This window comes from Solanum verrucosum, unplaced genomic scaffold, assembly GCF_900185275.1.
Source record: "Solanum verrucosum unplaced genomic scaffold, falcon-dt-bn FXZP01000170.1, whole genome shotgun sequence".
In the NCBI taxonomy this organism is placed as follows: Eukaryota; Viridiplantae; Streptophyta; class Magnoliopsida; order Solanales; family Solanaceae; genus Solanum; species Solanum verrucosum.
This window is the reverse complement of record NW_026020395.1, coordinates 783,036-852,973: the sequence shown is the minus strand read 5'-3', so window position 1 is coordinate 852,973 and position 69,938 is coordinate 783,036. Positions and strand designations below refer to the sequence as shown.

General features: G+C 35.2%; 8 protein-coding genes across 10 annotated transcripts; 5 read left to right on the top strand and 3 right to left on the bottom strand.

Moving 5' to 3' along the window:
- Positions 1-577: 577 nt before the first annotated feature.
- Positions 578-5,625, top strand: LOC125839310 (endoplasmic reticulum oxidoreductin-1). Its single transcript, XM_049518299.1, has 10 exons — positions 578-918; positions 1,780-1,911; positions 2,494-2,749; positions 3,055-3,165; positions 3,415-3,533; positions 3,724-3,828; positions 3,930-4,132; positions 4,455-4,578; positions 4,690-4,874; positions 5,317-5,625. The coding sequence occupies exons 1-10, from the start codon at positions 751-753 to the stop codon at positions 5,336-5,338; spliced, it is 1,425 nt and encodes a 474-aa protein (XP_049374256.1). The 5' UTR covers positions 578-750; the 3' UTR covers positions 5,339-5,625.
- A 1,241-nt stretch (positions 5,626-6,866) lies between these two features.
- On the top strand, positions 6,867-8,094 carry LOC125839353 (xyloglucan endotransglucosylase protein 7-like). The gene is made up of 3 exons (XM_049518345.1): positions 6,867-7,184; positions 7,275-7,468; positions 7,559-8,094. Exons 1-3 carry the CDS (start codon positions 6,930-6,932, stop codon positions 7,971-7,973), a joined length of 864 nt encoding a protein of 287 aa, XP_049374302.1. The 5' UTR covers positions 6,867-6,929; the 3' UTR covers positions 7,974-8,094.
- An 8,765-nt stretch (positions 8,095-16,859) lies between these two features.
- On the bottom strand, positions 16,860-21,435 carry LOC125839192 (conserved oligomeric Golgi complex subunit 4). Its single transcript, XM_049518166.1, has 2 exons — positions 19,741-21,435; positions 16,860-17,620 (listed from the first exon to the last, which is right to left on the bottom strand). Exons 1-2 carry the CDS (start codon positions 21,319-21,321, stop codon positions 16,991-16,993), a joined length of 2,211 nt encoding a protein of 736 aa, XP_049374123.1. The 5' UTR covers positions 21,322-21,435; the 3' UTR covers positions 16,860-16,990.
- Positions 21,436-24,201: 2,766 nt separating this feature from the next.
- Positions 24,202-33,145, bottom strand: LOC125839370 (translation initiation factor IF-2, chloroplastic). The gene is made up of 14 exons (XM_049518361.1): positions 32,944-33,145; positions 31,168-32,795; positions 31,029-31,061; positions 30,790-30,903; positions 30,469-30,618; positions 30,277-30,375; positions 30,138-30,200; positions 29,207-29,362; positions 28,915-28,980; positions 27,882-28,112; positions 26,635-26,910; positions 25,944-26,132; positions 24,649-24,821; positions 24,202-24,559 (listed from the first exon to the last, which is right to left on the bottom strand). Exons 2-13 carry the CDS (start codon positions 32,659-32,661, stop codon positions 24,660-24,662), a joined length of 3,033 nt encoding a protein of 1,010 aa, XP_049374318.1. The 5' UTR covers positions 32,662-32,795; positions 32,944-33,145; the 3' UTR covers positions 24,202-24,559; positions 24,649-24,659.
- Positions 33,146-38,452: 5,307 nt separating this feature from the next.
- Positions 38,453-47,847, top strand: LOC125839175 (uncharacterized). 3 transcript variants are annotated; one of them, XR_007443664.1, is made up of 9 exons: positions 38,473-38,648; positions 39,675-39,924; positions 41,670-41,793; positions 43,676-44,022; positions 44,107-45,871; positions 46,350-46,606; positions 47,122-47,224; positions 47,456-47,502; positions 47,581-47,847. XR_007443664.1 is itself a non-coding variant. In XM_049518144.1 (8 exons), exons 1-7 carry the CDS (start codon positions 38,560-38,562, stop codon positions 47,191-47,193), a joined length of 2,904 nt encoding a protein of 967 aa, XP_049374101.1. In that variant the 5' UTR covers positions 38,453-38,559; the 3' UTR covers positions 47,194-47,224; positions 47,456-47,847. The 3 variants fall into 3 exon arrangements, 2 of the variants coding, with proteins under 2 accessions (XP_049374101.1, XP_049374102.1); XM_049518144.1 differs by having other exon boundaries at positions 38,453-38,648; positions 47,456-47,847; XM_049518145.1 differs by lacking the exon at positions 38,473-38,648 and adding an exon at positions 39,219-39,340 and having other exon boundaries at positions 47,456-47,847.
- Positions 47,848-48,580: 733 nt separating this feature from the next.
- On the bottom strand, positions 48,581-50,463 carry LOC125839273 (CASP-like protein 2A1). Its single transcript, XM_049518249.1, has 3 exons — positions 50,133-50,463; positions 49,359-49,476; positions 48,581-49,224 (listed from the first exon to the last, which is right to left on the bottom strand). Exons 1-3 carry the CDS (start codon positions 50,345-50,347, stop codon positions 48,949-48,951), a joined length of 609 nt encoding a protein of 202 aa, XP_049374206.1. The 5' UTR covers positions 50,348-50,463; the 3' UTR covers positions 48,581-48,948.
- Positions 50,464-53,769: 3,306 nt separating this feature from the next.
- On the top strand, positions 53,770-57,760 carry LOC125839174 (transmembrane 9 superfamily member 12). The gene is made up of 2 exons (XM_049518142.1): positions 53,770-53,961; positions 55,505-57,760. Exon 2 carries the CDS (start codon positions 55,588-55,590, stop codon positions 57,565-57,567), a length of 1,980 nt encoding a protein of 659 aa, XP_049374099.1. The 5' UTR covers positions 53,770-53,961; positions 55,505-55,587; the 3' UTR covers positions 57,568-57,760.
- Positions 57,761-59,456: 1,696 nt separating this feature from the next.
- LOC125839351 (uncharacterized) lies at positions 59,457-68,944 on the top strand. The gene is made up of 22 exons (XM_049518343.1): positions 59,457-59,582; positions 59,731-60,237; positions 60,788-61,071; positions 61,176-61,265; positions 61,813-61,944; positions 62,056-62,174; positions 62,585-62,749; positions 63,643-63,748; positions 64,077-64,182; positions 64,286-64,396; positions 64,959-65,122; positions 65,232-65,349; positions 65,633-65,857; positions 66,349-66,539; positions 66,666-66,833; positions 66,932-67,037; positions 67,167-67,304; positions 67,407-67,565; positions 67,714-67,920; positions 68,058-68,252; positions 68,378-68,449; positions 68,538-68,944. The coding sequence occupies exons 1-22, from the start codon at positions 59,535-59,537 to the stop codon at positions 68,694-68,696; spliced, it is 3,570 nt and encodes a 1,189-aa protein (XP_049374300.1). The 5' UTR covers positions 59,457-59,534; the 3' UTR covers positions 68,697-68,944.
- The last annotated feature ends 994 nt before the right edge of the window (positions 68,945-69,938 follow it).

Sequence of the window (69,938 nt, the reverse complement as noted above, 5' to 3'; positions counted from 1 at the left end):
TACAAGTACCTCAATAAGATAAAATATATTTTAAGACATAAATTAGCATAAAAAAATCAATCAAAGGATGTAATGTAGTGAATCATGTTTCTCCTATTTTAAACAGAGGTTTCAGAATCAAGCTGTTGAGGCGCATCAAAAATAATTGAACACTGAATGAAAACAAAAAAACATAAAAAGTCAAATCCCCCATTTCTTTTTCCTTTTTCAAATTTGTTCCTCCATTTAACTTCGTGGGAGAATCAATTCAAATGGTATTATTAAGTAAAAAATTAATTTAATTTCCAATTCAATATGCCACGTAAGCAAATCCCAAAGCTTTCTATTGGTTAAAAAACGTCACTTCCATGTAAATGGTTCCAATTTAATACCTTCCAACAACTCCAACTCGCCTCCCCGCGAGTGCAAACCAGTGCTTCCCCCTAAACAGACACGTGGCAATCTTGTATCGCGCGTTACAATCAAACGCACATAAAGCGATTGCTGTTTCCCATTTCTCCACGACCACAGTTCTAAAATCTGTGTGCTGACGTGTTTGACCTTTCCAAAAATATTTTAGAAATTAGACCCAAAAAAAGGAAATTAAATCCCAAAAATTCATCGGTTCTTCAAATATAACGGCTTCGATTCTGCTAATTAATAGTAGTTGACACTGAAATTCGTTTCATAATCCAACAAATAAAAGTTTAATTAGTATTTTTGATTTTTTTAGGTCAAAGATTTTAGGGGTTTTGTGGAAGAATTGTTGTGATGGTGGAAGAAACTGAAGTTAACGAGCTGAAGAAGACGGAGAATGAGAAGAGGAGAAGTGGAAGAAAATTGGGTCGATCAGCAATTGGGGCGATTTTGGTGTTGATGATAGCATTTGGTGCGACTTTTTGGTATACACAGAAGGGAAAATCGTGTCCTTGTTTTCAGGTTTTTTTTTTTTTTTTTTTTTGCTCAATTCCTAATTTTATTTTTTTAAATTAGGGTTTATTTATCTTATTCTTGTTTAGTTTTGTGTGATTAGAGAAATGCGAAGATTTTTATTGAAGCTTGTTGATCAGTACTTGTTTAAATTCCTAGTAGAATGGTGAATCTTATGAATTGTGAAACTATAAATCATATGGTTAATTGTGGGATTTTCTGATGTTGAAATAAGTTTTGAGTTTGTACGAGTTGTTAAAACTGGAAATATCAATTGCCCATGTTGTAAACTATGGCATTTGTAATCCTTGTTGAAAATGAGCATTTTAATGATAGAATTGAGCTTTTCAACACAAAGTGAGCTGATCACTATATTGTTTTGTTTTGGTGGGTGGATAAAGCTCCTCTTGATCATGGTTTGAGTACGCTTCTTTTGAGGCGAGGGTCTATAGGAAATAATTTCTCTACCCCACAAAAAGGTGGGGTAAGGTCTGCATACAGTGTACCTCTCCGAGGCCCCACTTGTGGGATTACACTGGGTATGTTGTTGTTGTTGTTGATGGTGGGTAGTTAAAGCTTGATTCCTTTTGTACCAAACTGGTATGGGTCTACCATGGAGATGTTAGCTTGTATCTAAACGTGTTTAATTCATAATTTTGGTTTAGTTATTGGTAATTGAGAAGACACTCGGCTGCTCATGAGTATCTTCCCTGAATTTATATCGACAAGAATTTGGATATTAGCTAAGCTGCCTGCGAAATTTTCTTTTAGGAATCACATGCTTACTGGAATTTTAAAAGATTGTGTATGCTTCTAGCTATTTGAATTATGCAATTCTCACTGACTGTTTGCTTCTTGACCTTAATGCAGGACTCTAGAAAATATACTGGGATAGTTGAAGACTGTTGTTGTGATTATGAAACAGTTGACACTATTAATGGGGATGTGCTGCATCCTTTACTCCAAGGGCTTGTTACAACTCCCTTTTTTAGATACTTTAAGGTATGGTGCAAAATCTAACCTATATGAGGATAGTGGCTTCTATATTATCACTTCTTCAATAAATATTAGCACCATATTTTTCTCGCTTGTTTAAAAGTTTTAAGTAGAATTGATTAATGAATACTTACTTCAAAGAAATCTTTGGTAGGAAATTGATGATTATATTTTCATCTGAATAGACGGTTTTAAGAATTTTCCTCTAGTTTCCTGTCTAAGGTTGATTTGGTTGCCAAGAGAGGAAAAAGATAGTGTTACAAAGTTAGTTCTGTTGAATTTTGCGGCATTTGGTTATCAAGGGAAGTTGTGGGCAAAGCAATTTAAAATTTATCCTACTGTGCAAACAAATGCAGGAAGATTGAAGGAAAATGGTTTCTTCTCCTTTTAAGTCTTGCCTTTTCTTTCCAAACCTTTATATACAAGAAAGTGACTTCTGAACTTGCTGGACATCTTAAAGAAGCCTAAGGAAAAGGCTGCTCACATATTATTTTTATAATAAGCCCAAAACTAAGGTAAATCATGCCTACCACCTTCAAAATTTTGAAAAGGTGATTTGACAGCTTGATGTATATCTAATGGCTGCAGGTTAAACTGTGGTGTGACTGCCCTTTTTGGCCTGATGATGGTATGTGTAAATTACGAGATTGCAGTGTATGCGAATGTCCAGAAAATGAGTTCCCCGAATCTTTTAGGAGACCACCACTTGGCCTTGCTGCTGATGATCTGAAATGCCAAGAGGGAAAACCAGAGGCAGCTGTGGATCGCACTCTCGACTCTAAGGTTTTCAGGGGATGGATAGAGGTAGATAACCCTTGGACAGTTGATGATGAGACAGATAATGGTAACTGATCTATCTTTGTCAATACACAGTGGAAGGTTTTCCTTTCTACATTTTTGGAGTCTTGGTGTATCTTTCGATTCTTTCCAGACTTTTTGTTTGTGACTTCACCTATGAACAATTGCGTGATCAGCATAAGATGAAGCAAATTGAAGTTTGGATTTATCAATTTGCATTATATTGAAGTTTTTGAACTCAACGTTTGTATTGCATTGGGAGTTTAAAACTTATATAATGCCGTGTGTGATTTCATTACTTCTTGAAGGTTTCTATTTAGATTACTAAATTGTTGAACTTCTTCATGCCAGGGGAGATGACATATGTCAATCTCTTGCTGAACCCGGAGCGTTACACTGGTTACACTGGTCCCTCGGCCAGGCGAATATGGGATGCTATATACTCAGAGAATTGTCCAAAATGTGAGTCAATGATCCTTTCAATTGGTTGAAACCATTTGTTTTCCCAATTTTCTTATGAGTCGTATTCTTAAAATTACATTCAGAGGGGAGAGCTTTGAAATGTGCAAACACCTTCTTAAGCTAACCTTTCAAATTGTTAGTCTGCTACTCATGCAAATTACTTCCCCTTGTGGTGCAGTATTGTCTTTGTCAACTATTATACACATTATCATTGTGAATTGAACACAGAAGTTACAATTTTATGGGCAGATGCATCTGGAGAGATTTGCCAGGAGAAAAAGGTTTTATACAAACTAATATCTGGTCTCCACTCCTCAATCTCAATACACATAGCTGCTGATTACCTGCTTGATGAAACTAAAAACCAGGTTAGTTTGCATTTAATATGTAGCATGTTTCTATTATGGTTTGCCAGAAAATGGATAAATGACACTTGCATAAGTTTACAATAGCAGGGCGAACCTGTTACATCCACAAAATAATTCATTATGAAGTGTGAACTATTCTTTTATCGGAGCACTTTAACGGCTAACTTGACTATTTTTCTGCAATTTTCAGTGGGGTACAAATCCAGATCTGATGTATGATCGTGTTCTACAATATCCTGAACGTGTCCGAAACTTGTATTTTACTTTCCTCTTTGTTCTCCGAGCTGTAACAAAAGTGAGAACTTACTACATATGTCTATATTTTGGTAACTCCTAGAATGGTAACATTGTATAGGTTTATTCATTGGGCTACTCCCTTCTTGATGTGTTATACAGGCAAAAGATTACTTGGAGCAAGCTGAGTATGATACTGGTAATCCTGAGGAAGACCTTAAAGCACAGTCCCTTATTCGACAGCTACTATACAACCCCAAACTGCAGGCTGCATGTCCAGTTCCATTTGACGAAGCTAAACTGTGGAAAGGCCAAAGTGGACCTGAGCTAAAGCAGCAGATTCAAAAGCAATTCAGGAATATTAGGTTTCGATTGAACTGTTCTCAATTTAATTTCGTAAATTCAGAAAAGAAAGGCCTAAAGGATATTATGTTGCTTATACATGCTGCACTAATCCCCTTTGGACTCTATTTTGAGTCGACTGCATCAGTACATTTAGTCTATGTATTCAAATGTACGCATATATTAACTCTGGAAAGAATTGGGAAGATGTTCTTTTAGTGGGCTTGTATTGTTGTTAAGACCACAGAAAGAGCCAAAAAAATTGTGTATGCTGTTCAAAAGTAGTTGTTGCTATGTACTTTACCATATGACTGAACAATTTGTTATTCACTTTTCATGTTGCAGTGCTCTCATGGATTGTGTAGGATGTGAGAAATGTCGATTGTGGGGAAAGCTCCAGGTTCTTGGTCTTGGAACTGCATTGAAGATTCTCTTCTCAGTTGATGGTGAATATCGTCAAGATCAACATGTGAGTTTTCTTTATTCTTTTTTCATTTGCTGACCTCTCTCTCTGGAACAAATACATGTTATTCACAGCCAACTATGTTTCTTAGTCTCTCTCTTCTTTTATGTTTTACAGCTGCAGTTACAAAGAAATGAAGTGATTGCTCTGGTAAACCTACTTAATCGCCTTTCAGAATCTATCAAGCTAGTACAGGAAATGAGCCCTACATTTGAGAAGACAATGAAGGGGCTAAGTCTACAGCCAGCTGCTAAGTTTATAAGTTCGTGGAATAGACTATTGAAAACAGTATTAGGAGATAGGTAAACACCACTCTCTTTTGTTTGTGATTAATGGTTCAAATCCAAGGGTGAAGTGCATTACTAAATTTTGCTATTCTTTCTTCTTAAAGCTTGAAACAAGGTAAATTTTAGCTTCGAGCTCTTAGACAAACATGTGGTTATTGTGTCAATATTTCTGTTGGCTGAAATGAATGGTTTTTTAAAGTCTAGACCAAATTTCAATTTGTCAAACTATAAAAAGAGGAAGGAGGAAGCAAAAACCTCCTCTCTGGTGCATCCATGATGATCGAGTGGTAATGTGGGAATGGTTTGGAAAATGACATTTTATCGATGATGATCGAGTGGTAATGTGGGAAGAAGGGAATTAGCAACAGCATGCCATACAACTTGTTAACTTCAAATTTGATAATGAAGGTGAAGTGTCAGCTAAAATTAATTCTCATATTTGGTGTTCTGTTTTCAGGTTGAGGAAGCTTACATTGTAGCGGGTCATTTTGATACAATTTTGGTGTATAATGATGTAAAGAATGAATACAACTAAACTATTGAAAGGTGAGAAGATTTCTACAGCCGGATAGCATACATGGATACACAGATTAATCGCGGGATCAATGCTTAAATTTGGAAAGACGGGAATCCATTACTAGGTAAACTGGAAATTAGTATTGTGTCACTTGATCATATGTAACTTTATGGATCCCTTTGAAATGTTGTAACATTATTGTTGAAACTATATCTCTGTGTTCCTGAATGAAAAGTGACAATTTTGCTTCTAATATGAAGATAATATTAGCATCCTGCTTTGGACAAAGTAAATTAGCAAATTTAGACAAGTAAAACAGGATGATTATGCATGCCTAATTACAATTATCCCTTATTTATGAAATAATTAGCCCAAAGCTTTTTGCATATAAGAAGATAAAATTGACGCACACTCATCGATGCGGGGACAATTCAACACCACCCCAGCTTTAGCTCTCGGAACTCACTTGCAAACACATAAAGGCACCTAGATTCTTGCCTTTGCTCTTTACAACACTTTTTTAGTTATAAATATTTCTTTTAATAACTAATTGAATATTCAAACTTTTAGCAAATAAACCTATAAAAGAGTTAGCTTAAGACGTGTAATTTTTAACCTCATAACAAATTCAACTGTACCACTTTTAGGATAAACACAAATTTATTTAACATTATAAATTGAGGAATCATTACTCGAATCTAACTTTAAATGTGATATATTTGATATTTCTATGCCAAATCAACTCGAATATCATGGCAGGCAATGATATATTGTTATTATTACCAAAAAAAAGAAAAAACCCAAATTGCATGAACCAACAAGTAATTTAACACTACATCTTTATTAATTTTTTTTGTATACACCAAAAGCGGGGAAAAGATAATAAAGGAAGACCCATATCACCGACAATATGTGGTCAATTCTGAAAACGATAAAATTGATTTTATCATAGATAATATAACGAATTCTTTTTAGGTACTCAAACAAATTAATTTTAAAAAACAATATAAAACTTAACAAAAATTGGATGATTTAGATTATGACCTGGTTATAGACTATTTCAACAACCCAAATAACTTTTAAGTAGATTGTTGATCCGTCTATTTTACGCCTCTATCTGAAATGTCTGAATAGTTCAAATTATATGCGGCGCACCTAAAATTAGAACACGAACATCACGATCTAAACAAAGAACAAAAGGCAAAAACAATTAGGCATTAGCGCGTTATATATAGAAATAGAATAGCTGTGTTTATGTCAATTGTCAATCTTTCCCTTTTTGAATTTTGGATAATAATTGGTGTGTCACTCTCAACCAACCCCACCCACTATACTTCCAAACAAACGCGTTACATTTCAATCTTTTCAAATTCACAGCTATTTTCTTCATTTTATTTCCCTTCTTCGATCCTTCCTCATCCCTTTATCAAATTCTACTATATATATATATATATATATATAATATCCTCCTTTGTGTCTCAATCTCAAAACACACACATTTACAATAACAATCTCTAATTTATCCCTTTAAATCACTACTATAATTTTCTATAATGTTGCTGCAGCTATCTGTGCTTGCGCTTGTCTTACTATCCCCTGTTTGGGCTGATAATTTCTACCAAGACGCGACGGTCACCTTTGGTGACCAGCGCGCTCAGATACAAGATGGAGGGCGCCTTCTCGCCTTGTCCCTTGACAAAATTTCAGGTTCTGGATTTCAGTCTAAGAATGAATATTTATTCGGAAGGTTTGATATGCAGCTCAAACTCGTACCTGGAAATTCTGCTGGCACTGTCACCACATTCTACGTAAGTAATAACACACTTTTCGTATTCTTACTCTAACTAATTAACAGAAAAAACATGTCCACTCAAGTGTTTTTTTGGTGTAATTTGCAGTTGTCTTCTGAAGGAGCAGGGCACGATGAAATTGATTTCGAGTTTCTAGGAAATTCATCAGGACAACCTTACACGGTTCATACCAATGTTTACTCACAAGGAAAAGGCAATAAAGAACAACAATTCCGCCTCTGGTTTGATCCAACTTCGTCGTTCCACACTTACTCTATTGTTTGGAACTCTCAACGCATCATGTACGTTACAAAATAAACAAATAATTACAAATAGTTACTTAGTGTTTATAATGTCTGACATTTTGGGGATTTTTTTTTCTAATTGTTCAGATTTTTGGTGGATAATATCCCAATAAGAGTGTTCAACAACCACGAAGCACTTGGTGTTGCATTCCCAAAGAATCAAGCTATGAGAGTTTACGCGAGTCTATGGAATGCTGATGACTGGGCTACACAAGGAGGACGGGTGAAGACGGACTGGTCTATGGCTCCGTTTACAGCTTCTTACAGGAATTTCAATACAAATGCTTGTGTTTGGTCAGCTGCTACGTCTACTTCGTCTTGTGGAGGTTCTAAGACTGAGTCAGTAAACAATGATCAGACATGGCAAACTCAACAACTGAACGCTAATGGCAGAAATAGGCTACGATGGGTTCAGCAGAAGTACATGATCTACAATTACTGTGCGGATGCTAATAGGTTCTCCCAAGGCTTTTCTCCTGAATGCAAGCGTTCAAGGTTCTAAGGATATAGTATATGAATGTAAAATTATGTTTGTTTCACTTTTCTATTCTTTAATTTTGCTCTGAGATATCAGAGGAAAGTGTAATTATTTGTGTATGCAATATATTCTTTATTCTTTTTGATATCATGAAATAGAAACCACAATGCTTTTCATTTTCAAATCTAGAAAAAAGACGAGCTATTTAGACAGTAAAATACCAAATGTACAGACGACAAAATTAGTAATTTTGAGTCAAGCAAAGGAAACAAAGGGTACATTTACATGTAATTATGATAATCAAATCTTTTAACAATTATTATTTCTCTAACAAATAATAATTCATTTATTTTTTATAGGTGTACACCATGAAATAGATAATGATTTACTATCCATAATAAGGAAGACATATGCTGATTGAATTTATGTACAACTTTTACAAAATATTACTCTCCTTTGACGGCAACTTCTTAATATATATGCAACTGTAAGAAGGTGGAGGTTGCTGTTTCTTAAAAAGAAGGCAAAAACTTTAAGACATGAAATATTTACAACCATGACGTCAACATTTAAATTATGTATTATGACATATTAAATAAAACTTTTAATAAATTGAGCATTCTATGTATATTATAAGAATTGCATATTTAAAGTCGTTAGAGTAATTTACTTTTGAAATTCAGTTGATAGCAACATATATATATATATATATATATATATATATATGATGTACCTTGCAATTAATAATTTAGGTTGAATAGACTCATCATTCATTAATTTGAGCTTGTATTTATTCTTCAAATTCAATGTAATTTATCACATTTCATATATTACTAAAAGTGGGAAGCACCTATCTTCAAAGGTAGATTATAATTTTACCCTTATACTTAATCAAAATGTAATAAATACAACATCTAATCTAATTAAATACTCCCTTTGTCCCTAATTACTTGTCCATTTTTTAATTGGCACACCTATTAAGAAACAATTATTGATATAGTGAGTTTATCATTTTATCCCTATTAATAGTGGCAGAGTCTGAATTTTCAATAAGAGGGTTCAAAATCTGAAAAAATAGACACACGAAGTAGCCGAAGGGGGTTCGACATCTACTATATATACCTAAAAAATTATTTTAACCATATAAATATGATATAATTTTCCGCAAAAGGGAGTTCAGATGAACCCCCTAATGATAAGGTGGCTCCACCACTGCCTATTAATGATGAAATGAATGAATTAAAAAGTTAAGATTTTCAAAAAGTTCTACCTTTTTCAAAGTAATTAATTGAGTGTATAATAGGTAAAAAAAATTGTCCTTTCTTGATTTGTCAAAATGGACAAGTAATTAGGGACAACTAAAAAAAGAAAAATGGACAAGTAATTAGGGACGGATGGAGTAATAGTAAAAATGTATTATCTCTTCAAAATTAATATACATAAATAAAAAATCACTAAATTATCCACACAAAAAAAGAGAGGGCACTCTTTAGCATTCATATTTCAACTAAAAGATAATGATACTTATTATGTTTCCAATCAAATTAATGAAAATGTTACGAAAATTCATGAGGTGAGAACTGAGGTGAATGTATCCATAATAAAAAACAATGACATTTATTATGGCTTGGAATATGTATCTTTGTAGAGCAACTTTCACATATAGCAAACACAAAATTCATATTTGTATGTTATAGCAAAGTTTGCATAATTGCGCTTCATAGCAAACATATATATGTATAATTCGCTATACATATACAAAAAAACAGTTGTATAATCTGCTTTGGTATACATATACAAAAAGATCAATTGTATAAAGTGAGAGAGGCGAGTAAGCGAGCGAGATCTGGGAGAGGGGAGAGAGGGGAACGAAAATATATGTATATATACAATTTTCACGCATTTTATACATTTGCGTTTTGTATAAAGTGAGAGAGGCGAGTGAGAGAGCGAGATCTGGGAGAGTGGCGAGCGAGATCTGGGAGAGGGGAGAGAGGGGAACGAAAATATATGTATATATACAATTATCTCTCGCTTTATACAAACACAAACACATTTTATACAATTTGCGTTTTTGTATAAAGTGAGAGAGGCGAGTGAGAGAGCGAGATATGGGAGAGTGGCGAGCGAGATCTGGGAGAGGGGAGAGAGGGGAACGAAAATATATGTATATATACAATTTTCTCTCGCTTTATACAAACACAAACGCACTTTATACACTTTCGTTTGTATAAAAAACGAGAGAGGCGAGGGAGAGAACGAGAGTGGCGAGCGAGATTCACCAGGAGAGAGGTGAAATAGCAACAATTTGCTATGAGGTACAATTAAATCAAACTATATTTATAGCATTTAATTTGAATTAATAGTTTGCTATTATATACAATTTTCTCATCTTTGTTTATATTGTTTTGTGTTTTTTCTATTTAAGGTAGAATCTTAGTCTGAGGTGAATGTATCCACATGAATAAAAATAGAGAGAAATAAAATGAGTGTTTATAGTTAGATTACATTTTTTTCTCTTATATTTAATTAAAATAAAATACCTAATCTAATTGAAATAGGAGTAATTGAATTTAAATTTACATGAGACGTGTGAATCCACAGATATTCAAAAGTCCAACTTAAATGTAGCCCTTAATAATTTACCCATTAATCAAATTTAAGTGTTCGCTATTCAATGCTAAATAGTTTGGAGAATAGGAAGAGTTGTATTGTATAATTAAATGTAGACTAATTAATTAGAAGAAATAAATACATGAAAGAAAAGGTTCAAGGAATGCAAATTGAAAAATAGCTATAAAAAGGCAAGAAAAGATTCTTGAATTCTTACTCATCATTTTTATAGGCTCTTGCATAATTTTAATTTATTAATTAATTTCATCTTCTTTTTTGTTCTTGAAGAGAAAGCAACAATTTGAGAGGATGGGAAGTACCTAGAGTTATTGGCGTCTAGAGTTCGATTAGCCAGTAACATCAACATCACTAAACAAAGTTCAACACAAATTTATTGTAATACATAATGTTTATGTAGCATTGTATATGAAAGTTTAGACATATATTATCATTCCGACATGTAATATTTTAATTTTAGCATTCAATTAATATTCTTGTTATACTTTTAGCATTTTTTTCTACTTTATATGTAAAGAGAGAATTGATATGTGTTTTAATTTCTTTATTTTAGTAAGAATAATCTTGCATCTTTAAAACCAATATATTTAACTATTATATACTCCCTCCATCTCAATGAAAAAGTTTGAATAAATACATGGAATTCACGTGCAAAGCACGTGTTCATATATTAGTATTATAAAAAATAGGAAGCTTTAAAATGCAAAATTGGATTACCATTTTACCCCTACACTAACTTATAATATTATAAATCATTTAATTAATCATTAAATAAAAAATCATGTATCATATTACAAGTGAAAAGACCCTAAATGAAAAGTTACATTACAATCAATCATAATATCATATTTTTGCATTTTTGTCACCATTTTTATAAATATTTACTGCCTTAATGACTTAATAAAATCCTCACACCATAAATACTGAAGTAAACTCCACATAGCAATATCTCTAAGACAAAAGGCCAAATAACCACTTAATACCACATACAATACTAATTAAATTGATTTGTATTTAAACACAATTAGGAGTTTTTTTTTTTAATTTTGCATTGTCCTTTTCAGGTGGACAAGGAAGCATTTACATGCAAATTATTATATGTAGACAAATATATCTCAAATCTAATATTAAAATTGTGTGGAATGTTCTAAAAAAACATATTTTTAAAGAAATATTGTATTCTTTTACATCATAAAGTAACATGTATGCATATTTAAAATATAAAGTAACTATTATAAATAGTATCAAAACTACCTTAATTTATATTTGAACTTTGCAAATATAATATTAAATCCATTTTGAATGCAAGTGGGGGGTTAAAATATAAGATCAATATTCATTATCCTTAGAAACTTGTATTTTTCGATATACTTTAATATCTATTTTTATCATCTAACTTATCAGTTGAAATTATATAGAAAATTTTGATACCAACTAATAGGAATATACGTACTAACACAATGCACGTAACCAAAACTAGTCAACTAAAAATCAATTATTTTCATATTTTGTAAATCATGAACCCAAACTAGTCAACTAAAAAATCAATTATTTTCATATTTTTTAAATCATGAACCCTAAACCTTTTAGGGTTATGATTAATAATTATTTCAAAAATTGGTTGCTAGTACCCTTAAACCAAGTATTGTAGTTAAATCTTCCAAAAATTATTTAGACGATTTCACTTTTATTTGTTTATTCCAAAACCATTTAGGATTTGGATTAATACTCTATATAATACTTGAAGTACTTGCAGTTTTATTCCATATTTTCATTCAAAATATTTTCAAACTAACTCAAATGAGGCCTTGATGTTGCTAATTAATTCATGTGAGAGAAGTAGCTGCAAATCACCCTGATTATAAAGTGATAGAAAAGTGCAGGATTCTGTTGTCCGAGTATGAAGTGATAGAAAAGTGCAGGATTATATTGTCTGAGGTCGAAACTTGTCTAATACATACGTAAAGTGATAGAAGAGTGCAGGATTCTATTGTATGAGGTCAAGACTTGTCTAATTCGAGACTAGGTAACAACTGCACAGATTAAAGTTCGAAAGAAAACTTCTTACGGACATGGGTAAAGCTTTACCCACCTAACGTGGATTGTGGATTGGGAACAAAAAATATTGATGCTAGTTAAATTGTAAAATTGTAGAAAATGTAAAGATTTACAAGAATATTGCAATATCTTTTTGTTGATGTGATTTCTTGATATGATTAAAGGTTTTAGCAAAAACTTCATTTATCGCAGAATATTAGCCTACATCTCTAGAATGAATTGAAAAGAAGAAGTAATTCATAGTTAAAATGTAAAATACCAAACTATGCTTTTGCACTGATCACACACCGGAAAGCTAATTGAGCATTGATTCTCGACTGAATTTGAATAGATAGGACAAAATTCAGAAAAAGATAAACTGGAATCTTCAATATACAAAAGATTATTATGCTATGTTACGAGTTGAGGGTTCACATGTTCCAGGAAAGCAGAAGGACCAGTAAATTCAACCTGGTTTTACTGTTGAACACCTCAAAACTTTTGAATCAAACTTTAATCTTACTTCACTACTTGGCCTGCAGAAGTAGAAAGCAAATAAGTAATGGCATCAGGTCCAAACACAATAGAGATATCGACATTTGAGGAAGGAACACTTCATTTACAAAGCATCCTTAAAGTACTGGTCTCCACAACCCATTGCAGGATAAGTTATCAGTGGTATAACTAGTCCATAGCCTCATTTCACTAGGTTTTCCAGGTTCATCCTACTGAAAAGCCAACAATAACTCAAATGAAAATATGAAATGCAGCAAATTTCCTTTGGTTTTAAATGAAAATATGAAATGCAACAAATTTCCTTTGGTTTTAGGTTGTATGTAAGACCCCTAGGATCTAACACCGTCTCCAATTAGATCATTTTCCTCTTCAAGACGGATAGAGAAGGAAGAAAAGGAAAAGAGATATCCAACAGACGAGATAGGCTTTGAATATAACGTCCCAACCATCTATTTTAAATGATGCATCTACTCCCTCCATAGTTCTCCACTTCTCCTCACCAAAATGGATCGTGAAGAAAACGACAAAACAGGATTCTCCATTATATTACTACTTGTACTTTTATCAGAAGGATATCCCAACCATATCAATTATATTATGCATCTATTTCCTCCATCCTAATATATGTGTCACTATACCTGCAATGAGGATCTGAAAGAATCGCTTTAAGATCTCAAGGAATTGATCAGTTTCTAAATCTGAAATAAGAAGGTATACTTCCAAGGGACCCTACTTCCAAATTCATCCCACTGTATAATTGGATAAATATGGCCAATATGATATTGAGGTAACATCGCGCACCAAAACTAAGACAAATGAAAAGATATCATCCAACATTCTTTTGTCGCTGGTGAGATTTGAACCCTGATCTCTGTTGTTATTCATCCAAAGTGATCAGTATACCACATCTTAATAGTAGAGGAGGTTATAGTATCACCACAAGAATGGGATAAGATAACTTCCCAACAGAGCCACAGAGGCCTAAGCTGTAGCTAGGGTAGTTTTCAAAGGCAACAGAGCTAACAACTGGTAAGGTTGAAAATGTGAGACCATACATTTAAGTGCCAAAAGTGATGGAGTCAACAACTAACAATGAGAAATGATGGATAAACTTGCATAAACCAGGTACATATAGTGAATTTTCAAGCAACATAATGAAGCGGGTTGAGAACCATCACGTCTCATGACCCACCCACATAACAAGTCATGTTTAGCTCTTTTCAGACTCATACAACAACAACATGCCCAGTGAGATCCCACTAGGTGGGGTCTGGGGAGGGTAAATTGTACGCAGACCTTGTCACTACCTCGTGGAGGTAGAGAGGCTGTTTCCGGGAGACCCTCAGCTCAAGAACAACAAATCTAAGTGACAAGAGAGATATATATAAAACATAACAGCCAATACAAACGATAGCGTATTGAAAAAATAGCCATATACTGTTCAATACTGAGGGATGATTCAATAAAATAGCCAGCCCCAATCCACATTGAAAAAAGAACAAAATCAGAGAGTTGCAGGTGCCAATGTTAACAAGCTGATGGTAATAACCCACGATGGCTGGTTGCGAAAGCACCTCTTTCAACCCACGACAACCTATAGAGAAGAGGTATTATGTGGACGAGACGCAAAACGCAACAAGCACAGTTTTCTTTACTGTCCAATTACAGATCGAATTTGGCAATTATTTTGGAACTTTCTGGGAGTCAAATGGTCCATCCCAAACAACACTACTGATTTTTTGAGAAGCTGGAACAAGGCAGGTTCAGACAGAAGAAAGATAACTGGTGGAACACTATACCAGTTTGTAGATGGATAGTTTGGAAAGATAGGAACTTGAGATGCTTTAAAGATGAGAACAATCACATCTAGAAGATAAAGGCCAGCAACATTTTTTGTTTTACTTTTGGTGTAGAATGAAACTTGCAAATGAAGCTAATATATCATAGAGCTCCTAGAATTCCTACAGATTTAGCTAAGGCTATACTTGAGTCTTCACACTTTAGACACAATGTACATAGTTCCAGCACAATCTTAGTGCTGTTTCTGAATATAAACCTACCATTCCATAAGCAAAACATCATCTAAAGAAACTAGAGTAGCAAGTTCATGGCAATTGAGAATGTACTACCAAATAAGGGATAATCTTTCTAGTTTTTTTCCCACTGCAACACAACTAATTGTAGGAAGGGGCATCAGTTATTAATCAAACCAAAAAGAAAACTACAAAAATGTTGTCATGTGATTGCAATAGCAACAACCCTGCTTCACACTGATATAGCTCCAACACTTAATAAAGCTGAAACAATCAATGACGTGTTTAAACAATTCAATCATTTGACGAGAACACATTATTACATACAGATTCAGCAACTCTTTAACCTTTTCCAGCATATTGAAAGAGAAAAATAAAGAAGTCTAATGCATAAGCAAATGGAAGAATACATAGTTTTACCTAAATTAAGTATTCAGAGCATGAGCATATACTCAACTGTATGTAGCTCCATGATGTAAATTTGGGATCCCTGCCTTTAGTGCTGAAGATTTATACACAAATTGTTACCTTTGTCAAAAAAATAGTCAGAGCATATACAGTTACAAAGTTTCAATACGAAGCACTCAATGACCTTGCAAAACATTTATCCAGCATTCCATAATGTACAAAGAATAGCATCACAACTTAGTCAGAGACGGGAAAAGTAGAATCATGAACTAAGAATGAGAAAGAAATTCATGAAGTTAATGACTGGTTTCGTAGTAGAAGAGAGTGTGGTGTTTGATTGAGGAAAGTACATTACAATAGTTAACCCTTTGCCTGGGGAGGAGCTATATGAGCCTCAACCTACAGTCTTAACAGAAGTTTCAGAAATGAGTTTTTACAGTTTGGAATTTTGATATAAGTTGCGAACTCTCTTTCTTTCAAGATGATCCCTATAACCATACCAACAGTGCTGCCATTGTTTGACACCATAGGACAATTATCAGTTAATCATGTAGAGAAAGCCCTCTCTGTCAATAAAACAAGAAATGCTCAAAATAACAGGAAGGGAACTGGAATAGATAAGTATGACATATTTATAGCTACCAATTATGAAGCACTCTCTGTCATTCTTTTTTTTTTTTTTTGAGAAAGTTAACATTAGGGGTAGGCTCATTCTTTAACCCTTGCTAGCACAACTGAATGTTTTCAGTTCAGTACATTACTCAAGAAGCTAAAAACAACACTGAAGAATATCCCTACATTTGAATGACGGGAAGAAACCAAGTCAACCATGAGATGATTCATTGCCTTTTTATATAACAGAAAAATTATAATTTGTGACACGAATACAATTTGAAACCAATTGATAAACAATGTAAAATTGCTGGAACAAGAGGAGTAAATGGCCCTACAGTAGTGACTGGATTACCCAAAAAGGAACTCAATCCAAATAACAAGCAAATAATGCCAAGCTCAGCCTAAAATTGCATGGACAATTAGATTAAATTCTGAGAACATTATGCAACCTGTGATCTTCAAACAGAGCTAAACGCACAATATCTTCTCTGAGAAGTAATACCTGAACACACATATCTTTAGTACATACATGATCACTGCGACAATAATCAAAGAACTGCTTTGAAGATGGTAGAAGATGAATCATGCTAAAGAGCCATGTTAAGACAAGGAATGAGAAGAAATTTCATAATGAAAAAGAAGTGTTCGACTAAGAGTAAAAATAGAAAGAATTGAACAATATTTCATAGATTTCATGCCCAATACATTCTCTTATATAGGTTAAACAAACCTGAAAATATAAAATGTAGCAACATCAAGCGTATAAAGAGATATTGAACAAAATTAAACAATAAAAAAGGTTTACAACTTAAGAGCCGATATTGCTTCAGATTTAAAGTCAACCCTTAAACTCAACACTCTTCTAACCTCAGCTGGAGTAAGTCGCCAGGTCATGGGTCCTGAGTTTTCACCCCAGAAATCCAGAATCTCAGAGACCTTCTCCAAGTTTAATATTGTAGCCATTTGGGTTAGACGAGCAAACTTGTCCCTAACAGTCCTCTGGGTCATGTTGGAGAAGTAGCTCACAAGAGCTCGAATATCTCTGTCAAGTTGAAGACCTCCAAGTTGACTGAATCTCTTTTGCATCATGATAACCTCAAGCCTCTTAACAACAAAGTCAATGACCAGATGTACAAGAGAGTCATAATTGTTAGCAGTCATCAATGGTTGAAGCCAAGCCACATTGGTCTCTACAGCATGGAGAAGCCTTTGAACCCACGGGTCATTTACCTCATTGTCAGCATATTCAGATTCAGACAGCTCATAGCTGATTGTTGCAACAGTATCCAACACTGGCCGAATTCGAGGTGTCACAGTAGCCACTAGTTGTTCCAAGCCAATATTCAAGGCCTTCTTGAAACCATTGCTTGTCTCATTTAATTCAGATAAACATGATTTGACCCTCTCTCTATCCGCTGGTGCAGAAAACACCTGACAATGCACTCCAATTAAGACCAGCAAAAGAGCCAAAGGTAGAAAATAAGAAAGAAAATGTAACCTAAAATGGTATCTTCTGAATGCGATTTGAGGTTATAATTCATCCTGAAAGTAATCTTTATTGATAAGTGATTAGCTTCAGAATGAATCATAACCCCAATAATATCTTTAATGTTCAAAGATTAAAGGCAAGAGATAAATGTAACAGATATCATTCTGGATTTCAAAGGAAAGGGTGAGAAAGCAAAGAAAAAAAAGAGTAACCTAAACATGGTATATCCCAATGGAATCTGAGGCTATCTATGGATACTTAAAATTCAAGGGATTCTCAGAAGCACAATAGTTTTTATGTCACAAGACTATGGCATGAAATGGATGTAACAGACTATCATTCTAGAATTCAATGTTCAACTTACTTACCGAATAAATTATTCAGAAAAAAAAGATATAGGGTGACAGTTTCGTTTCTCTCTCGGCGCATGGTACACTAATGTGCGCTATCCATGGGGAAGAGAGCACAGATCCCGACTCTGAAGGCCGCAATGGCAATGGAATCTACAACACAAGTGACTGGGAAACAGAAGAAGAAGGGACATCAAGCAAGCCTTGTTCAGGAAGCAAACAGTGAGCCCAATGAAGCAGCAGAACGTAGAATTAAGGAAATAACATCTCCTAGGGTTATGATTCAGGAATCAATTAGACAACCAGATCCATCGAAACAGAAGGAATGGGATGAAATTGTGCAGGCATCGAGCAGTAGCAGCAAACAGTCCTGGGCAGATGAAGTAGAAGCAATGCAGGAAGTTCAAAGGAAACCATCAATTTGGAAAAACTTCGACATAAACAAGGTATCAGATGCTGGTTTTCAACTTGAATTTGTAGCTCCAGAAATACATAGGGAGTCTGCTGTCTGTGAAATTGGGATAGAAGATATAAGCTCAGAAATTGCATATTGAAGAAATTCAGTTGTGTGTTATGTGTTGGAAGTCCACCCTCCCTTCTCTATTTTGAATGGCTACGTCCAGCATCTGTGGGGGGAACATGGAATCAACAAGGTGCATATGTTGAAGAATGGTATAGTTCTGGTTCGTTTTGACTCTATTTCTGGGGAGGATGAAGCTATCCAGAGAGGAATTTACCATTTTGACAATGAACCATTTATTGTTAAAGCATGGAATGAGGATATGGAGTTCAAAGGGAGGAGCTCTATACTGTCCCTATATGGGTGAAATTACCTGGGTTGGACTTCAAATACTAGAGCCTTAAAGGGCTTAGTAAGAATGGTAGTTTGATAGACTAAATACAAGTTTTGTTATAGCTCAAATCCAAAGGGAGATTAGGGAGAGGACAAATACGTTACACTGCTACAAAAGAGCTCATAGATGCACTAATTTAGTGTCAAGAATTTGTAACTAGATTTTTGGTGTGGTTTGTTTGTTTTTTGTTTTGCTTGAGGTCTAGATACTTGCTGCAACCCTCCTAGAAGGGGGTGGTGATACTGGATGCTCCTTAATTCTGTAAATGGTTCTTGTTGCAATGGTAATGTTTCACAGTTATTACCAAAAAAAAAACTTATTTATCACCCAAAAACCAAAAAAGCTAACCAATTAGAACTAAAATGGATATGGTACAGTACATCATATTGTGATTAGTTATTTAATTATGTTAAGTTAGCACTCATTTGATGGTTAGTTAGTCAAGCATTCTGTTAGGACAGCTGTCACCAGGCTGTTAGGATTAGTTAGTGCTCTTGGTCGGTTAGCAGCTTAGATATTTTCTCTTGTATTGTATAAGTAGTTCTCCTAGAAGCACTTTCTTAGCTCAATTTTCATAATACAGAAAGGGAAGTCAATTCTCCCGAACATCTCTCTCTGCGTCTAATGATTTCTAGGTCTCATCATTAATGGTGTACCTTTAGCTCTAGTTTTTGGAATTAACACATCATGCTAGCCTACCCACCCGTGTACTAACATTCCATAGCATACATGAAGTTGAGCAACGAAATTACAGCTTTACTTATTCACCTCTTAAAAAACAGATGCCACATTTTCATAAACTAGACTAACTTTGAATTGAAATAATAAGAGCGAGCAATACATGAATTTAGGACTAACCTCAGCACATTGTTCTTCAATCTCATGCCGTAATTTCAATGCATACTCACCACTCACATCCATATTATTCAAAGCCGTGGCAATCTCTGTACCAGTCTTTTGTACAGCAACACCACCGGTGAACAGCTTTGCTCCAAGATTAGGCTCTCTGACCTTCTGCTGCAAAGCCTCATTGAACTCACCACCTAATAGACTTACAGCACTGCTTAAAACTGCAATAACAGAGTTGATATTTGAAGTGGATATGGACCTTCGACAACAGCTCTGCAGAACATAGAAGACATCGTCCACCATGGAAGTTGTGAGACTATCGAACACGAGTTCATCAATTTTTATAGCTTTTCTCACATTCTCAACCATGAAGTATCCTTCCAAGATCACATAATAACCGGTAATATCTTGCACAACTTTACTGAAATTACCACTCCTAAAAGCCTTTGTGGCACGGGGACCTAGTTCGGGATCAACAGAACTCAAACCCCTAATCTTTGATATCATATACCCCGTGTAATCCTCACCCAACTGTGTCAAAGACAAGATCTCCTCCAAATATACTTCGATATCTCTGGGGTCTGGTCCTTCAATTCCAACAGACAGCAAATCGCTCTTGTACGAATTAATCTCAGAAGTCACTTTCGCTAATTTCCTGTACTCCATGTACTTCTTTATAATAGTGGAACCGCGAGAGTCACACTCTTCTTGAAGTTCACATATTGCATAAACAATGCCATCCTCTCCACACAAGCTCCTTAAAGTTTCATCGTTCTCTTCAATAGCCAAGACGATATCTTTGAATAAATTAGTCAAACAGGATACAAAATTAAGCTGGTTCTGGCTGGATCCCTGCTGATCACTCATCATTTCGACCAACTGCTCATACTCAAGGCGCGATCTCATGGCAATTACCTTCTTCAAATACGCCACGTACACTTGCAGTCCCTCCTCCTCCAATGCCAACGGGGGATACAGCCTTATGAACCGCAGAACGGTGGAATGATCACGCTGATCAACTGCATCTGCCAATTTACGCCGGACGATCCCTTCAAGCTGCTTCTTAGAGGCGAGGAGCTGGTCTCTCTGGTCAGAAGCAGCTGAATCCTTGTACTTAGCATCAAGTTGAAGGAACGTCTGAACATAATTAGCAGCAGATTCAAAGTCCTCAGATGCGAGTGCCTTACGTACACCGTCTAAACAATTAGAGCGATCAACGATAGCGTCTATACGAAGGAGAGTGTCGTTGACACGCGATTGACCTAGATCGAGCTGACGGACTTTGGCGCTTACCTGATCAGCAAGGAGAGAAGTTGAACTGATGTTGGAGAATAGGTGATCTGCGTCTGCTTTAACAATGTCGAGAACTTGAGCGGATTTTTGGAGGCCGGAAAGCTGCTTGTCAAGGTCAGATCGATGTGAAAGGATAGTATCCAGTTCTAGATCTAGGGCTCGTTGATATGCAATGCACTCGTGGAGAAGTCTAGTCATGTCTCCAACGTCAGTGAGATTCCGCACCTCTTCCAACGCCTCCGGTGTCCCAAATTTCAAGGGAGATGAACCTAAATTGGTTCCTTCATCGGAAGCCATTTTTTCCGGCCAAATGTGACGAATTTCTCGAATCTAGTGTTATTTTGGGTTCATTTCGTGAAGCTTTGAACTATTTTTGAGGGAAAATTGCAGTCCCGTTTTGAGGAAGACGACGGGTGAAAAAAAATTATCAGACTTATTACAGTAATAGCTCAATTTCTTACATAAATTACGAAATTAACCACTTTTTACCCCATAGCTATTTTGTTAGTCCATTTAAAATATAGCCTTTTTCTTTTTGTTTTGTGGTTCGTTTGTTTCATTTTTAGTCGGTAAGTGCTTTTTATCGTTTTTTTTTTTTATGACATAAATTTTATTCGGAATGATACTTGAAAGTTTAATTTTGAGATTATTTGAGATCCGTAATATCATGATGAAGAGAATAAGAGAAATTTTTGTTTGGAAATAGGTTTGACAGAGGAGACTATTTGAGTATGGTTTTAAAAGTCAATGACTATTTTTGAATGTTAACGCGAGTAAAATGATGATAACATAGAATGATACACATGAAAATTATTAAGAAATTATAATCTAAAACATGACAAATAAAATGAAAAAAGGGAGTATTATGTGTCACATAAAAAGAGATAAATAAAATCGTATTTATAAGTATTTTATGTTTATATTGCTTCACAATATTTCATGATGGCCAACGATTTTTTTTTTAAATGCCTAAATGGATTCACACTTAATTTTCTCGATAGGAAAAATTAAATATTGATATAGAAGAAAAAAAAAAGTCAATTACTATACAAAATCTAAGCATATATCATCGAATTCAAGTGAACCTATAATCAACACTATAAATCTGCCCCTAATAGAGAAACATACAAAACTTTTGTCATGAATTTCTAAAATGACGCTTATTTTGGATTGAAGGGAGTATAAACTTAGCTCTTGGCTTTTAGAACCAAAGGAAATCACCAAGGAAGAGCAAAAGGAAAGATCGGGCAATTGAAAAATCTAACACAGATTAATCTAGATTTACGTTGAATAGGCTCATTAAGGAGGTACGATCCCTCCCAAGGAGGTGGAACAATTTCCTTATGCAGTGGGAAACTGACCAAATTTGGAGGGGTGTGAAAAAAATCTTTTTGAAAAGATTTTTGGACCCTTTCTAGAATAGACATTCAAGACTCAAGAGGGGTACATACACCTAAAAGGTCTTTCATTATCTTTGTCTATTCCCATACTGAAGTAGACATCATCCTGAACTTTTAGTACACAAAGGAGGGGGGGCTGTACAAGTTGATGATTTGGCTCTAGGCGAACAACATTCTCGACTAATTCCACAGGATACCTACCACCTCCGTCAACAATGGGTACTAGATAACTCTGTCTACCAAGGTATTGAAATACCATACTAGGAGTCTAGGACATGTATTTTTCTATAAATACAGCACACTTGGGATTTTTCTTCTCTGCTTATTTTATTTATCCTCTTTCTCACCTTCAAACTGAACCATCCATATGTTTCTCTCTAGTTTTTGGACAAAAAGCTCTAAACACAATACATGGCTACTCCTACAATGAGGTTCTCAACAGAAGTTGCTCAACCAAAATTTACCCCCGTGGTGAAGTCTCCGCCACCAAAAAGAAATTTGGACACCATTATTGAGGAAGAAGCTTATGTATCAATTATTGTTTCTTCTCTAGACAGAAAGTTGGAACAAAAGAGATACCATATAAGTTCTCTCTCCACATAATGTCTATGGCCTTGTCCCGAAGAAATGGGAGGAGCTAATTCATACCCCTCACACTCAGACCCGCTTTTTTACCATTGACAAGAACCTGTTTCAGTTGCATATCATAAGGAATGCTAACGACTGCTTCAAATACAGTATCAGGAAGTACCAAATACCACTTGTGGAACCTCAATAAAGTGCATGTTCAACACAGAGAATTCTTTACTTTGATTGATAAATTAGGAGCTGTTTTCCTGCTAAAGTAGGAAAGATGTTCCTTCTTTAGTTTATTTGTTTTCCTTTTCCATTTTTCCCCTGTTGTGAGCTCTACCATTCACAGCCTATATTTTATTGGCAGTGATTTTGTCATCTATGATGAATAATAAAAGGAAAAACTCTCTGTTTTGTTCAGCAAGCAAGAGGGTAATATTGAACCAAGCAGATATTGACGAAAATGACTGAAAACAGTAAAACTCAAGCAGCTTCATATATCAGGCATCATGACTTGTAACTTAAAGCAGAAGAACTGAAGCTATATCTGCAATGAACACTCTCTACTCCTATTAGCTGTAGAGTATAACAGTTAGCAATGACCGAAAACAGTAAAACTCAAGCAGCTTCATATTTCAGGCATCATGACTTGTAACTTAAAGCAGAAGAAGTGAAGCTATATCTGCAATGAATACTCCCAACTCCTATTAGCTGTAGAGTATAACAGTTAGCAATGACCGAAAACAGTAAAACTCAAGCAGCTTCATATTTCAGGCATCATGACTTCTGAACAGGCTCAAGTAACACTTCTCTTTTACCTTTTTTGGGCTAAAGCACATGGACATAAGAACAATTACCTGGTAACCTCAAATTCTATTCGTACCATGATCATCACTGCCCAACTGCCATCGAATAACAAATGCTACATAGGTTTAAAAGGGTACCAGAATTGGACCACTAGATTGTCCTTTTCACTCATGAACGCTTCCCACCAATTGCAGAAAGTTGTAAAAGTTAGACAATAATAAAAAGTGATAATCAATGAAATGGAGGGAATTGATCTTGGTGAAACCTCTGAATGTAGATGACATCCATTGAGATCTCCAAGCAATTTTTTACTTGATTTTTTTTTCGATTTGCCACCTTTACACCTTTGACAACAAGTAAATAGTGAACGAAGTACATTGTTGAACTGCAAGGCACATACCATGTAATGGAAACAGTACAACTACTTGTTCCCTTGTTTTCTGAAATTCATTTCAAATTGAATGATATTGAGTTTACAAGATGAGGCATCTAACCTAGAGCATCCTAAGATTTTCAATATTGGAACTTCATTTCTCCATGCTACTATGACTACATGTGTTATCATCATTCATCTTGAGCAATGATGAACTTGTCGCCCTTTACAAAGAGGAACTCAAATGATGTGTATCACTATATACATTGCAACAGCACATAACAATGGCCAATTCTCTGCAGCTCACCTTCTACAGCATCAAGTATATTTGACAAGCAACCGGCAAAACCCACCCACATGATGTGCTGATCATCGCACTCCTCTAGCAATTGACTAAACCCATGCATGAGGAGAGGAGCCAAGTATAACCCCAACTATAACTGGAATGCAATAAGTAATTGGGCTATTCACCTCTAGTTTCTTTACAGGCCTCTCCCCACTTCTTCAAGTGCTGCTGCCATTGATGCTGAGGCCTCCTCGAGTGTTCGTCTTTTCTGAACTGAGTTGAAAGCCTCCAGAGTATCACCCACCTCAAAGTCATCGAAATCCTCAACCCCAATACCACACTCCAGTCCCGCATTAACCTGTCAAAAACGCAAATGGTAGTATATCAGGACAACCGATCAAACAATTTTTTGGCTACTTGTGTAAAGATATATGCATAGCCTGAATTTCAACGACAATATGGAATTTAGACGAAATAGAAGTTTAGGATTCCGGTTTCAACAATTGTTAATTTTATCAGTTCTTCACAAAGAATTGGAATAATACTTCCCGCATAAATCCAACAAAGGACCTCTCTTTTATATGTTGATAACATCTTTGTATCAAACCAGCTATTATATACAATGCAAATTTTCAAAGTGTATACCTATCTCAAGGGCGAAAGACCTATTTGCCTGGAATAACTGACAGCATACACAAAGGAAGAAACTCCAGATGAATAATCTTTTATGTCTAATGAAAAATCACAAGAACTCCAAGTTGATGAAACAGCTAAGGCAAAAAGTTAATCATGAAAATAGCAGTTAGAGAGAGTCTCAGTTCCACTTGGCACTTCCACCTGTAAGTTTTCTATTTTTAGTCAAAGACAAGATACTTGACCTAACTAGTAACTACACTTTAAAATGTCCAGCATATCAAATTGTCACTACAGGGCTCTTCTCAGCTACAAGTAAACCTCGACCAAAAAATTTCTGTAAACTGCCGTTGCTATCTGCCATGGAAGGAGGTTGCAGGCGAGGAGGAAAGAAGAGGACCAGATAAAAGAGCTGTCCGGTTGAAGAGGTTTTTATGATTCAATTGGGAAGTATACAAAAAGCAACAAGAGCTTTTTCATATTCGAGGAGAATATTTTAGCTGAATGATGGGGGAATGCTTTTGAATATAGTAATATTCAACTGCTGGAGTATCTTAGTGCCAAACAACTAAATAAAAAATGTACAAGACACAAATGCTATGATCCAATTATCTGCTAACCCCATTCCAGGTAACCCTTAAAGTCAGCAGAAAGTGCTAGCATGTTTCACCAATCATATAGCCTTAATTAACTCAAAATAAGTTGCTTAAAAGCACACAAAAAGCATTTTCCATTTTTCTTTTTCTTTGTTTTTGATTTTTGTTTCTTTCTTGATATAGAAAAACTGAAGGCATGGTATTCTTTTTCCCCTAGATTATCTAAAAAAGAAAAGTATTTGTTTGTATACCTCCTTCACAGCTTCCTTCACCCGTCTTAAAGATTCGACCACACCAACATGAACTACTTTGCCTTTTCTAGTGACACGAATACCACATTCTTCCACAACTTTTCCCTCTGTCACCATGCATCCAGCAACACGACCACTACCACTGCTGAACACAGCACGTACTTCTGCTGAACCAATTGGCACTTGTTCCTGCAAATATACGAAGAGAGTCACATCATTTTCAAGTACTTTCAAGTCCATAGGATCCAACAGAAAACATGATAACATTTTGACACGAAAAAGAAAAAAAAACTTTTTCCCACAAAAAAGCTTGGTAGATATGTTCCTTTTCCATAAAAAATTCCAATTATTTAAACAATTTAAAACTCAAGTGAAGTAATGAGATTAAACCCTTGAAACTCTACAAGTTACTGTAATCTACAATTCACCCCTCCCCTCAATCCTAAGGAAATTTCAGAAAGAAACAGAATGCAAATTTAGCACCATGAGATGTAGAGATCACAACAATAGGTTCTCAAGCCTTTTTTTATTCAATAGAAAGTAAAAAATCTATTGAGTATAATTAAATTTAATTAAAGTTGTGAGATTAAACTATGTACTGTGAACGTGACTGATCTACAAAAATCCCACCCACTCAATGCACTCAGGAAATGTCAAAAAGATACATGACAAACATATTATGCATGTTTACCTCAACTGATTCCAGAAGTCCCTCCATTGCTTTTCGCACATCATCAATAAGATCATATATAACTTTGTATAGTCGGATTTCAACACCTTTATTGTCTGCATAGCTCTTGACAGAACCCGGAGTTCTAACATTAAAGCCAAAAATAATAGCTTTACTTGCTACAGCAAGATCAACATCACTGGCGCTCACATCACCAGTAGCTTGCAGTAGGAACTTCAAAGTGACATTATCCTGTGGAAGAACCTGAAGAGCTTGTTTGACGGCCTCAATGGATCCCTATACAGGATTTAGGGATAGTAGTTAGTAGGTAACAAGGCAACCTACTAGTTAGTAGGGATCATCAAACGTATTACATGTGTGTGATTGACGGGATATAGGTATTATTGGTCTTTTAAAAGATGGTGCGGCAAAAATGGTTTGAAGAATGATCTAAAATGTATCTCAATAATTTTATTAAGCATAGAGAGCTTTAAATAGCCAACTTAAAACAAATCTGCATATTTTAAAATTCAAAAACCTAAAGTTGAACAGTTGGTTGATGTTTGTGGAACCAAAAAAAGGAAAGATATAGTTTAGATTTTCTTCAATAAGATCTCGCACCATTGCATTCAAAGGTATTAAATACTTGAAACATATTGAGACATGGTCCAACAAAAATTAAACAGTAAAGCTGTCAGCAACAGATAGGTAACAATCAAAATATTTGTCCAGCTAAATGCACCATCTAAATGTATGCATTTAAACTGCTAAAGGCCACACATATAGCCTAATAATGATTATCACTGCCATTTACAACATACATCCCACAAGTAGCAAAAAAATCTGCATTATCACCTCTTGAGGTCTTACAGCAACGTCAAAAAAAAAACAGAGAGATGAAATTTGGGGCACCTCAGCAATTAGAAGGTCCATTTTATTTTCTTGGCTAGCACTGAATAATACAAAGAGTCAGCATTAGATCAATGTCGCTATTAAGTGAGTGAAAGATGAACCAAAAGAAACTAGGAAGTTGTACTCTTCTCAAAGATCTAATGTAGACTCTTATCATGGTATAACTTTATTAGTTGAAAGCCTCCATAAAGTTAACTGAGCTGAGAATTTCAAAATAGTGTTCATTCACATAATTCTTGAAATACCGAGAACCGTAAGCGCAACCAGATCTATGAAATATCTCTCTAGAGAAGCAAATAGACTTCTTATAATGCTTTTCAGCCTTTTCTAAAGTAAAGAAAAAAAGATATTTATACCTGAAGATCAACTTTCAGAATAATATTTAGTTGGTGCAAGTCTAGACCAGTTCCTCCTGAAACAGCAGAAGCAAAAGAAGAGAGTGTAATTTTCCCATCTCCGGCCTTTTCTGATAAACGCTCACTCCGCAAGGACTCTGCTCGTTCTTCAGCCTTTTCACGAGCAATATCAAGGGACTCAACAACCTCAAACTCGTCACCAGCCAATGGAACATTGTTCAGTCCAATCACCTGTGTATTGGCTAATCATGTTGAGTATTCAAACACACACGCATATAAAATATGGAAACTTACCTATATGTACAGTTCGTCAAAACTTATTAACCAATATGGCCGAAATATATAAAACCTATACAGTGATTATGTATATTATACTAAAATATACAAGACCTATACATTTGCTGGTTATTTTGTAAACTTGATCATCCAAAGACGTTGGACTATAATTATCCCTAGAAAAATATACACATACAAAGACAGAGCAAGTGCTCTTTTTCTTACAAGGTAAATAATTTTGTTAATGCTGGGGAAACACAGACGGAGTAACCATTAAAAGCTAGTCAGAGATGTTGGTTCAGTCAAGAGTTTCACTATGTATATACGACACAAATGGCGGTAAACGGTCAATAGAGCTTTTTTTTGGTAAGACGCTTGGCTATAAAATTGTAAATTTCACTTTCTTTTGGTAGGCGACATGGCTAAGAGATTTTAAATCCCACAAGGATAAGACGAATAAAAGAGGTGCTATGACTCGAATAGACTGGTCACTTCACAACCCATAGTGACATGGTCCATGCTTGAATCTAATAGGAATTTTTGTTCAGTTGTAATTTATTATCTACAGAAGTCACTGATAGCAACTTCTGAAGCATGGCTAAAGTATACTTCCACCAAAATTGCAGGAGCTTCCTGTTTGGCGCCGAATAGTTAGTCCATGACCTCTTAAGAGTAAATCTAGTACAAGGTGCAGCTGAGGACACTTAATTGGCAGAGTAGATGGGAAGAAAAGAAGATACAATAAAAGGAAGCATACCTGCACAGGCATGGAGGGTCCGGCTTCATCAACACGTTTTCCCTTATCATCAAACAGAGCCCGCACCTTGAAATATGTAAAACACGTATTATTTCATATGGGGAAATTCTAGAAAATGATCAATTAGAAACATACTCATTGCTGAATACATATGTAGGACTAGAGTATGAATTTCTTATAAGCCAAATCAACCTCTTTTAAACCCTTAGAATCATCCATAGAGGGAAAACAGAAACAGTGAATTAAATAAAAAAGCACTTCCCAAATTCTTTTCAAGTTCTAATTTGCTAACCTTTCCATAAGCTCCACCACAAACTACTACATCTCCTCCTTTCAGTGTACCATTCTGCACAATGAACGTTGCTACAGGTCCTTTAGATTTATCAAGACCTGCCTCAATCACCGTCCCCTTGGCATTTCTTTGAGGATTAGCCTTCAACTCTTGCAACTACATCAGAGAAAAAACAACGTTAGATAAGACCTATAACTCTTGCATAGAATGTTTTTCTTCTTTTTCTCTTCCTATAACTGAGGTCTTGAACAAAATTATGGCAGATAGATCAGAAAATGGAGGACAATATTCAAAAAACTAGTTTATACTTTTGACCTTCGAGCTCCGAGGATATTCAGTAATCAGTACTTAGTATCCCCACTGTCTCAATTTGTGTGTATTACTTTCTTTTCTAGTCTCTTTCAAAATGAACGCCACCTTTTTTTTTATAAAGTAAGAAATTGTATAAATGGCATCAAGAAGATGCAGGTTAGATAGTCACAAAAGTACTGAGATTGTAAGCTCATTTACAAGTGCCACCTTTTTATACGTAGCAAGTTTTTAGTTCCTATATTTTACTAACTTATAGGAATGCCATGACATGTGTAAGACCACAACAATCAGAAGGTATTTTTGGTATGTTACTATGTTATGCACACCTTAAATTCAAAAGTATTCTTTGCATCATTATCTATGTATTCAGTCAAACTAAGACACATAAATGAATGGAAGGAGTAATAGGATAAGTATGCACTATGCAGAATGTGCAAACACAAAAACAAGCAAAAGAATCTCCTAAAAAGAGACATATATTACACCTCCTAAAATGGTATGTGTCAACGTGTCTTGGCACCAGCAGTGGTGAAGACATATGTGATGGGATTTTCAAAGATTAAAGTAAGAACAACCTAAAAATCATCAAAGAAAACAGGCAGTCACAACATCATCTTACCTCCGCAACAAGCATGACCGTTTCCAGCAAATCATCTATATTCTCTCCTTTAAGAGCACTGATCTGTCCAATCAAAAAGAAATTGATGAATGCTGATATAAGCAGAAAGGTGTTGCCGCATAGTTTGCAGTTTGACTACCTTAACCATTGGAACGTCACCGCCCCAATCTTCCGGCATCAAACCAATGGTGGAAAGTTCTTGCATGACTCGGTCGGGATTTGCTCCATCCTTATCAACCTGAAATCAGATCGAGGCAAGGGAATCAATTGATAAAATTTTACAACAAAGTAAGAGAAAAGGTGAGACTAAGCACATATATGTGAATAAGACCTTATTTATGGCAATCACAATAGGAACTCCGGCAGCCTTGGCATGTGCTATAGCCTCATTTGTCTGAGGCCGAATTCCGTCATCAGCAGCTACTACAATGATAGCAATGTCTGTTACTCTTGCTCCACGAGCTCTCATTGCCCCAAAAGCCTGTAGAATAAGTTAGAAAACCATCTAGCTGAGGTATTTGAAAAAGTTGCTGCTTAACATTATAGGGTAGCTTTTATCATCAAATTTGATGCCAAACAAAAACTGATTTTAGGACATAGAAATCAGATGTAGTTGACTTCTGATAAATTTAAGCATTTAAACTTTGAGTACCTCGTGTCCAGGTGTATCAAGAAAAACACATATCTGGGACTTGGTGTCAATAGGCACTTGCACCTTATATGCCCCAATTCCTTGAGTAATTCCACCAGCTTCAGATGCCGCCACCTACAATATCTACTGGTTAGGATTCAGTTTCCAACTAAAGTCACGGTGATCTCAGACAATAACCATACCATAAGCAAATTACAAACTTAGTATGAGACAAAAGTAAAAAGGAGCTTTCAGTCTACCTTGGTCTTGCGTATATGGTCCAAGAGAGTAGTCTGTCAAAGAACAACCCAGAAGCACGTGTCAGCTAGAGCATAGTATGCAGCATTTAATCATAAATATGTGCATAACAAGTATAGACTATGAAGTTTTATTGGTCACCTTTCCGTGATCAACATGACCCATTATAGTTATTACAGGAGGTCTATCTTCTAGTTTGTCTAAGTCATCTTCATCGAAAATTTCCTTCTTTTTTGCCATATCTTCCACTTTAACCGAGGCAGCATCGATAACCTCCACTTCATATTCTTTGCAAACCATCTTCACCATGTCATTGCTGAGAGTTTGCACACCATCAGGCTTGATTCCTTTTGAGTATAGAAGACCAAGGATTTCACCTTCGCTAGTAGCTAAGTTGTAGGCCAACTCCTCAGTCGGCATGCCTTCTTCACCAACCTCTAGAATTTCTACTTTGACAGGTGCAGACTCTTGAGCAGCCTTAAGTCGGGCTGCCTTGCGACTTGCCTTAGTCCACTTTCTTCCCTTCCTTGCTCTACCAGGAAGAGAAACATCAAGCTCTGATGCTTCCTCGTCAGGAATCCCATCATCAACCATACGCCTGCGTTGTCCTCCAGATACACCACTCCTTTTACGGAACTCCTCCCTGAATTTCCCAGGAGGTGCGTTCTTTCCAAATTTAGGAGGGGCTAAAACAGCTTGAGCAATCATAGGATCAACAGCTGATTTCTTGGAGGCAAATTTGTCAACCAATATTGTCTTGCGTTCTTTGGTCTTTCCAGCTGATTCAAGTTCTTTGGTCTTTCCAACAGATTCAATTCCATCAGAGGGTGAGGACTTTGCCGCAGCACCAACATCCTTCAATATCACCGGTTTCTTGATAACAGGAGGAGGAGGAGCTACAGACGGTCTTGCTAGTAACTGTGGTTGAACCTTCTGGGGTGGCTGAGGGGGTTTTATAGGAGCAACACTTTGGGATTCACTATTCTTTCCACCATCAGTCATTGGTTCCTGTTTAGGGGGTAGTTTTACAACTTTTTGTACAGCAGCAATCGGATTCCCTTTTTTCCAGACACTCTTCAAAGTTTTGGACTTCCTGTTGGAAGAATCATCAGAATCAACTGGCTTGCTATTTCTTTGTGTAGTACGTGCAATGGCAGACGCCTTGTTAACCGACACATTTGCTTTTCTGTTAGTTTCTAGCTTCTCCACTGTCTCTAATGCCTCTCCAAGTGACTCAATCACCTTGCTTCTCTCTTCTTCAATAGGATTTCTTTTTTCACCATCAGAATCAGAGCTGAGGACTGGTCCATTCCCTAAAACAGGGCCAGGTCTAGGGCCAGGTTTCAATTGTGGTTTCGGGGCCGGCTTAAGCATAAGATCAGCATCATCGTCCTTATTACTACTGGACGAGGAATCAAGAGATATTGATGTCCCCTGATCAGCAATGAAATCCGTTGTGACCGAATATCTACAAACCGAAACATAACGCCATCTTTTCCCACCCCAAATTCTATTTACGCTTCCAAAGTTCTTCGAAAAAGAAACTCTCCTAACTAGTGAGAATGACCCTTCAAACTGTCCAGAAGAACATCCACAAACACTCCCCAAACTCACCAGGGAAGCCATACTACTCATTTCTCTGTACACTTAACTTAATCCTCAACCATTTACTTATCCAACCAAATCCCCACAAAAACTACCTAACAACAATGCAGCACTTAAAATTCTCACTTCCCAAAATTCACCTCCAAATATCAAAAATCAAGAACCTGGGTATACAATGAAATTCAATTCAATAACAAGAATCATGAAAACTAAAGCAGAAAACTAGTAAAAATTTAATCTTTTTGAAATCAAGAAAAGAACCCCATATGGAATTTCTTCAATTTATCAACATGGGAGCTGAAAAGATGTTACCTTTATGAAGTAATGACCTTGTTCTTGCATAAGAAACTGCTTAATGAGGAGTAGGAGAGCAATAGAGAGCCAAGAGGGTTAAGTTACCAACAACACACAGTTAGCTGGTGTTAGTTTGTGTGTACAGAGAGATAGACAGAGATGAAAGGAGCGAGTGGCTGAGAAGGAATTGAAATCAAAGTGAACGGATATACAATTTTGTGATTTCTGATAAGGCTTCGGGTAAGGTTTTCACCCTCAAAAATATTTTTCTCATATTTTTCTATTTTAAATTAAAAAATCCATGACAGGATAACATTTTTTTCGGATTTTTCGAAAATATATAAGTAGTAGTAGTAGGCTATAAGAGATTTTCTAAAAAATTATTGGAGAAACAAATGAGGTGTTTTTTCACCTCAACTGTTTAAATTAATTGAATTTTACGTGATTAGCGAAGGTTTGATTTTTCACTTTATAGTCTTTTTTTTATTTTTTTCTTCCCCACACGTAATTTGTTTTAAAAAAATATTTATACTTATTTCTTTGTATATATTTTCTGAATTTTCAATTTTATGTAATTTTGTTGATAAGATGACCAAAAATGATCCTTTATTTATAAATTCTTAATATATATATATATGATTTTTAATATATCTTGAAAATGATGGTTTGATTTTAAACTCTAAATTTGATGATTTAGATCAAAAAGAGTTAAAATAAGTTAATTTTACGCGTGAGTTACACTTGGCTTCTCAAGAAAAATAAATAAAGAGATATCATTGATCTCAATTCGAAAAAATCCTTCATAAGCTTCAATTTTAATAAGACTCTCATAAGCCCTCTCTTGATTCCGATATTATGGCGTATGAAATAAAAAAATGTAGTAATAGAAGATAGACTATCTTATTTTATTTTCACTTAATATTTAGCACTTGTATTGAGGTTCTATTATATTCATATTCGTCATTGAAATGTTTCACATTCAAGGGGTAAAGTATTCTTAAATAGTAATGACTAACTTCGTACCTAAGGAAACTCAAATTTAAAAATTTCAGTTAATGATGAAAGAGTACTTACTATTTCACCACGACATTGTTGATGAAATGGACTATAATATAGCAAATGAGAGATATTCGAGAAATTTCTTGAAATTAGACCTTGTCGGGGATTTTTTAAATTTGGTTTTGATGATTTTTTTTTTAAGAGAGGTTAAGTATTATTTACATGTGAATCTAGCGTTAGTTTTATTATTGTTATTGTTGTGAACAAAATTCTAAAATTTGAGGCTTAAAATCAACTGTCCCTTTCATAATATATTAAGGACTATTATGTCAAAGGAATATATCATTTAGGGAATATTATTGTCATTTTCAATTACATTAATAAAAAAATATTGCTATTTTCTTGATGAAATTACATAAAATTGAAAGTTAAAAGAGTAAATATACAAATAAATAACACGCCGACGTTGATAAAACTACAAAATTATTTTTAAACTGAAATTTTAAAATTTCTCTAGTGCTACTTATATATATTGGAATAAAATTAAAGTTTTATACTATATTATAGTCTTTATTTAACTATACTCATGAGTCGTGAGTATGAAAAACTCAAATACTCAAATAGTATATGATGGTTTTATAATTTATCAGCACATCAATGAATTAATGAATAATTTAATTAATTCATGAAATATATTAAATTGGTTGAGCGATGGTTGATTGGTTAGCTTTAGTTAATTTTGTTAAAATTGATTTTAAAAAATCTTGAAAACATTATAAATAAAAAATATGTAGGATTCAAGAAAAATAAAAGCACAATTTGATTTTTCTTTTTGTTCACGTGCTAAATATGCAAATGATTACAATGCATTGATTGTTTAAAAGTGTGAAACATCGGAAAAGAGTCATACATATAATATTAGGGTAAAGACATAAAGTGACACCTGAAGTTGTTCCGAATTTTCAATAAGACACTTTAACTATACGAGTGTCCTATTACCCCACGAAAGTAGTGAATATCTTTGTAAATAGACCATTTTAACCCGTTTTCTCTCTATGTTTGTTTTCACGCAAATAATGCGCGTGAATGATATATTTTTCTTCCAAAGAACGAATTAACAAGTGACACGTGTCAATTTTTAAAATCTATTATTTAATCACTTCCTCTCCCCAACTTTCCCAGTTCTTTCAAAGGATCCATTTTTGATGACTGGTGCTTTTACTCTATTTAGTCTCCTTGTTGTCTCTTGTTATGTTTGAATATTTAAATAAAGAAAAAAAAAATCTTCTTTTCTCTTTAATGAAGGTAAGATTCTAACACTTTTTATCCTAAAATAATTTCTAACATGTGTTTTCCTCCAGAAAATCACAAATCCATGAAGAAAAAAATATGATCTTTATCAAATACTAAATAAACATGAAAATCCTAACATGAAAATTTCTTGTTTGCTCAGCTAATCCCCCAAGAAATTGACCAACAAACGTCGAAATTGAAATAGTAATCTTCAACAGAAATTGTAATTGAAGTGTATTTGAGAAGGAAAATAAAATACGAAGAAAGAAAGTGAGAAATTGAGAGAAAAGAAAAGAAAGTGTTCCATTTATCTTTTGAAACGATTCGGGTCGGGTTAAACCCGTATTTTATTAATATTTAAATTAAATTAATTAATTAAAAGGGGAGTGTGCCTCACGCGTGTGAGGTTGATGAGAAAACGAGTCAAAATGGTCAATTTACAAAGATATTTAATACTTTTGTGGGGTAATAGGACATTCGCATAGTTAAGGTGTCTTTTTAAAAATTCGAGACAACTTCAGGTGTCACTTTATGTCTTTTCTCTATAATATTAAGTAATGTATAAATATATAAAAAGGGTGAAATAGGTAGACAATCAGGGTGTGTTTGGTAGGGAAGAGAACATTTGGAAAATATTTTCTAATTTTTTTCATGTTTGGTTGGCTTAAATTTTTGAAAAATATTTTTCAAATCAACTTATTTTTCTCAAATTTAAGGAAAATGACTTCCCTCGCGAAATTAAGGAAAACATTTTCCAAAATTCTACTTCATAATCAGGGTGTGTTTGGTAGGGAAGAGAACATTTGGAAAATATTTTCTAATTTTTTTCATGTTTGGTTGGCTTAAAGTTTTGAAAAATATTTTCCAAATCAACTTATTTTTCTCAAATTTAAGGAAAATAACTTCCCTCGCAAAATTAAGGAAAACATTTTCCAAAACTCTATTTCATCCTTTATTTTTTTTTTCTTATCCTACCCGACCCTCACCATTCAAAAAAAAAAATTAAACTTTTTAAATTTCAAATATATTTTTATCCCTACCCCAAACCAGCCCCACCCGCCACCCCCCGGAAAAAAAATTCTTTTAAAAAATATTTTAATTTTTTTTACGCCACCCCCCCCCCCCCCACAAGGCCACCCCAATCAGATTGTAAAAAAAAATTGGATCAGATCTCTGGATCGAATTTTCGAACGGTCATCAAAGTCTTGTCCTAGTTTGGGTATCGGGATCGGGACCTATATCAATTATCGGGGTTGATTTTCGGATCATAAATTATTTTCCTAAAGAGTATTTTTTTTAGTTCTAAGCCAAAAATAAAAGATATTTTTTTGAAAAATATTTTTCATTCACCAACCAAACATTAAAAAATATTTTTCAGAAAAAAATTTCTACTCACCAACCAAATATGAGAAAATAAGTTAGAAATCTACTTGTTTTCGAAGAAAATATTTTCTTTCATACCAACCACACCCTCAATTTAGCTTGAATGATTTTCATATGGACATTTCAATTGAGACTAATAGCTACTAGGCACATGATACAACAAAATCATTAAAAACTTGCAAAGTTGAGAGAAAAAAAGTAGAATATACGTAAATCTTATCCTATTTAATAAAAATGAAAAGATTATTTTCAAAAATAATTTGGGCATACTTTTTAAGAAATTTACTCATTCTTAAAAAATAAAAGATGCTTTCACTAATTTTATTTTAATTAAGTAAAATATCTAATATGATTTTTTTAGTTATATAACACATCACGTGTTTAAACAAGAATAAATTTAGAAAAAGATATTAATACTTTTTTAATTATATAATAGTACTTGTTTTGAATTAAAATAAAAGCTAGACATACTAAACATAATATGAACAGGAAGGTGTAGATAAATTCTTACATAAAAAATGCATATTAATTTATTGATAAATTATTATTTGATTTTTTTTTCTATGACCGATACAATACATTATACATGTGTCAATATTGTCATTAATAAATCGTTTGGTAGGATATGAAGTACTTATTATAAAAAAATAATATACTCTGTATTAGATTTAGTATTATTTCCTCATTTGATATTAGTGATTTTGACTTAACATATCTAATTGTATCTTGTATTATCTCTAACCATAGCAAATCATGATAAGAACTTCTCACTTCACTGAATTAACTTGAATCAATCGAGTTTAAAATTGAATATCAAAATCTAATACAGGTGTAATTTAGCTTTAATTGACTCAAAACTCACGCTTAATCACAATACACCTCGTCACACCCAACTCCAAAGTCCAAAGGTAACACAAATATCATTAATAAATCGTTTTGTTATAGAAAATAATATACTATATTTAAATTTAATATTATTTGATACTAGTGTTTTTGATGCATATATATAATTAAGATATACATTATATTCAGTATTATCCTAATATATAACGAATCATGATAAAAACTTCTCATTTCATTGCGACATTTTAAATTAATTGAGTTTAAAAATAAATATAAATATAAATCTAATCATATATATATAATATTAATTTCCAAAACTGGCCTTCCTTTTTACGACTTTAATGAAGAGTTGCGCCTTCTATTAAAAATTGTGACTTTTATGAAGAGTTGCGACTTCAATGAAGAATTGTGATTTTTATGAAAAATTGGGACTTTAATGAAGAGTTACGACTTTTATGAAAAGTTGTGATATTTCTGAAGGGTTGCAACTTTTTCAAATAGTTGTAATCTTTTTGATAAGGTACAATAAATATTTGTTCACACTACCATTTATTATCTATAAATAGAGGGATTTTTCTCATTTTAAAATAACGAAAATTCTGAACCTCCTCTTCTTCTTCTTCACAATTAAATATTTGTGTGCTTTGCTCATGTTGAGTGACTCTCTGACATCATTGCTTATGTTACAAATCCTGATACGTATTTTTACAGTAATTAATTTATGCTTATGATAAGATGTAATAATTCTCATTTTCCTTTACATTATTAATGTTTGTTACTGCGTAATCTTGTATGTAAGATAATATTGTGTTTTAGTTTTAATGACAAATAGATTTTAAGTATTATTTTATAAATTTCGTGATATTAAATTCTCGCGCGAAACGCAAATAATTTTACTAATATAAATATAATATAATTTGACTTGACCCAAACCTCACGCCTAGACACAATACACCCCATCACACACAACTCCAAAGTCCAAATGTAACATAAATGTCACAGCAAAACCGAAACTGAAAATAATACAGCAAACAAGTATAGCTCTCAACACCATCAGAGAGAGAGAAAAAACCCACCATTATACACGCATTCGCACACAGTAGAAGGTGAAAAATCATGAAGGAAGAAGCTATAAGCTCTTCCCATGATCCTCAATTGCCGCCCAAATCATCGTCTCCTCCCCCTATCCCTACACCTGCTGCTAGGTAAACCCCAAAACCCTAGCTTTTCAACATTTCCCCCAATTTTTTTGATTGCGTTTGTGCTTTGAGCTTCTTGTCCGCTGTAGCTTTTAATTTGGTTCGAGAGTTCAAAATTCGAGCAATGTTGTTCGGAATTTTAATCTGTCTGGTTAATTATGAGAACAAAGATTTATAGGTCAACCCCTTTTAAGTCTACTTGCCACTCAGAGAAATTTCTATGTGGAGCATACGCTTGTTCATTAATTTGTTCTGTTAGACTTATATTTTTACTTACTTTGTTCTTTTTTTGTTGTAGAAAGTTATACTCATTTAGAAATGTTACCTGTTTCAAAAAAAAGTTATACTCATTTAGAAATGTTACCTGTTTCAAAAAAAGTTATACTCATTTAGAGCTCTGCTTGTCTAGTTGTTGTATTTATTAATTACCTTACTGGTTTGATTCTTGATGCTTCATTCATGTGGGCTGGTGACATTTCTCTGTTTTTTTTAAAGCATAAATGGTGAATTCTACAGTTTAGAGTAGTGTAGTATTTGTTTGTCTTAGTATGATTTCCGTGTGATTAACCAGGGTCTGAATCGAGTGGGATGTTTACAAAAGGAAGGTGTAGGCTTTTGTCTATGGGTTTTAAATGAACCCATAACTTCCGTCATGGAGTATAGGATATTTATTTAATAAACTATTAAAATCATAACAGGTATATATCTGATTCCATAATTTTAACAGTACAATGAGTTCAATGTTGAGAATCTTAAAAGTTGAACCCATTAAATTTAATTACTAGATATACCTCTGGGTGTCTACAAACTTACAAAGGCTTAATATAGTACAAACCAATTAGTTTGGGATTAAGAAGCAGTTGATTTATGTATTGATCTTATTTCTTCATGAGATGTGTAGATGGATGGCCTTTTTCATACAAAAATGAAAAGGTGTAGATTAGAAGGCACTAGTCAAAGTTGATTGATGTCCTCCAACATTTTTAATCTGTTAGGTCAGAAGTGAATTAATGATTTAACTTTTCGATGCAGTTCTGTAGGGGCATCATCTCCTGCCGTTCCAACAAATGCTGGGGGCACAGATTGGTTTGCACAAGCACAGGGTTCAAAAGCAGCTTCACTTTCCCGTATTGGTTCACAGCCCATGTGGACTTCAGTGAGCAATAGTGCTGGTGGTTCAGCTCTAGGATCATCACAACCTTCATGTAGACCATGGGAAAGGGGTGATCTATTGAGGCGTCTGTCCACTTTCCAACCCACAAACTGGTTTGGGAAGCCTAAGGTCTGAATGAAAGATTCCTTTTGCATCATCTCTTAAGATAATTGCATGATCTGTCGAATCCTGCTTTTCCTAACCACAATACTGCCAAAATCAATATCTGTATGTTTCCATTTCCTGACCTGTTTTGCGTTTATGCTTATTGGGAGCTTGTTGCAGAAATTGCATGACATAGATAAGAGACACATTGTATGTAAGTTTGTCCCAGGGTTAGGATGTGGTGCATGAGCACAAGGATTTGAATAATTATGTTTAAGATTGTTTTTCTGATGAAGTAAGAAGTTTCATTAAAGGCATCAAGAAGATGCAAACAGATGCACAAAGGATTACAAAAGGTACATTTAGATCCAATCCAAATCAGTTAGGCTATGCCCAGGAGCTAACAAAATCTAAAAACGGAGCTGAGGAATTTAAAGTCATTCGGTGTAATGTAAGAGACATTTGGCTTATAGGGAATGAGTAGGAGTTCAATGCCATCAAAACATCTGCAATTCTTCTGTCCATACAACCCAAAAATGTTTGCTGGTATCATCTTCCTGAATTTTATGATGGCTTTACCAACTTTCCATCTGCCTCAACTTCCGATTGCTTTCTTCACATTTTTAATCATGACCCAACTAAGTCCATACAGCCCAAAAATTGTTTAAGATTGTTAACTAGGCGGCAGTGATGGAGCTACAGCTATAGTGTCCCAAGGGTGGTTCAACAAAGACCCTTCACCGGAAAATTATACTGTGTGTATAGGTCACATATCACTTAATATAAAGATATAATACATTGCAGTTATCGTATTATTTGTTGTTGCTGCTGTCCTTTTCTCCATTATTTTTGTCTTGGCTTCTTCACTATGGTAGTACTGTATTCCCTTTCCATACCTGCTTTGAAATGCTTTGCTTGAGCTGAGGATCTATCGAGAACAACCTCTATGCCTTCACTAGGTAGGGCTAAGGTCTGCGTACACCCTACCCGCACCCTACCCTTCTAGACTCCATTTGTGGGATCACATGGGGTATATTTTTATTTTGAACTCCCTTGACACAACTGAGAGAGGTACCCAGTGGCCAAGGGTGTTCAAAGTGAGGTCGGGTGCACAGGTTTGATCCTGCGTTCAGCATTATCCGCCCACTTTTGTTTTCCCAAAACTAAACAAAGGTGGTCTTTTTACCTTGTGTATGAAATGGTCCTAGTTAGTCTGGGGAAGGGGAGAGTAGATGTATACCAAATACAGCCTTCTCTTCGCATTTCTGCATCAAAGCTGTTTACATTTTAGAACCCATGACTATGGGTTGTCAAAGGAGCAACTTACTGTTGTTTTAAGGTTCACTCCACATTAAAAAGGTGCATGATTCAATTGGTTCGAACAAATCCTTTAGCACTTTAAACTATTCACACATGTTTAATGTGATTGTAGCTGTCCCATGACCCACATTGAAAGATAAAAGTATGCTCATTGCCGATGCAAACCCCATAAATAATATAATAAATTGTCGTACCTGTTAATAGGTTTAATTTTTTTTTTCAGTTTCAAAAAAAAAGTTTAAATGTTTTTTTTTTCTAACTATGAATGTGGTGTCCCCTACAATTTCCATTTTCCTTGTGCTTTATCCCGAGGGTTGAACAGGCAGCCCTTATTGCTTCTTTCCTTTGGTATTTCAATTTCATTTTTTCCTTTCTTATCAAATCATAAATTTTCCATCATGGTGAAGTACATACTTTGCACAACTTCTATACTGCAATTGTTGACGCAGGCTTCAAGTTCACTGGCTTGTGCTAGAAGAGGCTGGGTGAATGTGGATGTTGATACAATCGAGTGTGAAGCTTGTGGTGCTAATCTGAGATTCGTTTCTTCTGCAACATGGACCTCTGATGAAGGTGAATTCTTGTTTTCATTGACTATCAGGCTTTGTTGGTAGGTGTTTTAGTTAAAATTCTGCTTCACTAAGATACTTCTCAGAATGGTTGAATTGCTGATGCTAGATAGTGTTAAATTATTGTAAGGAGTATGACCAGTGCCAAGGAATCTGACATATTATTAATATTGTTTAAGAGGGTTCTACAATATGAAGTCTTTCTCATTTTTTGATCGTCACCAGACTGGACAACAGGGAATCTTCGGAATTTTACATTCAGTTGAGTTTTGGTTGTTAGAAGATGGTGTAGTTGGTCAGCAAGAAATCTAAACAAAACAGATAAGAACAAATCTTGACTAACATCCTCAAAATATATCGATGAGATATCTGTGTCTTCTCTTCAGAATTTTCCTATTGTATATTTGAGGGAGGGAGAGTGAGAGCATTGTATATAGAAAATATTGTGGAATCTTGCAAGAATTGTTTCCTTTTCTCTCTTCTCCTACTTTTATTCTTCTAGTTGTTCTCTTTCTTTCTAAGTGCTCTTAAATTCTGCTTATCTCTGTTTTTGCTCTTCTCATTATTTTTCCAGTCTCAGTACAGCTCTAAGGAAATCGTTTTCTCAACAAAGTATCTCTCCCATATTAGCTCATTCTGTCCCTGTTGCGTTTAAAGTCCAGCTGTAGGAGAAGTTATTTCCCTAAGTTAATCTTAAATGCAAGATCCAACTTTCAGTTGCATTGAACCCAAGGATCTTTTCTCTGTCGTTTTCTGAGTTATTCATGGTGATACTTCAATGAAACTCCGTTATGTAAATATCTGGTTAACTTTCTGTTTTGTTTGTTTGGGAATATTTTGCAATATTATTTCCTTTTCATATTGGATATGGTAGATTCAGCCATTCTGTTATAGGAATGAGGCATTGCTAAAGCCTTTTTCATGAGGAAAGAGTTCAGTTGGAAGAACTCTTAGGTGGATCGTTAAACATGAATGATCAAGATAATGTGTAGCGTGCTTTCAGCTCTACCTAGGATTTTAGTGCAAGAAACATTCTCATAAGGGCATTACTTGGTTCAGAAAGTAAAATGTATTTTGTATAATACTTACCCTGTATTATATGCATACTTACCCTGTCCATTTCTCTTTGAGTTCAGTGTTTAATAATGGGAATTTAAATAATGCTCAGAAGTAATCAGCACAACTATAGACTGGCTGTAACTTGGTAGGTATAGGATCCTATGTAATTACAACATTTTTGGAGGGGAACTACACTTTTGAGGTAGTATACCTGTGGATAAATATAGACTAACTGTTACTTTTATATAAAAAAAGAGAGTTTATTTTGTAGTTTAGGAAGCTACATAATTCAACTGTCCGACAATAGCATATGGACACTTGCAGATTACTCCTTGTTTATCCACCTTTTTGTGCAAAAATCATTTTGTTCATACTTTTCCCCCTTTTCAGTGTGATCTGTTTAGCTCTCCATAATTTCTGTTAGCGTGGGATAAAGTTGCTGTAAGTTACAGTTTGCTTCTGTTCTTATTATTCCTATGCAAGGAATGGATATAGTTTTCTGCTAGCCCCCACCCCCAAGTATGTATGAACAGATGTAGCTGTAGCAGCTTTTGTTGTTGTTTGGATTTATACTAACCAATTTTTTGTGCCAATTATGCTGGAAGAGCAGGACCATACGAACTGTATTCTCGCCTTTTTGTAAAGATAAACCATATTGGAAGAGAAGAACCTTGTAATGCTTGATACTTTATCATATATCATTATGATACTTCCTTTTAATGTGTTCGGTTTCTATGATAAACTTTGGTATCATCAGTGTGTGTAGTAAAATTGTTGCTTCGCACATTTTGAGTGAACTTTTCTCATCTGTTAGTTATTTTTGATAGCTGATATCGCGGGGGAAGAATTTGCTAAGAAACTTGATGAAGGGCACAAGGCCACTTGTCCTTGGAGAGGAAACAGCTGTGCAGAAAGCTTGGTCCAGTTCCCTCCTACACCACCATCAGCCTTAATTGGTGGTTATAAGGATCGATGTGATGGATTGCTTCAGTTTCCTTCACTTCCAATTGTGGCTGCATCTGCAATTGAGCACATCAAGGCCTCTCGAAGTTCAGAAATTGATCGCCTTCTAGCTCAGTCGCAGGCTTTTGGTGGGATGGAACCCATCTTTAGGTTAGAGATTATGTCAGGAACTGAAACCAACATAGACGATGTCTTCCTTGTATACTCTCGTGTAAGAGACTCATTTCATTTAAATTGCTTAATATTATCACTTTGTTATTGACTTCTGAATAAATAGAAATTCTTTGCAATTTAGGCCAATAAGTTGATAAGCCTGTGTGGATGGGAACCGAGATGGCTTCCAAATGTCCAAGACTGTGAAGAACATTCTGCTCAATCAGCTAGGAGTGGGTACTCCATTGGTCCCACAAAATATCACACTTCTCTGCAAGATTTTGGCCATGGAGAAAATGTATTGCCTTCTTCAAAGAAAAAAGTTCATAGTAAGAACGAAGCTGTGGGTCCCAGGTCTAAAGGTGAATCTAGGTCACCTTTATTGGATTGTAGTTTGTGTGGAGCCACCGTGAGAATCTGGGACTTCCTCACTGTTGTCCGTCCTGCTTGCTTTGCTCCAAATAGCAATGATATCCCTGAAACAAGCAAGAAAATGGCATTGACACGTGGAGTAAGTGCTGCTAGTGGAATCAGTGGGTGGGTTGCTGCTGATGGTGTGGAAAAGGAACAGACAGAGGACCTTGATGAGGCTGCAACAAATGAAGTGGGAAGGTCTTTGTCAAATATAGGAGTAGATCTGAATCTCACAATGGCTGGTGGATTATCCTCTTCACAGGTGAACATGGATGCAATGCCTGAACAATTCCAAGATGTCCATAAACGAAGATATCCAGTTACGGGGCAACCTTCGAGCAGTGAAGTTGGTGGTCAAGCAGCTTCATATGAATCCCGAGGCCCTAGTTCTCGCAAACGAAACTTAGAGGAAGGTGGAAGCACGGTTGACAGGCCACAATTGCCTGTACAACCAGCCGATAGTGTTGAAGGCACTGTGATAGACCGTGACGGAGATGAAGTAAATGATGGTAGTCAGTACTCAGCTGGCCCATCAAAGCGTCCATACCAGTCTGATGCCTTCGGGACCCACCATACTTCATATGGCAAGGATTCGTCAGGTGCTGGTCCTAGCCTGTCACTTGGTTTTGAGATTGGTACAGGTGCTCCCAAAGATGATACCTTTGGCCGAAGACACGAACAGCTAATTGGTGTGCCCTCTACTCGAGACTCAACACATGTTTCATCTGTTATTGCAATGGACACTGTTCACAGTACAGATGATTCAATGGAAAGTGTTGAGAATCTCCCCGGAGACTTTGATGATGTTGATTTCCCTTCTACATCTATGTTAAGAAGTGCAGACCCAGTGGAAACTTCGGAATTGAACTACAGTAACCAAGCACAACAGAGTACTTGTCCAGCTGTGGTCAGAAGTGCTGGTGAAATGGGTGTTAGTAGCACAAATGATGAAGAAGTCGTGAATGCTGATACTGCCACTGCCAATGTGAGGGATGGCCCTAGCTTTGGGATCAGTGGAGGAAGTATTGGAATGGGTGCTAGTCATGAAGCTGAAATCCATGGGACAGATGCTTCAGTGCACAGAGCAGATAGCGTCGCTGGTGAGGTAGAAGCAGTTGCTGATATTACTGAAAATCAGGGGCAAACTGGTGAATTTGCTGCAGATCCAGGGCTAATGGGTGACTATGTCCCTGAAGAAGTGGACCGTGGAGATCCTAATGGTGATAGTCAAGATCTGACATCTCGTTCAGTGGAAAGGGCTGATAGTGGCTCAAAAGTTGTTGGCTCCGCCAAAGCAGAATCCATTGAAAGTGGTGAAAAGAATTGTCATGTGCAACCTATGCTCCCGAATAGTCCACACCCTTCTCTTTCTTGCAATGCTGTTGTATGTTCCGTCCATGAAGCATCCAAAGAAGAAGTTACCCAAAATAATGCACCAGCTACTGATGATTGTGGATTCGTTGAGTCAGACTATATGCTTGCAAATGGGACAGGTAACCTTCATGCTTGATTTTCAGGGTATCAGTGTCTACTGTGTGTTACTACCTCCCTTCTTTCTCTCAAAAGACTTGTTTGAATGTACGTGCAAAAGCACCTTGTATTGATTAAAAAAGTTGCAGCTACATGGAAAGTTTCTATATTCTGGTAAGTATTTCATCTCTCGTTAGATGCTAACATCACAAAATAGACTTCATTCAGCTTGGAATAGGTAAACTCATATTCAGGTAAACTGCTGGTAATGTTTCATACTGATGCTAACTGTGATTGGATTCAGCACATCTCGGGTGTAACTTTACATGGAATTAGGCATCGTTTACCTTTCTTGATATTCCTTGATTGAGACTTCACCTTTTTCCATTTTAGGCATCATTGCTTTTATACTTTTAAGTGTTCTTTTTTATTCTTTTATTCAGGTTTTACTGATTTGGTTATTCATAGCTTGCTGAAATGATGAAAATGAATGTTATTCAGGGCCTCCTATTGGAGAAAGCAACTATGAAGAAGCTGTTGAATTTGATCCAATTAAGCATCATAATTTTTTCTGTCCTTGGGTTAATGGGAATGTTGCTGCTGCTGGCTGCAGTAATAGTGGCAGTTCCTCTTCCAACACTGGTGCTATTGCTCTCTGTGGTTGGCAGCTAACATTAGATGCTTTGGATTCTTTCCAGTCACTTGGACATGTTCCAGTCCAAACTGTTGAATCTGAATCAGCTGCATCTCTGTACAAGGTAGTTGATTTTGCACATGGTATTCCCAGCAATGACAATTCTTTTTGTAGGCTTTGTGAAGGAGAAGGAGTTTTCTTTTGTTGTTTCTAATATGACGTGGGTTTAAAATTCTAGTGTTGTTAATTTGCTAGATATCTTAACTTGATGTATGAGCTTGATTGTTAACAGATGAAAAAAGGAAATAGCATGTTTTGCAGTATCATGTGCTGTTACCTGAAGCTTTCCCCTGCCAAGTGATTGCTTTCACAAATAGCAAGTTCTCTGGAAATCGTTGTCGCTAGACTCAAATCTCTGTTTCTTTTTATCTGTATCTAGATTAAAATCTTGTATGTTTTCTTGAAAGGATGTGGAAAAAGTTCTTCCCATAGTCCTCTCAGACCACAGAGTTTGTTGTCTCTTTGAATAACCACCCCTTTCAATTTTATTGATCCAGGGGAGTTCATTTCTTTTTGGCCCGTTGTTTTTCAATCAATTCTTGATTTCTGAGGCCAAGTATCTGATACAAAATTTTGCAGGATGATCATCGTGCACCAGGTAGGAAACTCTTGGCGCGTCACTCTTTTAGCAAACATCATGGACACAACTGAATGTGAAACTAGGCGTGAGACTTACAATCTGGTATAATATGTTGCTTGTGTTCTTCTTATGACATATTGAGATCCTTTACTGTTTTACTGCATCATTTGATTTAGTATATCTGAGTCAAGCCTATCATTTTTTTTGTTGTCGGAGGTACTTAGGTGATTTTATGACTGACACACCAATCTTATACCAATTAGATAGTGTTTGAGAAGGCGTTGCTTCATGTTATTTGTACCATATTTGACTGTTTTATCCTTCTTTGATCAGGGCTTGGACCAACAATGTTGAAGTACCCCAATGGTCAGCTTTGCAGTGTTTGTCAATATACATCAAAACTGTTTTCTTTCATGGTGGCTGATTGTTGTCTCACTGAAGTTGAAATTCTGTTACAGCTGGTTATATATGCGGAGTTGTGAAGGATATTCTAACTATATTCTGGATTTTCGTGGATTCCCTTGCTTCCTTGTTTTTCTTAGTTCGAACTATTAATAATGCCTCGAAGGAAGAGGCTGATTTAGTTGAGGATACTTTTCTTTTTAATGATTTAGTAGGTTTGGCTTTTCAGACATCCTGAAATTTGAGACGTTGAAGTTGAGCGAGTAATTCTGTAAACTTATAAATGCTCAAGCCCTATTTATATAAAGCATTTGGCCAGCTTAGACTCTCCTTAAAACTTGATTTATTTCTAAACTTAACGTATTTAGACGTGGCCATCCTGATGCTGTTAGTGATGTTTTTTTTTGAGATGCAGTTGTATAGCATACTTGGTCCTTGGTCCTTGATCCTAAGGATTTACAAGTATTTTCTTGGTTGATTTCGAGTCTTTGCATCAGAGGATCTGCTCTTTGGTGTTGGATTTCGGTCTCACCTTTACAAAACTTAAAGATTTCCTTTGTCCTAATTGGTTTGGCAATTTCACTTATTAAGGGTAAATTTAACACATTCTTAAAGCTAAATCAAAAATTATTTTCATGTGTTAATGTACACTCTTTAAATCTTCTAAGCTTACTTTCATGTGTTAATCCATTCGACTTGATTGGGTACAATAACAACATATCTCGAGGAGAAGTTCGACATGTTTAATTTGCATGAACCTCTACTAATTCTATATTTTGAGGTCTGCCTACACAATTATCCGATAACTGTGTCTAGGACTTGGATAAATAGAAATATCACTTGGTATTTTTTACCTTTGATAGTATTTGAACTGGAAACCTCTTTATGTTCTCAACCTACTTTATTGAATTGTCTCCTGAATTTGTTTGTAGTATATACTTTGAGAGCCTTTATCCACTCTCAGGGGACACAAATTCGAGACCTTTGATGGAACAATAGAGTGGCCTAATATCCGTGCTGGTAGAGAGTAGTAGATATTTAATGGAATAGTGGATGTTCAAAAAAGTTGACTCGAACATCACCATTATCCACCTTTCATACATATCTACCTTTGCTAACTAACAACTTGATAGAAACCTCTTGCTGAGATTTCATTGTTTCCCTTGTTTACCCATTCACCACCAACAAGAAGAACAAATTTACAAGAAAACTTCTGGGACCAAAGAATGATTTGAAGGTCACAAATTTACCAGATATGATATTTCAAGACAAACAACATCCTTTTCATGAAGAAAAAAAAAGAAGAAAAAGTAAAGCAAACATCCTTGATTGTACCTAATCATCTAATTTATTAGTATCTGCCGTGTACATGATATAGTAAAACCAAACCAACAACTAAACTAAGAGGGATCAATTTCAAAATCTCAATAGTTAGCAATCTCAATTCCCCCTTTGTTGTTGTTATAGGACCCAACTGGTGCATCATACTTGCTAAAAAGCCGATAAGACGAAAGCAGTGAAAGCCCAGCATAACAAAGGCTTACTATAAAAGTGATGGATACAGATGCTGTAGCTTTGTGGCAAAAACTTCCAAATGGACCACATGATTCACTCCATGTAACTGCTGTATCCCCTTTATATGCTAAATACACCACCTCCGTCGATACAGCTCCAGCAGCCAGTATTGCATATGTCAATATCTACAAAACACAAGATAAAGCAGAGCGGGTTTTGTAAGTTCAATTGAACCTTGTTCCTTTTGTTTCGAACTATATATACATACTGACAAAATGATTCAAAATGTGTACATAGATTGAGATCACAATAGCGGAACCTGATCAAGGAGGAAGAAAGTCCAGGCTCTAGACATCGTTATGGGACGAGGTACAACTGCTACAATTGCTGATAAAAGTGAATAACCTGCACAAATTCCATTTGCATGTACTAAATACCTGCAGTAGATTCAACAATTAGGTTAATTTTCCCCCAAATTTCTTCAATTAGTTGACAACTAAAACTTAATTTCCACAATTTTCCAATGAATAACAAGAGAATTTAAGCTCTATGCATCAACAGGTTAAAAAATAGATACATAATCAAATCACTTGTAAAGTATTTTCAAGTAAATCATGTTTAGTAATATTCCCAATTCACCCGCTATTACTAAGAGAAGCATTGTAAGATCCTTTTTCTCCTTATTATAATATGCTTTAAACTCTCGATTATCGCACTATTTTATTGTTGTTTTTGCTTTTGTTTCTTGTTATTCATTGTTTCCATTTTTTTTTACCTGAAATCGCTGCCTGAAGCCGAAAATCTTTCGAAAATAGCTTTTCTACCTCTATGAAATAGTAGTAAAATCTGTGTATATTCCAATCTCTCAAGACCAAGCTTATAGAATTTCACTAAATATGCTATTGTTATAATATGCTTGAACTCAGGGGTAGTTCCGTCTAATTTAGGACTACCGCCTGAGCGACAAGGTGGATGCCCAACAACACTAGGCCACATGTAATATTAATGTCACAATTAAATAGCATTGGCATCTCAACCATAAACGATGCCAACCAGGAATCGACAGAAGAGAAAACAAAAAAAAGATAATTACCTGAAGGTTCCAAGGTCAGAGTAAGTAATGGAACCATAGTCATTAGTTTGTTGATTTTTGAGCATAATAACAAGAGCAACAACACAAAGCCCCATTGGCAACAAACGCAGCATAGTCTCAGCTGTTCTCATACTGCTACTGTTTTCATTGTCATCTTCTAATTCTCTCTTTTGTAGTGGAGTACTTCCAGCCATATTTGTACTACTACTTTTCATTATGTAATATTGTATATTGTACTCTTTTTTGGCCTTTTGCTTCTATTTTTTTTTCTTTCTAAGAAATGATTTTATGGTAAAGGAAGAAATTGGGTGAATGATAGGTAGCACTACTACTACTACTTATGAATAATGGAACTTAGCTAATTAAAGGGAGTTGGGGTAGTTGGAAGCATTAAATTGGATCAATAAAGATTGCCACACTTTTCCATGCAAGCCAAAAAATAAAGGCCATGATCAAAGTGATGGATAGCTATCATCCTTCCCTAATTGCTCAACTATCTCTCTCTTTCCTCTGCGTTCTGTATCTACATCAAAATCCGACTAAATTTAGATTTATATTGAAAAGTCCAGTCCCAACTCTCACGTTGAGGGTAAAATATTCCCTAACAAAAATGACTCTGTATCCAAGGAGACTTGACCCGAAACCTCTGATTAATGATGAAAAAATACTTACTACTCCACCATTATCCATCTCTCTTTCTTCATTTAGTGTGTGTGTCCCTACACTGAATTCTTTGGGAATAGATTCAAGAACCAAGTTTTTGCCACATGTACAAGTGTGAGCCCTCCAAGATATATAAACCCATGAAATAAGAAAAGGGTCCCCAAATAAAGATCGTGATGCATCATGCAAGAGAAATTATTTCCGCAAGAGAGGGGAAGTTGTAAATTAACAATTTTACCAACAAAAATTGTAACTTTCAATTTATTTATACCAAAATGATAAAATTACACTCATTTTTTTCTTTCTAATATTGGTATTGTCTGTTTGGATATTTTTGACTGTTATAATATAAGATAACAAAATTGAATTAACCCGTCCAACTCATATGCGGTGGGTGCGGAGGAAAGGTGTTGAGCTAGACGTGGACGGAACGTGACCAGACTCAAATTCTGTGCTACAAGAATGGCAAATTGAATGAGGTCGGCAAAACTTCTTAGGGTATGTTGGGCACAAAATTTCCATTCGACGAAAAGTTATATTGCGATTAAAATTATAATTTTTATTATGATTTCGCCACATCTATGCCTCTTAACGGGGAATTTATATAAATGTGTTGAATTTTTATGACTTCTTTGTATACTTTTTTTTTTTGATATTTCCTAGCGAAAATTCTGACTGGCTACGCAACACATGCAATCTGTAATATTTGCTTAGATAGTATTCTCGAAACAATATGCTTTGTGCTAATCAAGTAGGAGTACTATTTACATAAATAAGAAAATAACTTTTTTTTTATAGAAAATTTTGCTCTAATCATTCATTTGAAAAAGGTTTTGTTTTAGCAAACAATTGTAGTAAAGCACAGAAAAATAAATGTATCAAGTCACTTTAATGAATGTTTTAAGGTCCCCCTTTTTTTCATATAATGTCACCATTGTGCCACCTTGAATCAACTAGTACCCTATGATAATTTATAGATGCATTATGAATTACAGCGTCTTTCTTTAATTCAAAATTAATATAATTAAACGATCTATTTATTAACCAAGGACCATCAAAGTGATCAAACATGCCCTGGTGGTCCATTTAGTTGACTCAACATGCCCTTGTGGACCAATCTTTAACCCTCTTGAATTTGGAAAAAGATCTAGATGAGGAGTCCATGAAGGATTTGAAACTCATGGAGTTTACATGATCTCATGTTTTACTTTTTATTAGTTTGAACTCAAGAACTAGTGAAGCTCCAAAATGTTAATAGCGTGTTTTAATTTATATGACACAGTAAATTATTTTTTAGGGTGAATCAAGTTTTCTTTATGATTGAAAGTATACAAATTCTAGAAACTAATAATGTTGAAAGGAGACAAATTCTAGATACTAATCATTATATTAGAAAATATAATATTATCCCTGGCCGGGATGTGACCCAAATTCTTATTAATGTGGCTCCTCCCATGCACGGGAGATGACACACTTGCTCAAACTAACTCTATTATTATTTCATCCGTTTAAATTTATGTGACACATTTTGAATATTAAGATTCAAACATGTTTATTTTTTATCGTATTTTGTTCATATATCTTTTAAATATTTTGGATTATCAATTATTGTGACTTATATTACTTTTTACATAGTTTACAAATATATCTATTTCATTTTCAAAAAAATGAAGATTTCATGCGTAAATTTCCAATTAAACTTAAAATGTTTGACTCTCGAAAAATGAAATGTGTCACATAAATTGAGACAGAAAAAATATTATTTATATGTCGAAGAAAAATCAAAGTCCAAAGCATGATAGTAGCAAATTAAATTCGAGTCATACATAACATTGAATCCATCTGTATCTCGTCTTTGTGGTTCAAATTTCTAGGCTTCTTGCCCTTTTCTCGCCAAGCGAGACTACGTTTACATGTCCAAAATATTTCTAACTCTAAAATAATATCTTAAAATTCAAAGTTACAAAAGCAAAATATTAAAAAAATATCATGTAATTCGAACTTATATAAGTGAAATTTCATAATACTATCCTAAAGTTTGAGTTGCAACTTGCAATAATCCAAACTCCATGCAAAAGCTTGGAGTTTGGACTGCAAAAGTGAGAATCGTGTAGTTCAAACTTCATGAAAAAGTGGAGAAGATAACGTAGTGTGTCACTATCGCTTTCAAACAAAAAAATTATATAGTATAAAACTTCAGGTAAAAAAGTTCTATGTAACTAAAAACTAATCCTTGTCAATATTATTATTATTACCATCCAATTGTCTTATTCTTCAATGCTATTATAATATGATAGTATTTTTTTTATTTTGGTTATCGTTATTATGTGTTGTTTTTACTATGTGTTGTTTTTACTGTTCTTTCTCCACTATTTTTTATATGCATCCTTTCCTATTGTATATCCTTTTCTTACTAATTGTTGTCATGCTTTACTCGAATCAAGGGCATAGCTATAGCCACTTCAGGGTGTTACATTTAAAGGATATATATTTAAAATTAGACATTCTTGATAAAAGTTATTCCTTTAGTGTAGTGACAATGAGTGTCTAATTGAATGAAGGAGATCCCGCTCTAACCTCAAATAGCGCAATATTTTTTTTGACAACCACACACAATTATTCTTGAACACCCTTAATAAAATTTCTGACTCCGCCACTGACTCAAATCGAGGATTATCCGAAAGTAGCTCTCCATCTTAACCAGATAAAGGTAAAACTCTAGTATATTATTGAAGGTAGAGGCCATGCATGGGAAATTACCAAAAAGTGGCCAATCCTCGGTTTGTAGTTTGTACAAGAAAATTGAAGGTGCATGGGGAAATAAAAGGCCCATGGGCTTTAACAAAAAAAAGCCCATCACATTTCTCAAATTACGTTAATAGAATTACCCTTTTGTCCCTCAATGCATGTAGAGGAGCTTAGATCTACCGAATTTTCCATAGACATCATCAATCAGTACAATACAACAAGATCTAAAAAAAAACCTGATTGCTACTCACGCGATAGTAGGTCCACACATATAACACGCGCAAACGGTTTTTATTGGCAAAGTCCCCAGTGCCCTCTGGATTTCACTTCACGATTCTCATGCTTTTCCCCCTTTCTTCCAAATCTCCGTCGACTCCACCGTCATTTCTCACTTTTCCGATCACTTGTCCACCCACCGGTAAACAATTTATTCATTATTTATGGTGCTAGTTATAGATCTAGTTCAATTAATGTTACGAGTATTTATTTTCATTTCTGTAGTATTGTATTAATAGCGCCGGAAAACTTTATGTAGTATACAGGAACGGATCTAGGATTTAATTTATTAGCTGCAGAGGCTACCACTAGTATAACTTAATGAGGATTGTGGATATATTAATTTGAGTGAAGACGGCGGTGTGTGCACTCGCTGCAACGAGGTGGATCTGTTCATGATAGCATTAGATTTGAGTTATTTTAAGTTGAGTTATTTCTGGATTTATTTTTCTTCTGATTCTTCTCTAGCGTTTAGATCTTATATGTAGAATGATTTGAATGAATGGTTGTTTGTTTTTCGTTTTGAATCATAAATTAATGTTAAGAGTAGAATTAATGCGTAGAATGATTTGAATGAATAATTCAATTAATGTTAAAGAGTATTTATTTGCATTTTTGCCGTATTCTGTTGATATTCGGAGAACTTTATTTAGCAATACAGAAGCGGATCTAGGATTTTAATTTACTTACTATTAGTTTTTAATTATTTCTTTTACACTGAGTGAGGGCATAGGGTAGAAAATGTATATTGCTTAATAACGATTATGAATATGTAATTGGAGTGAAGACAGCGGTGTGAGTGCACTCGCTGCAATGCGGTGGATCTGGTCGTGCTAGCATTAGATTTGAGTTTTTGTTCGTTGAGTTATTTCTGAGTTTCATTTTCTTCTCTGGCGCATAGATCTTATGTGTAGTTAGATTTGAATGAATGTTTTTTTCCCTTTTTAATCATGAATTCGATATCTTAATTTAGTAAGGCTTGGATTATTTCCACACTAACTATTTCTTTGGAATAGTGAGTGCGGACGTAGTATAAATACATGATTTTAAAAAAAGAATATTTGAGTCGAGTTGTACTTGTTGTTTAGCATTGGTGCACTTTCACTTGCTGTAGGTGGATCTATGGCTGCCTAGTACAACCATTTGGTTGCCGTTGTACTACTAATATTGGTTGGGTTTGGGTTAGAGTGATTTGTCTTGCTTCTTTTTTCATTTTCTTCTGCTTCTCTAGCTTCTAGATCTTGTGTGTGTTTAGTAGCATAATGAGTAATTAACTTACTGGCAAATTCAGTAGGTACGGTGATACATGCGAGTTTCAGTTAAGATATTCACCAATATGATCAGTGTGATACGAATTTGTTTCTTACTCCCAAGGGCCTGAATTGGTGTTTATATCTGCATTTTAGTCTATGGATGAAGTAATTAGATATTACGTTGATTGACATTAATGCTAGTCGATATATCTCTATTCTCGTAGCTGGTAAAAATTTCCTTTTCCATAATCTCTATGGCTCTTGCTTGTTTCACCGCTCAATCATACTTCCAAATAAATAAAGTAAAAGTAGTATAAGTGATATAAATGTGAGGTGTAAATGTCCATCATCTTTAGGTGGAAACATAATATTTTCTGATTCTTCATTTATCAAGCTCAAGAAAGATCACTAACACTTTTTTTTTTATCTCAGAGTTCCTGGAATAATCTAAGAAGATCTTGCATTTTTTGGTTAGATCAAACTAGTTTTCAGGCGACCGGTATTTTTGTTGAGCAATGGCTTCCCCATTGATCTCAACAAGGAGATATTGGGCTCTTTTCGTCTATGTTGTTCTGGTTTCTCATACCAGTAATGGTTTTTATCTTCCTGGAAGCTACATGCATACATATTCACCAAATGAAGAAATCGTAGTCAAAGTGAATTCATTGACTTCGATTGAAACTGAACTTCCATTCAGCTACTATAGTCTTCCTTACTGCAAGCCTCCAGGCGGAGTCAAGAAAAGTGCTGAGAATCTAGGAGAGTTGCTCATGGGAGATCAGATTGACAACTCCCCCTACAGATTTAGGATGAATGTCAATGAGTCTATTTACCTGTGTACTACTCCGCCCCTAAATGAGCATGAGGTAAAGCTGTTGAAGCAGAGGACCCGTGATCTATATCAGGTTAACATGATTTTGGATAATTTACCTGCTTTGAGATATGCCAACCAAAATGGGCTCAAAATTCAGTGGACTGGGTTTCCAGTTGGCTACTCACCACAAAACAGTAACGATGATTACATAATCAACCACCTTAAATTCAGGGTTTTAATTCATGAGTACGAGGGTGCTGGAGTTCAGATAATTGGTACCGGTGAAGAAGGTATGGGTGTCATTTCAGAGACTGATAAGAGTAAAACTTCTGGTTTTGAGATTGTTGGTTTTGAGGTGGTTCCATGCAGTGTCAAGTATGAGCCAGAAAAGATGACACAACTCCATATGTATGACAACACTTCGTCAATAAGTTGTCCACTGGAGCTTGACAGGTCTCAAATAATAAGAGAGCAAGAAAGGGTGTCTTTCACTTATGAGGTTGAATTTGTTAAAAGTGGTACTAGATGGCCATCTCGATGGGATGCTTATCTGAAGATGGATGGTGCCCGAGTCCATTGGTTCTCAATTCTCAACTCTTTGATGGTAATATTTTTCTTGGCTGGTATTGTTTTTGTTATCTTTTTGAGAACAGTTAGAAGGGATTTGACCAGGTACGAGGAACTGGATAAAGAGGCTCAGGCACAGATGAATGAGGAGCTTTCTGGTTGGAAGCTTGTGGTGGGTGATGTTTTCAGAGAGCCAAGTCACTCGAAGTTACTGTGTGTGATGATTGGAGATGGGGTTCAAATTACTGGAATGGCAGTTGTCACTATTGTTTTTGCTGCATTTGGTTTCATGTCACCAGCTTCACGAGGCATGCTGCTAACAGGCATGATATTGCTTTATCTTTTTCTGGGAATTGCTGCTGGTTACGTTAGTGTGCGTGCTTGGAGAACAATAAAGGGTACTTCGGAAGGTTGGAGATCGGTTGCATGGTCAACTGCATGCTTCTTTCCTGGGATTGTCTTTGTCATCCTCACTGTGCTGAATTTCATCCTTTGGGGAAGCAAGAGCACTGGCGCACTCCCCATCTCATTATATTTCATTCTCATATCGCTTTGGTTCTGTATTTCAGTGCCTCTCACCCTCTTGGGAGGACACCTCGGCACTCGAGCTGAGCCTATTCAATATCCAGTGCGGACTAACCAGATTCCTAGGGAGATCCCTGCACGCAAGTATCCCTCTTGGCTTCTTGTTCTTGGTGCTGGAACTCTGCCATTTGGAACCCTCTTTATTGAACTCTTCTTCATCCTCTCTAGTATTTGGCTTGGACGATTCTACTATGTTTTCGGTTTTCTGCTTATAGTCCTCCTCCTGTTGGTTACTGTTTGTGCTGAAGTTTCAGTTGTGCTCACTTATATGCACCTTTGTGTGGAAGATTGGATGTGGTGGTGGAAAGCATTCTATGCATCAGGTTCTGTTTCTCTATATGTGTTCCTGTACTCCATCAACTACTTGGTTTTTGACCTTCAGAGCTTGAGTGGCCCAGTATCAGCTATACTTTACCTTGGCTACTCTTTGATAATGGCAGTAGCAATCATGCTTTCAACTGGCACTATTGGCTTCCTCACATCATTTTACTTTGTGCATTATCTTTTTGCATCAGTGAAGATTGACTGAACAGGTGTGCAGAGCTGCGATTATTATTGTTTAGATGGCTAAAGAAAAACCTGTTGTGCATTGTGGAACTTTACATAGTCCTGCCAGAAAGAGTATCTAAAATTGCAGTGAGGGACTTATGTACTTCTCTATTTTACTGTAATGTTCTGAGGCTAGATATTTTGTTAGTCCAAAAGCTATTGTTTAGTATTTTTCATCTTTCATTGTGTTTTAATTACATTTCCCCCACATTTCTTGTATCTTTACAACCTCTACTTTCAATGGGAAAATTATGAGAAAACTCATTGTAGCTTTGAAATTGAAAAGGAAGATAGGTTTAAGGTGGTTTTGTTACATTCCCCTTACTATGCTGGAATTTGGTTCTTTCAGCCTCACCCCAGCCTGGAATGCATCATTTTTCCTTAAAGAATAATTTCTAAGTATTCGTGTCCATAAGCATCATAGGATTTCTAAGTACTGACTTATTATATGTACTGTTGTACATTAGCATAATTGTACGTTATTACCCCAGCTAATGATCTATATAAACTAGAAAAGGCTAAAACATCTGTAGTAGCCATGGGTCATTTTGATTTTAGGCATCTAATCTTAATGTTTTTAAACATTCTCAAATCTGGAATCAGAATATCCTGGCAATTCGATCCATTCACCATTCACCATTCACCATTCACCATTCACCAGTTTACTTTAACGGAAGCTAGTACTCTCCTATTGATGTTATTCACCTTCTCTTTCACCTCCTTTAATATTCGTTCGAATTACAGTAACACTAGAAGCAGGCAGTGGCTAGTCTGTTTAGCAGTACCAAAATACACATTTTGGTATGTTTATCCAAATTCCAATTATCATATTGATTTCTCTGTGGTATAATTGGCTTGCCAAGGCTTTCAACAGCTTCCTGGATTGGTTACAAGAAATGTCTCCTTCAATGCCTGTTTTCAATATTTTCATCGTAACGAGACTTACCACTGATAGTTTAAACCTTGAAGAACAGCAACACAATTCAGGGATTGAAGCTGTTTAATTAACAGATGCACAATGAAGCTTGTACATTATTTCTCAAACACTTTGATCAATATTGTTTAGTGACTAGTATTATGTCCCCTTTTAGAATAAAAGGTACCAATTATAGCTTTGTGAGGCGAATTCACAATGTACAAGACCACAAGTTTTTTATGACTCCGTCTTGTGACTAGACGGAGGAGATTGAAAAAAAACTTGTGAATATGTATTATGTTCTTCGATCTCTCAACGTTAATGATCTTTTTGTTCACATATATGATTCGTGCTTTTCAACCCCAAGACCCGATAAAAAAAACATTATAGACTGAAATTTCCGTGAAACCAAACCATTTGAGTTCTTAAAAACTTTTTTGGGAGCATGAACACCTTACATAACATAAAATGAAAACCTGAAAGTTTTAAGCAAGGGTAAACATAATTAAGTATGAAACTAATAAAAATATGATAGTTAAAGGGGGTTTAGCATATAAAAGTTATAGTTCACAATAATGTAAATTGGGCATTATTTATTTGAACATGAAATTGATGAAAACATGTAATTTGGTGGGGGATGGGAGAGGGTTACATATTTATTTGCTCATGTAAGACTATTTTATCCGGCCTGGTTGGAGGTATTAAGCCATCTTTAGATTATTTATTCCATAATTTATATCTTAGTGATGAGATACCACGATAACTTATCCCCAGAATAATTAATCTCGAGATAACTTATTTCCGACCAAACTGATTTTCTTCTTCTTACGGAAAAAGAGACTTTAGAAACAAATAATTGGGGCAGCATATAAGTATTAAATTCATCTCCTTTATTCAAACTAGCCGTTAGAAGAACCAACTCAGCTCAAGACCGCTCTTCTTCTTCCCCATTATTGTTCACTTTTTCTTGTTTTCCTCTTCAAGCTTTTCTCTCCATAATCCTTCAACTTCATTTCTAATCAACAAACAAAATGTTTACAGAAGGTTTGGATGAGTCTGCAATTAACTGGATCAAGCAGGTAATAAAGTTGCCATCTTTCTTGTATACTTTTTGTTATTAGTCTCGTAAAATTGTTGAAATTCTTCAACATTTCTGAAAATTAACTATTTTACATGTGGGTTTTGTTTAATTTTGAGTCTGAATGAATCTTGAAATTTTGGGTGCAGGGGTCTGAAGTTAAACAATCATGTAGTAGTAATACAAGATCGCCGTTATCTGAAAAGCTTGATGATAGATACCCAATTCCCAGATCTCCTTTGGCTTGTTATACGCCGAATTCACATGTATTGCCACCCTTGAAATTTCATTCTGGTCTTTTGAAACCCCTTAATACAGTGGCACTTAGCGTAGACAGTAATGACGATGATTGCGATTTCGATTATGATGATGAAGAAATTGAGAGTGAGAGTGTCGCTTCAGCTTCAGAGGAACTTAATGGTCATTACTCTGAAGAAGAAGAAGAAGAAGCATTAAGTACAAATTCTTGTCAAATTAAAGGAGCTGGAATGAGCAATCGAAATGGGTCCACGCTTAATAGAGGAGTTTTACAAGGGAATCTTCGAATTGAAGTACCGGGAAATGCTAGGAGATTTACTGAGGGAAGTGGACAGAAAGCTCAAATTTTGGGTATTCCTAGCTGTCTGCGTGAAAAAGTTCAACCACATAGCGCCTATGTAAGAATTCCTGTGTGTCCTAGTATTAGCCTTATATATATTGTTTCTTGCTTTTGATTTTCAGTTACGGCATTATTTCATTGTTGTTACTGTTCTTTTTTCTAAATGAGTGCTCTGTATTGCTTTCTAATTGAGATGTTTTCTTCACTGCCGTATTTCCTTTTTCATAACTACTACAATTTGTTGCACTTGAGCTGAGGGTTGGAAACAACCTCTCTACCTCCATGAGGTAGGGTAAGGTCTGCGTACACTTTACCCTCCCCAAACCCCACTTGTGGGTTTCACTGGTATGTTGTTGTTGTGTTGTCCTTGCCTAAATATAATCTAGTGCAACACAATGCAATTAATTCATATTGGTTGGTCGATTGATTGATTATATAGTAATGTTTCTAAATTTGAGTTTTTCTTGATGAGAAGTAGGGCCAGAGTCGGGATTTTTAGTTTATGGATTTTGATTAACAAATATATGCTTTGAGCCTAAATGATGGTAGCTACAATGTTAGCTTCACCCCTGATTATTTATTGAGAAGTTAACTATTTGTAAATACAGGCAACACCCGTTGGTAAGCTGATTGATTTAGGAACCCCGAGTGCACCGCCAATAGTGGATATTGGAGCAGATGAAGCTAACTCTGAACTAGCAAGTGGATTGAGCACTTCTGGAGGATTGGCTGGAACAGCGCATAATAGTATGAAAGCCTTTTCAGAAACACCAGAAGAGTCCTGGTATGGAAATGGATTGGGTATTTCTGAAGGATTGTCTAGAACACAGGACAGTAATAGGATAAATATTCCAAACGTTGCACAAGTTCTTTCAGAGACTGAAAGTAGAGGGTATGAAAAAGTTGAACTGACCTTCAGAAAATGAAACAATTTGCAAATGTCCTTCATTTCAGCATGAAGTTCAGGAAACCAATGACAGTTTCATTTTGGTGCAGGGGAGATAAGGCGAGTGTTATAGAAACGAATGCACTGCCCTATTCCCAGCAAGGGAACTCGGTGGGATTTCCAAGCCGTTATGATACCAGGTTTTACTTCACTTCATTTGTTTTGCTTGCTACTCTCTTTTTTGTTTCTCTGTTTTACTATTAAAAAGCTAAACACCTCTCTTTCATGTAAGTGTGGAACTGTGTCACTCCTGTTCTGTTAGCCTGTGCCTTGATCAGCAAAAGTCCACATAAAACTGTTTTCTAAGAAGGTATTCCATAAGGAATTATTAAAGAGCCTAAGGGGATTGTGTTTTATCATGGACTTATATAGTTAATATTTTGACCGAACTTTAGAGATTAAGGTGACTGGATTGATGAGGAAAAGTTAAGTCTGAGCTGCAGGAATTCTTAGTGGGTTCTTGTTGAAGTAGTAGAAGAATCTACTGATAGCTTAAGCATATTCCTTATGTTAATGAAGCCAAAGACTTTTGCTTCTCTCTTCACCTTAATACTACTATAAGTAGCTATACATCTAAACATTTTCACTTTGTGTTAGTCCACTTTAGGGTGCCAAAAAGGAGGTAGACTTTTTCTGAATCTATTTTTTTTAGATTGCAATCACTAAGCATTTCTTTGAAAACAACAGTCAAAACGGATGGCAAGTTCTCCTGGCTTATGATGCCTGCATTCGTCTATGCCTAAATGCTTGGGCAAGAGGATGTGTTGAGGCACCTGAGTTTTTACGCGATGAATGCCAGATGCTTCGAAATGCTTTCTGGTATGATAGCTTATCTTTTCTCCTATTGAATCACTTAAAAACACCCTTTTTATGGATACAACTTCATTTCCATGACTAATACCATTCCCTCCATCTTATCCAACTTCTCAGCTTGCAGAAACTGTTGTTGCAACCTCGATGCATGCAGACAACAGTAAGTATTCATAAGACCAATGGACAAACATTGCCCTTGAAAGTGAGAAAGTTAGTCGGGAAAGTTCGTGTGGAAGGTATAACTCAAAAACAATTATTTTTGCTTAAATTTTGAGGTTATTGGTTGTGCACTTCTTTGCTCTTTTATTTTTGTGTGTGAGAGTGAGGTTAGTGCGTGATTTATAATTTAGAGCTAGTAATTTCTACTTATGTGAAGACATATTAGAATAATAAGTTATGGTTTCATTCAACTGTTTGCTACAATATCTTGTTTGATTTTAGGCACATTACTTCCCAGTTAAACATTAATAAGTCAACATATCTTTTGACTAAGATGTTCTGGAATGTGCTCTTTTAATGTTTCAAATGAAGGTAGAATGCAGTCTGTGTATCTGCCAGATGAAGATAATGAAATAAAAGCTGTCAAACTACAACTAGATCTCTTATTCTGTAGTGTAATGTTTATCTTTAACTTTGCCTATTGCAGTAAGAAAGTTAAGAATTGTACCAAAGAGGAAGCTTAAGAGTACAGACTCAATGCGAGGTGCAATTAGCTTGCATGCAGGAGCAGATTATGTCCGACATGTTTCGTTACTGGTGAAAAATGGAATCAATTCTCTTAAAATTCATTCATCTCTGTTGACCTGCGAAGGTTAGTACTTCATTGAAAGATTCTTTCTCTTCCATTGGATCGAGGAAACAAGTTACCTAAAATGCTTGGGTAGAAAAAGCAGTCTTCTAAAAGGTTTCTGGAATTTTTAGAATACTTGATTCTTTAGAATGGTTATTCTAGAGGATGAAATAGCAAACTGATTGATTTTTTTTTTTTTCTCCTTGTAAACTATGTTGGTCTCTAGTTGTGAAAATATGATGATTGAAGAGAGCTAAAAGGGGATATCTTAGACGTTAAATCACATGGAGAAAAGTGTTTCAAAAGAATTACTACCTCTAGCAACAAATGCAGACTTGGTTAATAACAGAATTCAGTGGAAGCAAAGAATACCAACTAGTAGTCGTTATTAGCTGTAATAGAATGTGTCTTCGAGGAGGTATTTTGTATTTTTGTAGATTTTTATGTCAATTTAAGTGTGAGACTTAGAGAAACTCTAGTTTTAAAGAACTCCTAATTTTTCCTAGAAGACAAAATATTAAGTATTAGAATGAAACAACCTGAATCAAGTGTAATGGTTCCCATAAATTCATACAACCGACCCCAACTCTAGTTTTAAAGAACTCCTAATTTTTCCTAGAAGACAAAATATTAAGTATTAGAATGAAACAACCTGAATCAAGTGTAATGGTTCCCATAAATTCATACAACCGACCCCAACTAGTTCGGGGTCGAGGCCTAGTTGATTCATTACCTAATAAATCATTGATGGTCTAGGTAGGTTTTTATGTGCGTGTTAAGAGTTCACATGAGCTCCCTGATAATAAGTAGATCTTTTTGACCTATCAAAATCAATCAAAAACATGTAGAGCTTTTTGGATCCTCATACATCATACATAAGTAAGATAATTGTTTTTCCACTATGTTCTCTGCAGAATCCTTTAGATGCTTAGTTCTCCTGAAGAGTTCAACTGAAGATACTAAATTCGAACCAAATTCTGCTGTTACACTGATACCGGGAAGTGGTGATCACCATGACTTGTAAGTTGTTATTTTACTTTGTTTCTGTCCATAGTGGCTCTATTAATCCAGTTGAATAACCTTCGCTTGCTCTTGCTCCGAGTCCTGAATATCATTAGGAAGTGAAGATCAAGTTGTGTGATTATCTAATAATTGAGCACTTCTCAAGATTAGAATAAGCTTAATATGGTAGGAGGGCTAAATGAAACTTTTCTCTGATTAAAATCTGCAAGAAGAGGAAAATGGGTCACCCTTTGAAATATGTGTATGATGATCTAGCTCGTCGATCCAACCGTGATGTTCAGATATTAATTTCTCCATACAAGATAACACATGCTTCTATATTCAGTTTTCCAGAGAACCAAGGAGATGCTCTTCTGCTTGAAGTACAAGATATGAAGAAAAGTACTTTGGGTCGAACTTCAATACCAGTTTCAGCTGTGGCTGACAATAATGTATGTCTAGTCCTCCAATATGTCATTATGTTATAGCTGATTTATTTTGTTTTCAAATTTTTATCATTACCGCCTTCTTACATCAGTTTTGTAATTGCTCCAGAATGATAAGATTCGCTGGTGGCCCATTTATCATGATGATAATGAATGTGTTGGGAAGGTTCAGCTATCAATCAATTGTACAATCACAACAGACGAGACAACACAAGTCAAGGTTTAACCATGGACACTCCACTAATTTTCATTTCAGTTCGATGGAACATGTTCTTTTTTTGTCTAAATCTGAGAATAAAGGGAGAAGGAAGGAATATGATCTTGTACAGAAGAGATAATATCAATTATTCTTCCACTCAAGCCAGAAGAGTAAAATTTAAAATTTGAATCTGCTAAAGTGTGATTTACTAAGTTTAATCAATATCTTTCTCTTAAGCTAGTGTTTATAAATTTATTTTTAGTTCACCTACTAACTTCCTAAGCAAAACTTTCAGTCAGCATCAGTGCCTGTTTCTGTTCTCGGATTTATATACATTGTTCTTGCAATTGACATTTGAGACGCTAAACTGACATTTCACTGGAGACTTAACTTTAGGCCCTTTTTAGGCTATTTACTTGAGTTGTCTACACCTTAGACCCTCTTGCAGTTCAATAGTATCATATGCCTGGTATTGTTAAAATATAGCACTCATAAATGTGCTTATGTGTGGCGTCTTAGCTCATTTTATAGGTTTTCAAATTAGTAATTACTTTTGATAGCATTTCATTCCCATTTATAACAGAGTGGACCGATTGCGGAGACTCTTGCATATGATCTGCTACTGGAGGCTTCAATGCGTGCTCAGCAGTTTTGTGCACGAAGTTTAAGGTCTGGGGAACCTTGGAACTGGTTACTCACAGAGTTTTCTGAGTACTACGGGGTAACAGATACCTATACTAGATTGAGGTACTTAGCTTGTGATATAATTTTTATCAACCAGATATGGAATGTTATATTTTCTTTAATGTCATGGATGTCACAACTCCAACAAAAGCTGATAATCAGAGTTCAACAGGTACCTTTCATATGTGATGGATGTCGCAACTCCAACAAAAGATTGTTTGGAGCTCATTCATGAGTTGCTTGTGCCAGTTATGAAGGCAAGAAGTGACAGAAGTATGACAAGACAAGAGGTATCAAATTTTAAACTCTCAAACCTTCAAGATAGATAGATGGTGTCTTAGTTAGTACACTCCAGCAACCTTACCCTTCTCAAACCTTCAATGCATTTTCAGAAACTAAAGAGAATGCATATGGAACTTATCCCTTAACTTTCACTGTTTTAATACCAGATTATCTTTTTGAAGTGTTAATCATCGTAATAGACTTGATATTATAAAAAAATGCTAATTTCAGTAAGCTGGCCGAAATCAGGTACCTGAGCTGATGCAAACTTACGGTTTTTTCTTGTTTCAGAAAAGTTTGCTTCTGGATTGTGAAACTGAGATTGAAGGTCTCTTGGCCACTGTGTTCGAAAACTACAAGTCATTGGATGAAAGCTGTCCTACGGGCTTAGCAGACATGTCAGCTCCTATACCAGAAACTGCAGCACCAGCACTTGCTCCTACCGTGCAAATTTACACTCTTCTCCATGATATACTTGCTCAAGATGCACAAATGACGCTTAGGAATTATATACAGGTTATCTTCTTTTATAGGTCTTAAAATTTGGGCTTTAACATTTTAATATTCTTTTGTATTTTAAAACTTAATCTTTACCATTGATTAGATCTCACCCTACACATATTGATGCCAAACTTGACATCCATCGCAATTACTGACTTTAGAATTTGGTGTAACAACTTATTACTCTAATTACAAAATGTACTCTGATGGAAGCTAGTCGAGTCTGTTTATCTGGATAATGGTCCATGGGACAAAGACACAATGAAAGAAGAAGAAATGAATGAAACATGAACTTTCTTGCTGGGGAAAAGATACCATATTGTGTTTGCACTTGATGGTTTTAAAGTTAGGCAAACGAAGCTAAATAACAATGTAAGTTGGACATAATAAATGAATGCAAGTGTCTCTTATGCACATTCAGATAAATGAGTTATGAGCAGCTGGTTGTCTGATTTTGGTTGCACCACTTGTCTAATCACAAGTCTAACAATATTATGATTTAACAGACAGCAGCAGCAAAGAGGTGCCGAAAACACATGATGGAAACTGACGACTTCTTGTCAATAAACCTTGATGGCTTTGTCATGGATTCAGTAACGATATCCACTGCTTATTCGAAGATGAAGAACCTCTGCTCCAACATATCAAATGAAATCCAGGCAGATATTAAGATACATAACCAACATATACTTCCTAGGTACGTGGAACAAATAGGTTAAATTTTCCTACAATTACTGCTCCAAGTTCTTATATTATAATGACTGTTGCAGTTGTGCAACTTAAACTGCTATCAATTGACTTAAATGGTACGTTCCTTTTTCAGTTCAATTGATCTCTCTAGCATAACGGCTTCAGTTTACAGTACTGAATTGTGTAAGAGGCTCAAGAACTTTCTTGCTGCATGGCCTCCATCAAGTCCTTCTCCACACGTAAATGAACTTTTGATTGCAGCAGCTGATTTTGAGAGAAACCTAGACTCATGGAACATCAGGTGATCTTGAGTTAAAAGTAAATTTGTAAAAAAAAATACTATTTTTAGGCTTGCTTAGACAAGTTCTTCTCACATTGTTCTTTCCTTTCATGCTTCAGCTTAGTGCAAGGTGGTGTAGATTCAAGGGGCCTTTTTCATAGTTATATAATGGTATGGATAGAAGATATGCAGCTTCACTTACTTGAGCTTTGCAAGGCAGAAAAGGTACATACCACTTCTCTTAATACTCACTTAAATACTCCAGTCTCTTTTGTGCATCATAGGCTAAAGATTTTCTGGAGATGCAATTGGTTTCATGAGGCAGCATATTTCTCACTCTATCACCTCTTTCAGGTGTTATGGTCTGGAGTTGTTACAAACTATTCGACTTCTCCTTTTGCTGAAGAAATGTTCGAAAAAACCAAACAAATGTTAACTGAGTATGAAGTAGTGATCAACCGTTGGCCTCAGTACACCATCATTCTGGAGAATGTAAGTTCTATTTTGCTATCCAGGGAACATGTAGACCGATGCTTGATGTGTTTTATGACCCTTCTGTTTGCTGATAATGCTTTCTGTTGATGCCATATATAGGCTGTCGCTAATGTAGAAAGAGCAATTATAAAAGCCATGGAGAAACAGTACAACGAGATCTTGACCCCCCTGAAAGATAGCATTCCAAAGAAGCTTGGAATGCAAGTTCAGAAATTGGCAAGAAGGCAATCAACTACTCTTTATAGCATTCCTAATCAGGTAAGTGCTAATAATAGATGGATAGATTATAAGAATTAGTGTGTTTATGAAAGGTGAATATTAAAAGAGAGAGACGCGATCTCTTTTTGTAAATATCAAAGAATGCTTAGGCATAACTAACTTAATATGATTGGCCTTGTTTTGACAGTTGGGGACTTTCTTGAACACAATCAAGAGAATTCTTGACGTCCTACACTGTAAACTAGAAGACATTTTGAAGTCGTGGGCATCCTATCTACCAGCAAATGGAGAAAAGAAATCCAATTTCGGGGAGCAACTGAATGGAGTTACAGTATTGCTGAGGACTAAATACAAAAACTACATGCAGGCAATAATAATCAAGCTTGCTAGTAATGTAAGCAACTACTACTATCTCGTATGTAATTTGGCTATATTTCTCAGTCAGAGCAAAAACCATGTGATAGCTAATGTACATTTTATCAAATGCATGAAAATGAGGTTTCATCTTGTTCTAACTTTTGACTGCTGCAGACACAATCGAATCGTTGCACACGTTTGCAGAGGATCTTGGAGGAAACAAAAGAAACAGATGGTGAGGCTGAGATCCGCGAAAAACTGCAAATGCTGAATTCACAACTCTCAGATTCCATAAGCAACTTGCAGGAAGTCTTTACAAGTGCAATATTTGTTGCAATCTGCCGTGGATATTGGGACAAAATGGGACAGGTTGGTTAATCTAGTGGCCATCTCAAACTTGAGCTATTCAACAATAATGATTTTTTCTCCATTTTTTTTTTCTTCCTCTTGAGTACCATCTAATGACTTTTTGTTCTTTTTTCGTGCACTACTAGATCATACTGAAATTCTTAGAAGGAAGAAAGGAGAATCGAGTATGGTATAGCGGTTCCTACCATGCTCTTGGGGTAAATACACTGAAAATCAGTATATACAATGTATATTATACAAATGGTCCTTGAAAATGTATGCATTAACATGGTTTACTTTTTACAGGTTCTGGACGATATATTTGCTTCCCAAATGCAAAGATTGCAAGGAAACGCGTTGCAAGAGAAGGATATTGAGCCCCCTCGTTCAATTGTCGAAGCTCGAGCTATACTCTGTAGAGACACTAGCAACTGTCCAGATTCCTCCAACTACTTGTATTTTTAGGAATACAAACACTCCTTCATATGCTCTTGGTGTACTGTGATGTTTTTGTGGTTTACCATTTTTTCATGTTCATATATCTACTATCTATATTCTTTTGTATGTAAAATTTCCAATTCTTTTTGTAAGCTGTCATCAATAAGAATAAAAAACTCTTTTCTCATCAAAATTCCAAAGTTATTTCAGATTGTGTCTTGAGTTTTAGTTCTTTTTTTTATGATTGACTCCATATATACCTAGTGAGATCTTTGCTAGCCTGTTGTCTATATAGGTTTAATAAATGACAATTTTTCGACTATTAGGACTGTGAATATTACACTCTTTGAGATGCCGCCCTTCCTTATACCTCGCTCAATCGATTTGATTCTCGTTCTCATCCTCGGTGAACTCCCCAAGGATAGAAACACATCCAAACTTCGTTCTTTTGTATTACTTGTTGGAATAGATAATATACATATATGATCAGATGCATATGTAGGTAAGGATGGCTTAGAATTGGACACATAATGCCTAATTCAAATTGAAATGGATAATGATCCGGGAAATAAGATTTTCCTTTTCTCAAAAGAGAAAAAAATGAAATAGATCCACTTTCTGGATTATTGGGATGAAATCATAAAAAGCAATTTTTCAGGGACTGAATAAACTTTTATTTTCGACTAACCTAGCACCAACTCTTCTACAGATTTCTTGCTAAAGTTCCGTTCTTTAAGCCGGGAAAGTTGCATCTACTTTAATTGATATACTATATTCATGAACGTGCAATTAATCCTTATATACTAAATAAACTAATTCTTCAGAAAATTGGTTAATCTTCAAGATGATTTTTCTTTCATCTTTTTCTTTAATAGACGGGCTATTCTAACATTATAAATTAAAATTTAATTATTCAAAAATTATGTTAAAAATACCATCAATTACCGTTTTCAATATGATTTAAAAAACTATTTAAAAATACTAATTAAAGTTGACACCATTTGAATCTTTAAAAGCGAAATATATCACATAAATATTCGACAACAATATTCATACATGTAAGTGAATATACATATATCATATGCCTCATTCATTTCAATTTGTTTGTCTTGCTTTTCTTTTTAACCCGTTGTACAAAGAATGTTTTTTCCTTTTTTTTTTTGATAATTTTTTTATTTCAATTTTCCTCATGATATGTTTAAGACCACAAAATTAGATGACATTTTGATATATTACACATATCTTTAGTTTAAGACCATAAGACTCAAA

Bases quoted from the DNA above. Each gene is read 5' to 3' on its own strand.
- LOC125839310 (XM_049518299.1), top strand. From the start codon at position 751: ATGGTGGAAGAAACTGAAGTTAACGAGCTGAAGAAGACGGAGAATGAG. The intron at 2,750-3,054 runs GTAACTGATCTA...TCTTCATGCCAG, and splicing joins TGATGATGAGACAGATAATG to GGGAGATGACATATGTCAAT. The intron at 4,133-4,454 runs GTTTCGATTGAA...TTCATGTTGCAG, and splicing joins AAGCAATTCAGGAATATTAG to TGCTCTCATGGATTGTGTAG.
- LOC125839353 (XM_049518345.1), top strand. From the start codon at position 6,930: ATGTTGCTGCAGCTATCTGTGCTTGCGCTTGTCTTACTATCCCCTGTT. The intron at 7,185-7,274 runs GTAAGTAATAAC...TGTAATTTGCAG, and splicing joins GCACTGTCACCACATTCTAC to TTGTCTTCTGAAGGAGCAGG. The intron at 7,469-7,558 runs GTACGTTACAAA...CTAATTGTTCAG, and splicing joins TGGAACTCTCAACGCATCAT to ATTTTTGGTGGATAATATCC.
- LOC125839192 (XM_049518166.1), bottom strand. From the start codon at position 21,321: ATGGCTTCCGATGAAGGAACCAATTTAGGTTCATCTCCCTTGAAATTT. The intron at 17,621-19,740 runs GTTAGTCCTAAA...GTGCATTGTCAG, and splicing joins TTGAAGAACAATGTGCTGAG to GTGTTTTCTGCACCAGCGGA.
- LOC125839370 (XM_049518361.1), bottom strand. From the start codon at position 32,661: ATGAGTAGTATGGCTTCCCTGGTGAGTTTGGGGAGTGTTTGTGGATGT. The intron at 30,376-30,468 runs GTCTTATTCACA...ATCTGATTTCAG, and splicing joins TTGTGATTGCCATAAATAAG to GTTGATAAGGATGGAGCAAA. The intron at 28,981-29,206 runs GTTAGCAAATTA...ACATATTTCAAG, and splicing joins GTGGTGGAGCTTATGGAAAG to GTGCGGGCTCTGTTTGATGA.
- LOC125839175 (XM_049518144.1), top strand. From the start codon at position 38,560: ATGAAGGAAGAAGCTATAAGCTCTTCCCATGATCCTCAATTGCCGCCC. The intron at 38,649-39,674 runs GTAAACCCCAAA...TTTTCGATGCAG, and splicing joins ATCCCTACACCTGCTGCTAG to TTCTGTAGGGGCATCATCTC. The intron at 45,872-46,349 runs GTAACCTTCATG...AATGTTATTCAG, and splicing joins TATGCTTGCAAATGGGACAG to GGCCTCCTATTGGAGAAAGC.
- LOC125839273 (XM_049518249.1), bottom strand. From the start codon at position 50,347: ATGAAAAGTAGTAGTACAAATATGGCTGGAAGTACTCCACTACAAAAG. The intron at 49,477-50,132 runs GTAATTATCTTT...AATCTACTGCAG, and splicing joins TCTGACCTTGGAACCTTCAG to GTATTTAGTACATGCAAATG. The intron at 49,225-49,358 runs GTTCCGCTATTG...TGTGTTTTGTAG, and splicing joins CTTTCTTCCTCCTTGATCAG to ATATTGACATATGCAATACT.
- LOC125839174 (XM_049518142.1), top strand. From the start codon at position 55,588: ATGGCTTCCCCATTGATCTCAACAAGGAGATATTGGGCTCTTTTCGTC.
- LOC125839351 (XM_049518343.1), top strand. From the start codon at position 59,535: ATGTTTACAGAAGGTTTGGATGAGTCTGCAATTAACTGGATCAAGCAG. The intron at 61,945-62,055 runs GTATGATAGCTT...CCAACTTCTCAG, and splicing joins ATGCTTCGAAATGCTTTCTG to CTTGCAGAAACTGTTGTTGC. The intron at 67,921-68,057 runs GTAAGCAACTAC...TGACTGCTGCAG, and splicing joins TAATCAAGCTTGCTAGTAAT to ACACAATCGAATCGTTGCAC.